The 71603-nt window shown below is 39.4% G+C and overlaps 3 protein-coding genes across 5 annotated transcripts in view; 2 read left to right on the top strand and 1 right to left on the bottom strand.

Moving 5' to 3' along the window:
- Window positions 1-12406: 12406 nt before the first annotated feature.
- On the top strand, window positions 12407-55680 carry LMTK2 (lemur tyrosine kinase 2). Of its 3 annotated transcripts, XR_013956779.1 has the most exons (15): window positions 12407-12734; window positions 26934-27058; window positions 27919-28063; window positions 29859-29932; window positions 30419-30537; window positions 31901-31988; window positions 39602-39735; window positions 42919-43003; window positions 43545-43666; window positions 44780-44929; window positions 45192-48108; window positions 49522-49657; window positions 50049-50297; window positions 51390-51503; window positions 55571-55680. XR_013956779.1 is itself a non-coding variant. In XM_080617268.1 (14 exons), the coding sequence occupies exons 1-14, from the start codon at window positions 12584-12586 to the stop codon at window positions 51416-51418; spliced, it is 4524 nt and encodes a 1507-aa protein (XP_080473394.1). In that variant the 5' UTR covers window positions 12407-12583; the 3' UTR covers window positions 51419-55515. The 3 variants fall into 3 exon arrangements, 2 of the variants coding, with proteins under 2 accessions (XP_080473394.1, XP_080473395.1); XM_080617268.1 differs by lacking the exon at window positions 55571-55680 and having other exon boundaries at window positions 51390-55515; XM_080617269.1 differs by lacking the exons at window positions 12407-12734; window positions 26934-27058; window positions 30419-30537; window positions 55571-55680 and having other exon boundaries at window positions 27994-28063; window positions 51390-55515.
- A 3768-nt stretch (window positions 55681-59448) lies between these two features.
- BHLHA15 (basic helix-loop-helix family member a15) lies at window positions 59449-60623 on the top strand (the record flags this gene model as incomplete). Its single annotated transcript, XM_080619570.1, has 1 exon — window positions 59449-60623. The coding sequence occupies one exon, from the start codon at window positions 59449-59451 to the stop codon at window positions 59947-59949; it is 501 nt and encodes a 166-aa protein (XP_080475696.1). The 3' UTR covers window positions 59950-60623.
- A 4408-nt stretch (window positions 60624-65031) lies between these two features.
- Window positions 65032-71603, bottom strand: part of TECPR1 (tectonin beta-propeller repeat containing 1) — a gene marked incomplete at its 5' end in the record, with an annotated part of 20681 nt that continues 14109 nt past the window's right edge. The window contains 9 exons of the mRNA XM_080617903.1: window positions 65032-65314; window positions 66001-66120; window positions 66575-66681; window positions 67417-67509; window positions 67853-67988; window positions 69140-69314; window positions 70509-70565; window positions 70892-70971; window positions 71380-71476. Of these exons, the coding sequence (XP_080474029.1) occupies window positions 65117-65314; window positions 66001-66120; window positions 66575-66681; window positions 67417-67509; window positions 67853-67988; window positions 69140-69314; window positions 70509-70565; window positions 70892-70971; window positions 71380-71476 (1063 nt within the window). The 3' untranslated portion in view covers window positions 65032-65116. The remainder of the gene's footprint in view (window positions 65315-66000; window positions 66121-66574; window positions 66682-67416; window positions 67510-67852; window positions 67989-69139; window positions 69315-70508; window positions 70566-70891; window positions 70972-71379; window positions 71477-71603) is intronic.

Here is a 71603-nt window from a genome sequence, read left to right as displayed (position 1 = left end):
TTAAATTAGAAAGGGGGAGAGCAGCAAAAGGTTCAGTGAATTGGAGAAAGAGTAATAATTTTGTATCTGACTCATCTTCAAACCATTCCATCAGATCAAAAATAGCTTAACTCCTCTTCAGAGGTAAGTGCCAGCAAAAGCATCCCAGCAGTTTCACAATGGTTACAGTTTAGCAGCTCTGATCAGGACTTCTGCCTTTCTCTATGTGCAAGAACAGCCTTCTTTAACTGCCATGTTATTAATTCAGATAAAGGAGCTCTCCTGCTGTTATCTGATAACACTTTTGACTGCATTTCACTACTGCTGTTCTCATACCTTTCCATTCTGGTACACTGCAGAAAGGGTTGGTACCTACCTGGCATATTCTATCTGCAACAGGTTTTAGTAGGTCTTAATTAGTAGTTCTCAGAGTATGTTAAGAGGTCATTTCTCAATAGAAAAGATAGAAATAGCAAGTTTAGTATTGAAATGTCCCACTGTTATTTCTGTGGCCTTTGTTTGATGCTCAGAATATTTTTTGAACAGATGTTTTGTCGGAGTCCTGTCTTTTGAGGCGTTTGGGGACTGACTGATGCAAAAGGACAACATGGTTTAAAGATGTACCACCAGTGCAATACTGTTTCTAAAATGATAGAAAGGCTTGCAAGAACTTTTGGCCTTCTGCTTTACTGCTGGTAATAAATGTTTCTTAGAGATACCAGTGCAAGTACATGATAGTAGTAATGGTACTATCACTATTATTTGTATTTTAATAGTACATAACTCCAAATACATGTCCCTGGTCCAATCAGGAATGACTGAATGGTTTGGAAAAACAAGTAGTTTTGGTGCCTTCACAGTCAAGGCAGCTACCAGTTCAGCTATTTATAGCCTACAGCATCAATCCAGGTCTTTCCAAAGCATTGCGCTCACATTATATTTTTGCCAAAAAACCTTTCAGTGAGAACTGTCATTCTGATTTTAACTCTTTCAGGCAGTATTACCACATCAGGATTGATATCCTGGAAGATGTGCATAAGTAAACACTGGGACACATATATTTGAAGTTCTTCTGACTGCAAAGTGCAAAAACTCAATTGACTTGTGGGATAGAGAAGCCTTATTCAGTATCTCTTATCTTGTTCTATAGTCTGAAGATACATAATGTGAGTTTTCAGGAGATGTTTGCTTGAGGGTTGACCAGACGGGAAGATCCTAACATCCTAGCTATTACTTTGTTTCACTTTAGATTCATTAGCAGTCAGGAAAAATGTTTTGTAAGAGATCATGTATTTGTTTGTTCAAAACAAATTTGTATTGTAATGTGAATTAGATGCCAGTGAGAATACAGATTAATCTTTCCTGTTTACAGAACCAAAGCTGCACAGTCAAGACCTTGATTTCCCCGAAGTCTGCGGTATTTATTTAGAACTTCAGTTTGATCTAAATCCAATTCTCATTTCTGAAAACTACATAAAGTTCTGACTTACAGCAATTCTCTTCTTAAGGTCATTAGTCTATATGTATGTAAAATTAAGAATTCTTATCACGTAAACTGTATATTTTTAAGAAGACTCATGGTTTCTACATAAAAGATATGCAGAACATATTGCAGGCATAAAAAAAAGTGTGGTGTATATATATTTGTTATTAACTGCTTTAACTTGACTTATCTGGTTTTATAAGCAGCACTGTCGGGGGAATTAATTGCATCAGAGTCAGTGGAGAGGAAAATCAAGGAAGAATTCTACTCACAACAGATTAAGCTTTAATACTGCAAAGTTGTCATTACGTGTATCAAAGGCTGTTGGAAGTCATGCTGCTGGGAATAACTAGGGGGCTTGTTAATGCAGCCAGGATCATCTCTGTGACAGAAGCTCCCTTGCAGGAAATGTGATATGAAGTTTTCCTTAGGTTTTCATCTCATTCCCAATTCCAATGTTTATTTCTCTCTTTAATTTCTCAGTTAGGAACTCGTATTTCAGCATCTACAAAACTGTATAATGCAAGTCTGAAACAAGCCTTAAGTGAATGCAAGTGAATCTTCTTTTCCTAGTTTTGGGACTGGGGGTTTCCTCAGCTAATTTAGGTTGAGGCCATTGCATACATAGGGTCATATTGTGATTCTAAACGTAGCCACAGCACAAGGCAGATCCTTAATTTCTGCTTCTCACACTTCCATTTTGAAAGACACTCTTTTCTTCCTAGCATGGCCTTTTCTAAGAGAGTAAGTCCTAAGTGGCTGCCTTTCTTCCTTTTAGCAATCCCTACAGTATCTCACCAGTCTCTTAGGGGCTGATGCTTCAGTCTGTGAACTGCTATCGAAGTCTGTAACAGTTAAAAAAAGTGCAGGATCAAAGAGGTATTCTGCTTGCAGCTTAAAGGCTTACAGAATTTGTAGCACTAATGTAGACATTGTTTCTTTGGGATTTTATACGCATTCTCATGTATGTCTATCATGTGCAAATCTATTTGTGGAATTCCTTTTCCTTCCTTCCTCAGTAATTCTTTGTTGTTTTTTTTTCTTAAGATTGGGCAGGAGCTGAGTTCTTTTGCCAAATGTAGTAACATGTGGCTGCCCCAGTCCTGGCAGTGTTCAAGGCCAGGCTGGACAGGGCTTGGAGCAACCTGGTCTAGTGGAAGGTGTCCCTGCCCATGGTGGGGGGTTGGAACTAGATGAGCTTTAAGTCCCTTCCATCCCAAACCAGCCTATGGTTCTATGATTCCATGAAGCAAAAAGCAAAAGCATATCAATAATAATGCAGCAGGCAGAGAATGCATGAATGCTTTTTTTACTTCGGATTTATTCAACTATGTCTCATTTATGCTATGATTGCTACACACTGATCATGCAGAAAACAATCAGACCCTTCTTTTCCAGAGTGGTGTAAATAAACATGACTATACATTATAGCTGTTCCCAGTATTTCCTGTGCCAGATGACAAATTGGACTCCAAATTACATACACAAAATGCATGACCAATTGTATATTTTGGTTTGCAATTATCCCAAGTGCATATGCTAATTGCTGGTTATGCTGCAGCAGTAAAATAAAACAAACTTTCAGGTTTTGTTGTCGTTACATTTTCAGTGTACAACAACTAATTTGCTGGTTCTCTGAACATAATGAATATTCTTTCTCTGTGTGAATGATCTTTATATATCTATAAATCATTAATTGCAAGAGTCTTTCAACACAGGGTCAGCAGATCCATGTTGTTATGTACCTGCTGTGTTCCAAGTGGTGACCTTCATAGCTATGTCTTTAGTTTTTTGCCTCTTTAACAATGGGCTGAGCGTTGTCTTTTCACTGCATAGCACTAAGCACACTTTCTCTGATATTTTGTAATGTCTTGCAATTATATACAGCAGTACAGCTTAAAGGAAGCAAATATCCAGAGCAATCTGGAGATGTACTTAATTTCTCAGTGGTGGACAAAACTATGTCAGACACTTACAAAAACGACAGCAGAAAAGCAGTTAGAGCACATAGAGGAAGCAATATCCTCTGATGAGCTTTTTGGACACTAAACCAATCCATGGCAAAGCTCATGTGTGTTTCTCACTCAGAGGTTACTCTAAGAACTATATACATTAATTGAGCCACCTGTGTAAGTGCCACAGCACCAGAGCCTATAGAGAAGGTCAGCCTGGGTTCAGGCTTTAGCTGATGCCATTCAGATCTCTGTGGGAGTCATTGGCAGGTGATGGTGCAGCACAGACAGGATCTCCTGCCTTTCAATGATCATCTTGATGTTCTAGAGACTTTTCTTCTTGTCGCAGTTTAACCCCAGCCCAGCCGTCAGCTCAGCCCCACACAGCCGCTCACTCGCTCCCCCCGGTGGGATGGAGGAGAGAATTGGAAAGGTAAAAATGAGAAGACTCAGGAGCTAAGATAAGGACAGTTTAATAGGTAAAGCAGAAGCAGTGCACACAAGCAGAGCAAAACAAGGAATCCATTCAACACTTCCCATTGGCAAGGAGGTGTTCAGACATCTTCAGGAAAGCAGGGCTCCATTACACATAACAGTGACTTGGGAAGCCAAACTCCATCATTCCAAACATCCTTCCCTTACTTCGTCTTCCCCCCAGCTCTATATGCTGAGCATGACACATCATAGGGCATGGGATATCCCTGGGGTCAGCAGGGATCAGCTGTCTGGCTGTGTCCCCTCCCAACTCCTTGTGCACCCCCAGCCTTCCCACTGGCAGGGCAAGACACAGAAAAGGCTTTGGCTGTGTGTAAGCACTGCTCAGGGATAAGGAAAACAGCCCTGGGGAATCAACACTGTTTTCAAAAGCACAAATCCAAAACATAGCCCCATACCAGCTATTGTGAAGAAAATTAACAATCCCAGCCCAAACCAGCACACTTCTCCACTTTTCTCTCCTATTAGCACCTCCTTTATAGGATGAGGTTCCCAGTGGATTAGAGCAGGAATCCTCATTGTGGATATTTCCTCTCCAGAGGGTCTGCCCAGGCAGGGAATCTAGACCAGCATGGAGAACTCTAATAGATTGTTGCCAGGCTTCTGTTTGCCAGCTGAAGCAAAGCACATGGCAGCAAGGACATGGGTACAAGCCTGTTGCAAGTGATGGGACCAGCTGATCGTTCAACACTGCCAGTGAAGAAGAAAGCTCTTGTAACTGTCCTGGTCTCCAATAACTGTAATCAAATACTAGGCAGAGGAAAAATCACATATGATACTCTGATGTTTCTACTTGTGCACAAAGAGTGGTGGAACATTGTTGGGGTATTTAACATGTGTAGGAATGTAACACAGTTGTATTAATTTGCTTGATAACAATAACATTTCCTGTTACCTACATTCAGTGATTCAGCATTTTTGAGACACATCTTTGATGAAAATACATGTGTCTAGAGGTTTGTGTAGGAGGAGGATTATATTTGGGTCAAATTAAAAAGTGGTCCTTAATGTGTTGGATGGTTAAGCTGTAAAATTTAACCAGTGAAAGAGTAAAAGTAATAATCTTGCTTTTACCAGTTCAGGAGTAAACAAAGCAGGTGCAAGCCATGTTTAATCCATCTGGGAAATGGTAATGTTAATTTCTCTTGTCTTCCTGTGCCAGATGCCAGGATCTCTGAATTTCTAATTGAGAGCACTAGCTAGAAAGACTGATAAAGCACAACTGAGCACTTGGGTTGCATCAAAATGCGAGTAACTCTGTTAGCTGCTGTTTACTGTAATATCCCACTGTAGACAACACCTGTGGTATGACTTTAGAAATGGATAACCTGAGCTGCTTTCACACAAGGTGAACTCAGCAGTTGTCAGATTTTTAGGCAGATTTCCACCATGTGCTGAGGGCACATGCTCGTAACACAAGAGGAAATCATGCTTTATGGTTATATGGTACATTATGACTTTTTTTTTTTTCCCTTATCTTTAAGATTCCTTGTCTGCTTCCGCATTAAAAGGAAGTTTCAAGTAGCTGTGATTTCAACATTTTCTCATATCTGGGAGTAGGTATGTCACCAGCCCTGTTCTGAAAACATTTGGATGGTCAAAATTGCTTAGCTTCCCTAAGGTAGCATGAACTTGCTGAGGAATTGAAGTTTTGTCAAAGATGCTTTCCCATCTAGTTTATTCTCTTAGACTTTTTTTTCTCAATCAACAATAATAGTGCTGTACCCCATGGAGTTTACAGCACTGAAACAACATATCCTTTTGGAACTGGGTACAGATCTAGTAGAGATCCTCTTGCTGAACACTGGATTTTGATTAGCTTGGGATCTTTACACTGAATTTCCTTCATGTTCAAATAATTTACACTTGGAAAATACGAACTAAAAAATGCATCTTGTCAGGACCACTTCCTAATTACTCAGCCTATATAGAAGTTGATTCACGAAATTCATAGTCAGCAATTTATCATCCAACCCCTTTCTACTGTTCAGAAGACAGTCAGTGTTGTCTGATATACCATACACATCCGACTAAGGTGTATGTATTGTTTTTTACATTACTTTAATAGCAAAAGAAAACACAACTTCTCCATAAAGATTATTTATTTCGATGGATTTTTCTTTCCTGGATTGTAGAGAAAAAATGTAACTACTGACATTTATTGAATGAAGTTAGACCTTTTCAGTTTAGTGAAAGCTTTGAAATGCAGCAAAGAGGTGAGCATAATGAAGAATGTCTTTTGTGCTCAGGTAGCTACTGCTCCTACAAGATAGGATCATTCCCTGCGTTTTCCTAGAGTTCATCAGTAAAAATATGAGACATATTTCTGCATATACTTGCACACATGAATAGTATCAATCACATAGCAGCCCTATTCCCTTGTGGGTATGGCCAAAACAATATAGGGGAATTAAAGATGAGTGACTGTGGAAAACAGGAGGTCTTTGATTCTTGTATGGTCTTTAGACTCTCAAGAGTGCAAGGATAAGGAAAATAAGCTCCGTATTTCAGGTCTGTTTGATTTTTTAAGTAACCAGTTGAAATTAATAAGTAATCTTTTAAAATAAGATTCCTTAAGAGTGCCAAGGAGTTTTCTTAAAGGCGTCTGCAGCTTGTTTCTGGTGAGTTGTTCCCTGTCTGTGGCATAAGCTGTGCTCAGTGGTTTTCATTGCTTTCTCTGCAACACTGAGGGATTTTATGCCTGTTTCTGTTCTGATTGCCAAATACTACAGAAATGTATGTCTAGTACTACCTTTGATAAATGATTCTTGTTCTGAATTTGGTCTTTTGAACCAAATGAAACTATAAAAAAATATTTTTTCCAGTGTACATGTGCTGGATATATTGGTCTGCTCAATTGGCAGGATTCTTCCTGATCCTGCTTAATTTGTCTTGATTCACCTCAATTCTTCTCTGCCTAATTGGTCATGTTGAAATTCCAGAGCTCTGGAAGGCAACATTCGCTAATATAATAGGAGTAAGTAGGATTGGAAAGCATCCACATTTCTGTACAAGGTAGATCCTTCCTTCCCTCACAGTGCTTCAGTGAACTGTGCCTCCCTCTAAATCTTGAATCGTTGTGTTTGAATTCCAAGCGTGCACCTTAGCTGAAAGCATCAAGAATGCCAGTTGTCTATGTTAGCAGCTTACTCACTCTGGTTTATTTATCCCTTTCTGGATCTGGCCTCTAGATCCAAGTGCTTCTTTTAAAAATTCCTTTTGTAAGTGTTTCAAATTATTTCCAAATTGGGATGAACTTCCACCGCCCTACACAGAGTGGTCCTTAGCCTGAAGGTTTTGCTTATGCTTTCACAGAAACTAAGTGTGGAAGCCAATGAGAGACTGTTGAAGGGGAATGCAAGTGGTCTAAGGTAATTTCTAGTTTAATTTTGGAACAGTTAGGATTGGGTTATTAAACATATTTAAAATGAGGAGTGCCTACATACGTAAAAAACCTATTCTTTTATCTCTGAGCTTCAGCTTGTTCAATGTTAATGAGAACTAGTACTTGTAGGAGGGTTTTTCTTAATTACTTAATGGAAAGTATTACATTAACAGGTTGATCAAGAATACAGTTTTATAGGACTCAAAATAATTTTTCTCTTTCAACAGGTTACACATTCAAGTGGTGACATAAAAAAATTATCAAAATTCTATTAGATTTACTTCTTAGAGAGACATGCAAATCGTATTTGATCTTCTACTCTGATGTTTGCCTTCCTTTATTGAAAGGATGAAGAGATTCCTGCTGAGCTAGAGGTCAGGAAACAGTTCTTCTGCAAGCTTGTGTGAACAGAGTTTACACCATCAAGATACTTATTTAAACATGGCTAATTACAAGACCAGTCACTGCAAAGAAGCTCTGGTTCTATAACTTGTAGGTAGCTTTACTAAACCCTTGCACTTAGGCTGAAATGTTGCTGAACTATTCCTTTGCAGGAGTGCTGTTCTTGTCATATTACACCTATGGTGTAAGAACACATGACACCTTAAGCAGTAACACTTGCTTATTTGAGTAGTCACAGATAGGGTAGGTTTGTGAGAGGTGCTGAGCAGCTTCCACAACTATTGTCTTAATGAAAGTACTGCGTGAGGAAAGGCTGAACTACAACCTCCTTGTTTGATCTGTTGCATCTTACTCATTCTGTTTGAGAGTATTCTTTCTGATTTGCTTTTGTTTTATCCTTGACATACATAGAATGTGTATTTAGACCAGTACTGCATTAGACATTAATTTGGTTAAATGGTTTCTCACTATATTCAGTACTGCTTTTCTGCATCTGGAGCAAAATTTAATAGAGCACACAGTTTAGTGTTTGCTAAAAAGAAATAGAAGAGGCTGGCAAGGAATTTCTAATGTAGCTGTGAAAGTTTTACAACAGCTTATTTATGCAGAAGTCATTATTTTGCATTTCCTTTTGTGTTAATGAGAATTAGTTTAATCTCTGATACCTTTGGAGAGCATAAACGCACATAATTTCTCTCTTAAAATTTTGCTGAAAGGTTCTATAGGAAGCTTCAAGATACAGATCTATCACCACAGATGTATCTTCTAGTCCACCATTAGACAGCTTCCAGTGGCACAAAAATCAGTTTCAAAATGGGCATGAACTGCACTGGCTGGCAACATCATCAGAGAATAATATGTAAGGAAGGAAGTTTGCCCACTCATCACTGTATTTCTTGTAAGCCAGGATGCAATCCTGTTGAGAGGGAATTTATCCTCATGTTGGCATTTCTTACACCTTTTTGAGGAAGTGCTGAAGTGCTCTTTCACAAAAATTTATTCTTTTGATTAACTCCATTGATTCCATAGGATGGTTCAGGGGACTAAAGTCAAATAAATCTGATTTAATAAAGTAAATAAAGTAAATTTAAATTAATTGAATAAGATATATTTACAATTATGATCCATCTTCATATCTTAATGTTAAAACCTCTTCAGAGTACACCTGTTTGAAGCCAAAGCAGATAGTCACCTTCCAGATCAGGCCCATCACAATACAGTAGATATTCCTCAGTCAACAGAAATTGAATTTAAACTAAATTTTCCAGAACATTAGTGGGAGATGCAAATCCAAATATGAAATATTTCCTGAAAAGAATGCAATTCCTTCATGCATTTACAAGGAATGGATTAACAAGAGCTGCTGGATCTTTATTTAGCACATTTTAAAATTAATACAAATAGAATTTTCTAGCAGTGATTCAAATTATGCCCTGCCATATCTTCCAGAGATTCACTTCTCCATTTCCAAGCTTAAGCATTTGGAAGAAATCAGAGAGTTCGGTTCTAAGCCCCTTTTAGGCTGACAGATAAATACTAAAGGGAAAACATTTGACTCAAATAAGTGAATTTCCTTTACATATTGTTTTAAACCCAGTTTTCTTCAACCAATTTTCCTTGGGAGCTACATTAAATCATTTTGGATGCTGTAGTATTGGAACTGAGAAAGATGCCTGCAGTTATATAAAACCACTATTAGGTCACTTATGACTGAAAGTGGCAGTTAAAATCAGTGATATTTATTTTGTCTCTATCAGGTGGAGAAGTAAATCAGTTTGTTAAATCTAAAAAGATAACACTGATAGGGAAAGAAAAGGTTATATATGAAAGCATGAGACGTTTTTCTTTCGGGGAGAGGGAGTGTTTCTCAATGTTCTTGTTATACGGAAACTAATCTTTATGCTTAAAAGAGTGACCTGGAACAAAGACCTTGGTTATGCCATCAGCTCTGTTCCTGATGCTCAGTGATAACGCTGTTTTGTAGTAAGCAAATTGAATCTTCTGGGGCTTTAGTCACAGTTACATTGAAGACCTTTAACACCCCTCTGGCAACTTGCTCAGTCTGCTAGACAATATTCCTTCCACACCGATAATGTTATCAAAAATATTGAAGAAAACCAACTGAAAATAAAGCCATCAACATCCTTTAGTTGATCCAATTATCTGTCTCTAAAAAAAGGTTTAACACTTCCCACACAGAACAGCAGCTTGAGTAATTTGGCAATGATAACAGCGCATAATCAAGAAACACAAGGCTGTGATATGTGGTAATATATCCCATTTTGTGTACAGGGAGGATTTTGTTTAAGTAAATATATTTTCCTTTAAGTACCTTTTGGATTACTTGTTATTAGGTTGCTCATCCCATTAGTCTGATAGAGTTACTACAAATGTTTAACTGCAGAAATCATAAATGAGTGAATTGTAACATTGCTGATGATGGCAGATGGCAGATTAGGCTTTGTGTCTTTGTCATTTTTTTTGTCATGTTCAAGGTGTGTTTGAAGATAGGGAGCAACTATGACTAACATGTAGAACAAAGGATTGGATGGTTTGGTTATTTAGCTTCTACCGGTGACTAATTCACAGCTAAACCTGAAGTGTGCCATCATTATAGAATAGTGCTCAGACAAGTCCTTTTAATGATATGCTGTCATAACTTCCCAGATGACATTACAACATGGTGTTTTATCAGCAAATTACATCAAAGGCCTCACATTCAATTATGCCAGGTTGGGCTGGGAAATAAAGCAGTCTACTGCATTTAAAATGCAATGAGTTGTTTTCACTGTTAAAATGAGGAGACCCTTGTATTGTAAACCTGCTGACAGGCTACGGTTTTAAACTTTATGTCTGCAGCTGCTGTGAACCTCCAAATTATTTACATATGGAATTTGCATGAAGCCTGTGACAGATCTCAGGAGTACCTTAGCCCCAGACACTGTGGTGACAGGTACCCTAGGTACAGTGTAGTTTGAATAACCATCCTTAAAAATTGTGGCTACAATGTCAACCGGGAGGAGACATATCCACATCCAGAGGCCCCAGACCTGACGTCTGTACTCAGTGAAGGGAGATTTGACAGAGTGAAAAGAATGAAGGACTAACCAGGAAGTTTCCACGGGATATTTATAGTATACATGAAGACCTGGCTACATGCTTGTCGCCAGCATCAGTTTTCCATCAGTACAGAGCTATTTGAATTGAGATGGTGGCTGTTTGTACATGAAAAAAACAATCTTGTGTTACATATATCATAGCACTGATTTTAAAGGGAAGGGACAACATTTTGTCCTTCCCAGTCCATAAAATCTACAGGCAGTCTGACAAGGAATACTTTGGGACATTGTTTTATATTGCCTATAAAACATAATTCATAATAAGCAGCATAATGCATTAATAATAGTTTACTAAAACAACAAAAGACTTCCATGTCATTATTCAAGTGAAGTATTTCTCTTGGATCAAAACCTAATTAGAGCACTTCAAAAAATACGGGTCGTTTGGTGATACAATTAATGTCTTCAAGCCAGATAGATAGAGGATATCTGGGGGTAGACACAGACTTGGTAAGAGGAAGTGGTTTGGTTTGAAGTACATCCCTATGGTATGAGAAAAACTACCCTAGAAAACACTCTTTAACGACAAAGAGGGATTTAGGTGTATGTTGTGTCTTCCAGGACATCATGTTGCAAGTAGTACTTTGAAAACAGAACTTTCCTTTCATTAAGTCCCAGGGGTGTACTCATTGTACGGTTCTTTGGACAATCTGTGCTTCCAAAATCCTTATATAATTGTGACATAATTAGCCTTTTTGCTAAATTATTTGGAAAATAGAAATCTACTTCATTAAATGTAAGGTATTTTCCTGTTTCCTCATTATATAACCCCCCTGCTTCCTTAGGATTAATATTTCCATTTATGCTACTTTAAACTGTCACCTCATTTTCATGTACTCTAAATTCAGCAGAATTACAAACCTCAACCAGAATACTTTTTATTTCAGAATCCTGCTTGTATCATTAATTTAATAAGGTCATTTCCAGCCTTGGAAACGCACAGGCTGCAGAGCGTGGTTTATAACCATCTCTATGTCTAACTTGAGGTTCATCACCCTCTTCTTGCAGAGGAGCAGGGATAACGCAGGCACACCGGCTGAATTGGTGTGAGAGACAGCACGGCGGAGCCGTGTCCATGTGCCTGCCCCGCTCCGGGGTTTCTGAGGGAACCAGGCTCTGCCTTCTACTGCTTCTCTCGAGGTTCCTCTCCCGGCCTCTGGCTTCAGAAGGGCATGTGTCTACCGCAGGGCCCCCATGACCTGGCCGTGCCGGGGCTCCTCCAGGCGGCGCTGTTTCCGCTACCCCCGTTTATCTTGCGCATGGAGGGGCCAAGCCCTGCCTCCTCCCGCCCTCGGCACCGCGCCGCCAGCTGGTTGGCGGAGCGCGCCTTCGCTCCGAGGGGAGCCTCGCCCTCCTGCCGTCGCCCGGAGAGCGGCTTGGTTAGCAAACGCGCCCCGCCGTTCTCGCGCCGCAGCCCTCGCCTGCCCTGTGCGCAGCGACTGGCTGACCTGTCTGTCAGTCACGGATTAGCCCCGTCCCAGTCAGTGATGCCGCCTCCTGAGCGTCAGGCGGGCGTCAATTGGCGCATTGGGCTATCAATCAGCAGCGCGTCCCGCCCCCTCCCGATCAGGTAGCCCGGAAGATGGCGGCGGCGGTGGCGTCCGCAGAGGCTGGTGGTGTTCTGTGAGGGGAGCGGGCGGAGGGTCCGATGCCGTGGGAGGCCGCACCGCGGAGGCGGGGGGCAGCGGCTGCCGCGGGGGCTCGCCAGAGACGCTGAGACGCTCGAGCCCCTCATCTGGTGCCGCGCCTCCGGGCGGGAGCGGAGGGCATGCAGCAGCGCGGTGGTCTCGGCGAGGGTGCCGGGCGGCGGGGGTGCTGCCCGCTGCCCCTCGGACCCCGGCGCTCGCTCGGGCTCGTCTTTCTGCTGTCGCTTCTCTTAGGGAGCGGCGGGGCGGCTCCGCTTCCGCGAGCAGGTGCAGGTGAGGCGCGGGAGGCGGTGGGGGAAGCGGGGTTGGGCGGGGGCTCCGCGGTGGGGCCTGCGAGGGGAGGGCAGGGACCTCGGCGCGGGGTGCCTCTGTCTGGGGCAGGCTCTGGGGGCTCGGCGGCGGAGCGGGGACTCTGCGGGGGCACTGTGGGCTTCCAGAGCCCCGTCCTTTCCCTGGGCTGCGGGCAGGGCCCCGCGCCGCTCTCACCCCGCGCCGAGGCTTCGGGAAGGGCACGGCGGGTGGATGGGATCCCGGCGCAGCGGGCTGCGGCTGCCGGCCTGCAGGTCACGGCCGGTGCTTGTGGCATTGGGCGGTATCCCGCTGTAGATATCTCGGTCTCTTTAGGTTGAACTAGGTTCTTGTCCTCTGTGTGTTTACCCACATACGTTCCTTCTGTAGTGCCTACCGTTCTAGCCTGTACAGACCTTCGGCGTGATTTTTTTTTTTCCTATTTTTCCCTGTGAATCACCGGGATTCCCGTTCCTGGGTGGAGGCTCTTAAGGGCAGACGGCGCTTCCCTCCTTTCCTAATTTTAGATTAGTCGGATTTCCCCCCGGCCCAGTCTCTCTAAATAGTAATGTGGTTTACATTTATTTGTCCCTTATGTAGGTAACCCTAACTTCCTTCGATTTTCTTGCTTATTTTCCTGTTTGTCTTAAAAGCACAAAATAAAAAGACATCCTGTCAGTCATATGCATTACTGGTCGGAGGTTTAGTAGTACTGGTAGGGAACAACCATCTCTGAGGTGTTTTTATTTTTTGGTATTTCACATAATGTGGTATTGAGACTCAGTTTTGTTGGGTGTGTTTTAAATGTGTTCTTAGATCCATTTCTAGCCATGAAGAGTTGAACAGCTGAAATAGACAATATGGTCACAAAGGAGGAGGAGGAGCAGAGGGTAGGGAGAGATCTGAAGCACAGAGATTAGGTAATTTGGCTGCTGCTCCACAGAAAGTATCAAAACTGGGAGTGGAACCCATACTTCCTTTGTTTTTGGACCTGTGCCTCTTTCTCAGTTCTTTTTTCTTTTTACTCCCAAGAACATTTCTGATTTGTTCATAAGTTACTCCCTCCATCAGCCTTCTTTGAGGTCTTTCTTACTTTTGTAGGAAGTACTTTCTGAAGAAAGAGAAACCTGTCAATCAAGTCTGTTTCCTTTGAGACTAGAAGATAGTTTGTTCATTTATGAAATACTAGAAGTTTATCCAAATAATATTAACTTGTTCTCAAGCCATAAGATAAGGCAGCAGAGTCAGTTCTTTGTGGAGGTCTTTTCTGCCTTTTTGATGTTTGTATTTCTCTGAAATGCAGTTAGTTTTTCTGTGTAAAGGTTTAAGGGTGGTTGTCGTCAAGTGTTTGCTCTCAGGACTATGCTGTGTGCCTTACAAAGCTGGGAGATTAAAACAACTTCCATGACTTCTGGTAAAAAGCTTCATTCTCAGATGGAAAAACTGATTGGACAAAATGCAGGAGATAATGTTAAAGTGTTAGGGGAGGTTAAATGATTGTTTTAAAGGCTGAATCCAGGATGCTCAGTGTACTGCTGCTAAGAGAAGTATTTATCATGTTCTGATATTGGGCTCATATGACATTAATGAGACAGCATAATTTTATATGTTGGTTTTGATTGTAATTTAGGCCAAAGCATGTATACATGGGATCTTACCTGAAATAACCCAAAGAAACCCAATTAACTCCAGGAAATGAAACTGCTGCTTTCCACTGTATCTTTGCCAATATGGTAAGAAGCAATGTCCTTGGAGTATTTTATTGACAGATATTTAGTATTTAAACCTTCAAGACCTCAAGAGGAATCTTTCCCAGTTTCACTGGCATTACTTTTGCTGGGAAGACTTCCTACTGAATGAAATAATGTGTGCAGATGGGGTTGTGTGCAAGATTCTTGGTCCTGCAACATGTCCTGTATTGTCACAACAGCAGGAACCAGTTAGAAAGCTACAAGGACTTTGTTTTTCTTTCCCTTTTGAATAGCTTACCAGTGGATGGCAGTGAGACTGTTTTGTCTTGAACCTTCTTGCTCACACTACATAGGTTTTATAATCTAAGAAGACAAACCTGTGACTTTGTTTTGTTGGGTTAGGAATCCAGAGTTGTGTTTAAAAACAACTTCAGCCATATTGTGAATTTCTCTCTCATATATCCCAAGACAGGTTGCTTTATTTCCTGTCCTGGGACTAGCTATCACTGATGATCTTCATTCTGGGCTGTGGCAGTCGTTATAGTTCACCATAATACTCATTCTGATACATACAAGTTGTGAACTTGTGAAGAATTTAATGAACTTTTCATGAAATAATTAGTAACTGGTTTCAGAATTATTTCAAATTGCACAGTTCTTTAACTAGCAAAAAAGGTTGCTGCTTTAACAATCCTTTTTTTTGTCAAAAAGTTTGTTTGACAACCACATTTTGATGTATGTTGCCCTGAGCTTGTCACAGGAAAAGTGGGAATCGACAGAAAAAGAGGAAGGTGTCCGTAGTTGTAGCGAACTTTGCAGAATAGTTCGTGGAATATACCCATAATAAATTATCCTTTCTTTTGGGGAGGAAGCTGGAAAGCAGGGAGTGGTAATGGACAGGTTCTAGCAAGACTAGATTGGATTAATTGTTCAAAAATGCCCCGTTTTGTCAACTTGCTGTGGAGGTGTGCCCCACTATGGCTGGGGAACTGTCGAGTTCCCAGGGCCTTGATCAAGAAGAATGATGCTGCTCTTTTAAATATGGCTTTGCAGTGTTTGCATATGAAGCTGTGCATTGATGATGTGGTCTATAGTAATCTTCTGGTTTTGAGGTTATATTTCTAAACTCATTTAATTTTTTTTTCTTTTCAACACTAAGGAAAGGAGGTAAGGGAAATTGGGCTGTAACTGTTCCCCTGGTAGGGTTCATGGCAATTATTATAGGAAATGGGATAATCAAGATGCTGAAGATGCTACTAGCTAAAAGTACTTTGGCCAGCTTGGATTTAATTTATTCTGTAAGTGGAAAAGGAAGATACTGATATGGACTGTGATAGTGCTAAATTTAAAGGTTTCACTTTATACTGGAGGTGAGGGCTGGGGACAGGTGTGCTGTAAAAGAGTTCATATAATGAAGGTCTGTGGTTGTTTTGAGCCTGTAGAGCGTTGGTGATTTCACCTGAATGTATCAGACCAAGATTACTTCCATTTCTAGTACAGTGTGGTCGAAGTAAGGGCATTTGGCAGCTACTCTTTAATAGCAGTATTTAGTAGCCAAACTTAGTGCATTATAATCTGACAGGTCTACTTTACTGTGCTAAAGCTTTACATTTACATTCAGTCTGTCTTTCTGTTCTTCTGATTTGGATTTCCATACTTGACCTTAATTCATCTGCTTCTTCAAGAAAGCTAAGAATCTGAATCAAGGGTATGTATATAATGTCAGACAAAGTATTTATATCATCTCTGTGCTCTATGAAGTCTGTGCAAATACAAAGTAACAGGGAATCAAAAATGATCTTATTTTCTTGTAAAACTTGAATAGGTGGCAGCATTTTTGGTAGGTGTGTTTAATTTCACGTTTGTGATGAATTATGTAGGCTGTTCAGTTGAATTGAGGCACCTGGGCTGGTGCTTCCCTGGTTTGTGCAGAGAACCTCAGTCTTGGGGCTGAATGTCATGGCAGTGAGTCCTTGCTGATGAGCTTAGTCATGTGCAACCCTGGAAAAGATGCTTAGAGATTGGTGTGTAGCATCCAGAGACATCCATCTGGAGTATATACATGTTCATGCACTTGTATCTAGTGAAATCAGCTGGCCATAGGTGACAAGTTAAAACTTTGAAATTAAGTCACTTACATGTTAAGATGAGTTCTGCAGCATATATATATATATATATATATATACACACTCGGGAAAATTGTTGCTTTTGGGTTGCTTTGGCTTGATGTTTCCCTTGGAATTATGTCAGATTGGGGCCTAATTATGGTTGTGGCCTGTGGTTTGGTAAAGTGCAAAATGTCTGTGACACTTGCACAAACTAAGGAAAGCGATTTTCTAAGGATATGCAAGTTAGTGACTCGGATCACTTGAAATTAAGAAAAATCTTGCTTGTAAAACGGGGACTTTAATTTATGGTATGTACTTTTCTTGGGAGTGGTCCGTCTTTCCTCCCACTTTCAAGCACTAAACTTGTTTACTTCTCACTGTATTTCTTTTTCTAGCTTCTGTCCCAGATGCCTAATAATTGTAGGGCTTGAGCTGCTAAGTTGTCTTTTATCTTTTGTTTCTATCTGAGAGTTTGTGACTGAGGTAAGAAGCCAACCCTGACTCCTTGGCCTGCAGGGATGTTCCAGGCAAGGCTTTGTTCACAGATTTGATCTACTTTCTCTGCCATTGGCAGTAAAGTGTTTGGACTTTGCTACAACTAAAGCAGTCCTTATAGGAGGAGGTCACTTCCTGAGGTTATTTCTCACATCTTGAATGCTTGGGTGTATTTAATAATTCCTCAGATATCATTGCAACATGGTAGGATAGCGCTGATCAAAGACAGCCAAAGGTATGCTGTCAGGCATAGGTCACTGGCTTCAAATGGCTCGTTAGTGCTGGTTTTGCCCCAGACACTGTATGAAAAAAAAGGGGTTGTTACATAGTGAGATCCAGCATTCTGTTTGAAAATCACAGAAGACCAAGTTAAATTTTTGAGGGCTACTGAACAACTGTCAGGCAAATTTGAACAGAAGTGATTTTCTGACATGTGCTGTAGTCTGGTTTCAGTCACCATCCACATGTCATTTACCTGCATAGGAAAAAGGGACCCTTGGTCACGGTAATGTGGAGGCTGCAGATATCATAGTTCTCTGTTTTGGTCCTAACACTGGTTCTGCAGCAGCAGGACAGCACATGGAGCACTGGAGTCTTGCTTAGATTTCATTTTGGGTCTGCCTTTCTATTTGGTGTGTGCATCTATCTGGAACCTGATATAGGTCTGGATACAATTTGCAATAGCTTCAGTGCATTTATTGCCCTGAATAAACTGTATATTCAGAGCAATAAAAAAGTGCTTGCTGTATAAGCTCCTTGTTTTTGTTATACTGCTGTGATAAAAGGTCTTGAGCAACATCAGTGATAGAAATATTTTGTAGACGCTTTTATAATCAGAAATGTACAAAGTGTATCAGGATAGCTGTTTCAGCCTAGATATGTAGTTGAAGCACAGCCTGTGGCAAGGTGTTGTGCCACATGTAGCTTAGGCAAGGTGATGGTGTGAAACAAGTTATGTCAGTGAATTGTCTTCTGAGGGATTTTCAGTATGAAAAGCTGGTACAAAGTAACACCATGTCCAACACTACTACAGTTACAGAAGCTTCCTTAGTGGTAAGGAAGCATCACTGCAGTGACCTGAGTAACAACATTTTTAGAGACTACCATTGCACCCTGGCACTTTGTTGGGAAAGAGGTGTGCAAGAGTTTAATAGTAGACTTCTGAGTGCTGGCTTTTAAGCTCTTGGTCTGTAGACCAGATCCAGTTTTCCAGAATCAGTCATTCATTCTATGGAAGGACAGCTTCCTAGGGATCCTTCAGCTGTGAGTAGGGATGAGAAATAGAGCTGCATAAGCTCTTTTGGAAAAGTGCTGCTGCTTTCTTTCTTTCTTTCCCACATTTTTTAGCTTAGTTGTGCATCATAGTTGGAAATGCATCTACTGTAAAATCAAGATTCTAGAAAATCTCGTCATGTGAAGGTTGTGTGTAATCTCTTTGTGCTGCTTCAAATGACTGTGGTCTGTCTACCCTGTTTTAAAAACATCTACGACTCCAGTGCCCCACTGTTGGAGAAATGGTATAGCAGATGAAAAATATTGTACTTGAGCAGGGATTAATTGTCAAAACCAACATCTAGCAGTATAGTATAAAGTATGCTCGGTAGGAGTTTTTATATGTATCTATGTATGTGTGCACACACGAAGTCTTAACAATCAGATGGTACCTTTGCAAGATGATAATGCTACCCAGATTTTCCAGAAACACTGCCATGAAGGCCTAGGGTACATAATTATTTAACATGTATATTTTTTACCTTGTCTTAAGATGTCTTTGTGCAAACATCAGATTCTAACACTGAAACTTCAAACAGATCTCACTCTATAAACACTTGAAGTACTAGCCTATATTTAGTCCTTATTAAAATTGAGAAGTATGCTGTTGTGTGAGTAATTCTTTGACATTACTGGGAAGACTTGTAGTGTAATAGAATAAGGACAGAAATGTGAAGCTAACCCCAGCTCACACTTTTACTAGTTACTTGCTATTCAGCCAACGCTCAGGCCAGGACAAGCTTTCATTAAAAGTGAGGATTTGAGCTGTGGTGTTCTGAGGGTGCTGTACTACGTGAGAATCCAGCATTGCCCCAGATATTCTTGCCTCAGGATATGTAACCTGTGCCACCTTTATGTACAAAGTGGACTTAAGTGGCTGTCGAAGCTCATTTGAAGCACCCTTTAAAGTAATTAGGAGGAGCATGGGATAAAATAGTTTGGAAAAGTGTTGGCTAGGTTGCAGGACAGGCTTCTTTAACAGACTTTACTCTTTAAGGACAAATGGGTGGATTGAGATAATTTACCAAAAATTGTTGACATAGAGTTACACATCCAGTTGTGGTAGGAATTAGCTAAGGTTACTTCTTGGAAATTGCATAGGACAGGAATGATTTTTGGGATCCCATGTCCACAAAAAACGTGTAACTATGGAACTGGCTATTGTCACTGTAGAGCTATATCCAGAACATGAGGTGGGTTGGAGGAATGTGTCGAGGGATTTTTTTATTGTTTCATGGGGGAAAATCTCTGTAGGAAATTGTCACTTGCTGTCTTAGTTTCCCTTACTGCTGAGGATTAACTCTTGTAGGGAAGAAAAATTGGTGGGTTTTCAGAATTGTCCTGTGCACAAGTACTGGCCTTCCATCCCACCCACCTCCCTATGATGGACTTAAATAATAGAGTTCTGGGGTGTGAAATGTTTCTATCTACAAGTAGCTTGGGTGGCTGTAGTTTTAAGTACTTAAGAGGTTGCTTTTTTTTTTTTTTCTTGAAACCAAAGGTAGGAATTAAGATTTTCCACACTTTTAAGGAAGAAGGGGAAACAAAGTCAGGTGATAAAGTGCTTTTGCATAACAATATATTTGTAATGTCCATACTGAAGGTTGCTTTTGCTATTTGTGTAAATTTTGCATTATCCAATGTAAGGGTAGTAATAATGTCATGAGAGGACAGGCTTTTGGACTAACCCTCTTTAATAAAATTTTCAGTAGTTCCAGATTATTTTTGTTGCTTCAAATTTTTAAACATTTAATTTTTCTTTGGACAGCAATAAATACTACAGAACTGAAACCTGAAAAGTTAAGGTATAAACAGAGAACTTCGTTGAAGCTTGTTAAGGAGTATTATGTATGTCTGTTCTTAGAGATTTGCCCAATGTAAGAACATTGCCAGTCTTTGCTTGAACTACTTTGTATGTATGGAAACAGTTTTAGATTTCATTAAGGTGCTGGCATTGCACTGAGGACACAAAGTCAAAGGAAGTCATCTGAGATCTTGGGAGTGTTTCTTCCTGTTGTGCTGGTAATGGTCATTCAAATCAAAGGGATGATTAGAATTTGGAGTGCCTCTCATCCTAAAAGTCTCTGTTCCGCTCTTTTTTCCTCCCAGAGGAATCTCTGAAGTGCAAATAACACTCCCTCAAAACTTGTGTTGAGTTTTTGATTGCTTGTGTCCTATCTTAGTTGAAAGTTGATGGTGATTTGGATGTGGTTCCAATACAGTATTTTAAAGCCTACTGTAATAAAGCATTGCACAACTAAATGATGGTACTGCACACATTTCTGCTGAAACTTAGTCTCAAAAATGCTGGGGTTTTGGCTCAGTTGTTAAATGTAGGAACAAATGCAGGAAAAAATTGAGATTACAGGAATGCAGTATCTAATGGAATGCGATTTGATTTTTGTTTTGTTTTTTAAATACAGGAGCTGCAATGCATGTAGTGCTTCACCTTCTCATACAAATTGGACATAACACATTTAGATGTATCTAAAATTGTTTTGGATAGGTGTTTGTTTTAGTATTCCACCTGTTACTTGTAGGCATTTAGAATTTATAGGCCTTGTTGTATCTGTACTGTTTTTGTGCGTGTTAATAGCGAACCTCTGAAGATTTCAGGGAGTAAATAAATGCAGGAGAAGCCCTTTGTGAGGAAGAGGTGATGATCTGAACCTGACTTGTGAAGAACTGGGTAGGAGTTGAGAACACTCAGCAGTTGCTAGCATAAGGAGAATGACAGCATTATTTAGGAAAGTCAGGATACCTTTTAGAAGTCTTGTTTATTAAAACCACTGTAAATTAGGGTGATATTACCCTTTTTAACCTGGTTACATTAATATCCTTTAAATGCTAAATTGATCGAGTTTACGAAACATGCCATGAAAGTAGCTATGGAGCAAAGTTAGATTTGGTCATTCACTGGTATTTTAAAGGCTGCGCTGTTCTGACTTAGTGTCAGAAAGTAGCATCTCAGTTCATGATCATGTAATTTCAGGCTGTCCAAGAGACAGTTTAAATGACTGCTGTCATGTTAGATTTGTGCTGGAAATAGTTATAGCTATTAGTGCAGAACTGCCATTTAAATAGCTGCTCTTGAAAGAAAAGAAGCTCTTGCTTATGCAGTGGGACTGTTGTCGCATAGCAACTACTGTGCTGAAAGCTTAAAATCAGATGCTCCCTTGCAGTTCACTGTGCCCTGATAATGCTTAATTTATCTGGGCCTGGCACTGCCTTTATCACAGTAGTGGATGTCTTTCATTAGTGTACTCAGTAATGTCTGTCACGTACACTTTTCTTTTTTTCCCCAAGCTTAGAACTGTGTGGTATCATGAGGTTTTTAGCCCTGTTTCTTGAAGGCTGAGACCTTAAGAATGATTAATCATACTGAACCAAATTTGAGAGAGTCAGAGTTAAAGCATCATGGTCTGGTAGAAGGAAAGGAAGCCTGTCATCCCTCCTACAGACAGCAGGCCTCTATTGTGCTGAGTGGTGGCTGTTGGTTGGCAAGTGAACAGGGATGAACATTTGGCTAGCTGGCATGTCTGTTGCTCCTAACTAATGGTAGCAAAGGATGCTACAGGTGGATGATGTGGGTATTTGAGAGTACTATGGGCAGACTGGGAAATAGATAGAGAAGGAAACCAGTTCTAGTGAGAAACAAACTTTTGTTTGCTTAGTTACTGCATTTGGTAGTTGAACTGTCTTATGAAGAAAGACCTGAAGGAAACTTAGGAAGATATAGAGAGTCCTGACCTATATAAGTTGCTTTGAAATATGCTTTGTATGAAAACAACATTTTTCCACCCCTTAAAACACTCTAATACATACTGAAGTGTGTGTTCTCATGCCTATACTTGATCCTGAGAATGCCAGCATAATTTATCATCATTTTCAGTGAGCATGTTCATGTACTTGCCTGTGTACAGGGTTTGACTTCAGATGTGCTGTGCTGAAATGTAGACTTTAGTGTAAAACTTGCTTATGAAACGGCCGTGTTCAGATGCTGAAGAATCTGCTTCAATAGCTGTTAATTAAATACCTACCTCAGCCAGGGCTTTGAATTTTTTGTGATGCCATGTACTACTTAAAAAGTGGGTAAATAACAGCATAGAATCAATATGTAATACTGTGAGGCTTTGAAAATAGACCTTATTTTCTGTGTTGATAATTAGGACTATCTAGATGCCATTTTGAGATGGAACATTTACTAGCACAGATCTTTGTAAAGCATTCTGTTGTGTTAACCTTGCAGTAACACATATAGTAACACAGACACACTGCATCTCCTGCTTTGGTTTAATATAGTAGCGATATAATCCAGGCCTCTTCCTCCTGCTTCAGTAGTTCTGGATATACCAGACCCAAGTAGTCTAGACTGATTTTAACTATAGGAAACCTTATTTTGTTGGCATTTTATATTTAGTATTTTCTTGGATCTGTTACGCAGTTCTTTTCCTAAAGAACAGATTCCGAGTTCTGGATAGATATTAAGATGTAGTAGGTTGTTACTGTGTAGGGTTACATTAAATATGGTAGGTTTTTAAACTGAGATGATATGTTGGGTAAATTTATTAAGTTCTCCTCTTTTATAATCTATTATGTTAAGATTCTTCTGCGTTCATTATGAAATTGTGAGTGGTATTTATTGGCTTTTATCTAGGTTTAGATTAAAATGAATTAAATTTACAATGTGTTTTAACAGTTCTATTAATTAAAGAAAATGTTTCTGTACTGACTATATAAAATGGTCCTCTGTATTTAACTGAATGGATTTATTTCTGATTGCTTCTTTGGTCAGAATCTTACAATAAATAGCTATTGTTCCTTCATACTTTGACAATTTACAAACAGAAGGGGGTATTAACCATATTCTACTTTTTCAGTTCCAAGTCATTTTACTAAGCTCCAGTGAATTAATCATCGGATAGAAATAGTTGAAAAATGCAAAAGAGGTTGTTGTACTGCGGCAGATTTTTCAGCACTTTGTCAAACACCAGTTCCAATACTTAATCAGGGACTTCCATCACTGAATATTTATTCAAGCTATTGAAATAACTTCACTTATAATAAATCTTAGCCCAGTTAGAGATTGCCATCATTTTATACTTTGCATTTTTCTTTAAATAAAGTGCAAATTAAAATAATATCAGTTATTAATGACTATGTGAGAGACTGGAAAGTTTATCCAAGTGGAGCTGGATTCTGTAATTCTTATTAAGTAGCTCTTGTGTGAGTCATCTGAAATGCTCTTCTGTAAGTGTTGCAGGAACTTGCCCATGATAATTGGTGTTTTTCTTGTATTAAAGCATCTTTTTATAACTTTGTATGTGAAATTTGCCTTGTGCTTCTGGAAGTTCAGAAGACTTCCATCTTCTTAATGAACTGTAAATGGTTAGTTGCCTTTTCAAAGGGGATCTTTATTCCCACCCCCTGTTTTTACTTCATTACTTTCTCCAATTAATTGCTGTTAGTTCACACAGTTTCTTTTCTTGGGAATTATAAAAGGTCCATGAGGTTAGGAAGTAACATAGTGAAGAGCAGCAGTATTTTTTTTGTTTCTGTATTCATTCCAGGACACCTAAAGGAGATGGTTAAATATAGGGATTTTTCAAACACCAGTTTGCCTAAAACACTTAGATTTTAGGCTTGATAAATATGCAGGTTTTCTTTACAGCAGGAATTCCAACCGAAAGATGTTATCTCTTTCATATGAAGTAACTCAATACATGTGCAGTGTATCTAACATGTACAGTGAATACAGCTTATGATTGTTAGTGTTCATTATGTTTAATTTTGAGTTAAATTAACCAAAAAACAGGTATAGGACCACCAGGAGCCTGAATCCTCCTAGCTGGATTTGCTGTGATAACTTGTAACTTCAGGGAGGTCAAAAGTGGTATCCCGAGTTGGAGTAACTATGATAATGTTCATGTGAACACGCATCATGATCATGCTGCTGTAGCTGTGATAGTCTAAGGGTATGGGTGAGAAGTCTGTAGGTAGAGATAGCATATTGTACTGGTCCAGCTAATACAATTACAATAGATGTGCTTTGGCGTGCATAAGCCCTTTGTGAGGTCTGTAAAAGAAGCAGTAAAATTGAAAGTGGTAGAGCAGATTTGAATAATTGCTCCCGAGTTTCAGTAGAGGCTGATCAAAAAGACCATCTGGAAGAAGATATGGTATTTGGAGCAGGGGAGGATGCTAATGAGAAGTGATAATGCTCATCTCCTGTGGTGAACAGAAGACACTGTAAAATGCATGTTAGCCATGTGGGCTTCCAAAAGGAGATGTTATAGTGTACCATAAACCCAAAATAAAAGTTTGATAGCTTTTTTAGTGTTGTATACACATGACAGCTGAGATGCTTTATAATTCCCTCTTAAGGATCTGCTCTGAAGTTAGTCTTTGAATAGCAGTGTCTTAAGACATACTAGTAATGTGTTCTCTGAATAAGAAAATGTGCCCTTGGTGTCAGAGTTCATATAGGGGTTTACTTTTGCCTTTCTACCTGTCCCAGAGGCATGTGGTACACTGGATGAAGCATTCTGGAGGATTCAGAATTCTTGATCTTCTACTAGGAGGAATATATATTGTAACTGTGGTGATGTGTTCCCAGGTGGTGTTAGTGGAGGAAAATCTGTGTCTGTTCAGTAAATAGTCTATGGTGAGTTGACTTCTCATTTCAGTGGGATTGGTGGTGAGGGTGAGGAAGTTATTTAGAAATTAGGTGGAATGGTTTTAGAGAAATGTCTTTAAAATAATACTTCTAATCAGTGATACCTGGTAACATAAATATGTTTACTTTTTTTGTAGTAAAGCTACCTTCTGTGACTTGGTTTAGAATTTCAAAGGGAATCTCTTAAATTTTATCTAAAGCCATGTTACCTGTGTGTTTGTTACAGTAATTTAGCTAATGACTTCACCAAATGCTTCTATTTGTGGTTTGGGTAATCTTCAGTCTACTTTGCTACTGAACATCTGAAGGAAGTAATCATGAATCAGCTGTTACCTTTCCCCTTTTTCTTGTTGATGCTTAGAAATGGGAAAACACATGGGTTTTATGTAGAAGACTTGAGTTAAATGAACATAAATTGTTCTGTTGAGACCCGTCTTCAGGGACCTTTTTTCTTCTTACCATAATTTTGACTAAAAGGAGGCAAGTGGCCTCATATTGCGGGTGATCTGTGTTTGAACAATACATAGATAGTGTCTGCAGACAGTGTTCCTGTTCTCTAATGAGGCTGGAATGCCAGAGCTATTGTGGAAACTAGAAACAGCATCAGTTGTTTGAAAATCTTTCTTTTTTGGCTAACTTTTATAGTTGTATGGATAATATTCCTAGTTGCAGAGAAAATGTGCGATCTTCCAGAAGTATGTTAACACTCTTCAAAGCAGTATTTTGATTATGGCAATTTACTCTTTACATGTAATTAAATGTTCTGTAATTGTTCTGTGGAACACGATGAAAAGTTTTTTCTGGAAATCTCTTAATTTTTATAGTTTTTTGAAGGTTTAAGAGTTAGATGGACAAGTTTGTATGTCCCTTAACTAGTGATCAACTTCTCATTTTCTTTATTTCTAAGGCTTCATTTACACTGTAGTTTGCTGCCAAAGATTCCCATTGATACTCAGATGTTCCCATAAAATCCAGTTGTTCCAAGTCACCTGGCAGTGTTAAACTTTAATACTAATGTCATATCTAAATATATTTTAGTCAGATATGGTCCAACTACTCTTCCAGTCCCTGTGGCAGTATCATTAAAAACAAACCCCCAAGATGTGTGCTGTGGTCTCCCAGGGAACTACATATATTTATTCTCTACTTAAGATCAAAATAGGGATGAAAATAGGTTCAATTCCCTTAGCAAAGACTTAAGTTTTTTATAAAATGCCACTTGATTTTGATCCTCTGTGAATAATAATAACCTGGCTTAATCACAGAAAATGTGTTGTAAATTGTTTATATATTTAGTTATTTGGAAGTGTGTTTGCAGTATGGTTAGGGATCATGTCTAAAATTGCTGAAATGGAGACAGATCACCTAATGAATCACAAGAAGTAGAAATTGGGCTGGAGCTGATTAGATCCATTGCATCTGTGAAAGCAACTTGTATATTTGGCAGACTGTCATGAATGCATTTATTGGAAGAGACAGTATTGCTTTATAGTAACATATTTTCAAGTTGTACACAGTTTAAGTGAGGATTTCTTCTAGCTGCCTTTTCTCTCAGGACAGATGTGTTAGTTCATAGGAAATGTCTTCAAAAAAGCCAGATTTCTAGTATTTTTGTTTAGATATCTATATAAATTTGTTGAGTTAAACGGAATCCTGAGGCTTGGGACTATCCCTGCTCATAACCTACTCTGGTATGTCATATTGGCAGTTGCCTCTTAGCTTGAATCAAGTGAGTTCAGAATGGTGCAGGCAGGTGGTAGAACATAGATGTATTTTGCCAGTCTGTCCTTTCTGTTCTGTTTCCTCTTATTTTGATAATATCCACAGAGTTAAATGTTCAAACTCTGTCTTTTAAATAATTGTGGATGGACAATATGCTTTGAAGGAACTTCTTAAAATGCTAAACATATTTATTTAACACTACATACATGCTTATTTCTAGGAGAAGGAGCTACAGCTGAAGTTTCCTCATCTTTTGTGATTCTGTCTATATGTGCTCTAGTAGTACTGGTAATATTGCTTGCAAACTGTGCTTCCTGCTGTAAAGACCCTGAGATCGATTTCAAGGTAAGCATCTGAAGTTACAAATGTATATACAAGTGGCATTCTGATATCTAGAATACTTCCTTGATGATTTGTGATAATGCACTGCAGTTAGTGACACTTCAGTGTCTCTCTACTTTCTCTCTTCTGAAATAGCCAGCAACTGTATTTCTACATGCTGCAGAGTCTTGCTGCAACCATTTATTTTCAGTACTTGGACCATGCTGCAGTAAGGAACTTTAATGTCTGTTCAAAGTCATTACAAGCCCTCAGGATCAGCAATGAAAGTATACCCTTGTGACAGTTTTGCTGTGAAGAACCTTTTTGTTGTTCTGCGTATTCTTTTGTCTTAGTCTGCTGACAGGGTTTAAGACACTCCTTTTGGATAAGAATAGCTAAGATACATATCCACAGTAGCAAAATCCTTGAGAAATTATTATCATCAGAGAAGCAGTTACTTTTGGAACATCGGTTGTTGGTGTTCCTAAAATTGAGTTTTGCTCTCATTTCTAAATGGAGAAGATTTGGCCTGGGCAGTGGATGTTAATTCCTTCAAAGCCAGTGATAGTATGTGAAGTGAAAAACAAACAAAACCCAAAACAAAACTCAAAAAACAACCCCAAATGCACCAACCAACCAAACCCTCTCCCCCCAACAAACCTGAACAAAACAACAAGCCACCTATTTTTATTGAAAGCAGTATTTGATACTTTAACCTCTTCTAATCAGTAATGAGTTGAAACTAAGGATTATAAAACAACATTTGTTACTGTCCTTGGAAAATAGCTAAGCCTCCTTCACAGTGCTCATTCAAACTGAAAGAAATGTATTAGTACTAATTTTAAGACAAAGATCAGCTTGTTTACTGAGATTTCTTTTTTCAGGAATTTGAAGATAACTTTGATGATGAAATAGATTTTACACCTCCAGCAGAAGATACTCCATCTGTTCAGTCTCCAGCAGAAGTGTTTACTCTTTCAGTTCCCAATATTGCTTTACCAACTCCCTCCCAGTTTCCGTCTCGTTCAGGTAAAACACTGTTTTTAAATGAAAAAAGCAAAAGTTGGCAATTTCAGTGTCAAAAATGGAGAGTGGATGATTGTTTGACTTTACTGTAACAAATTGTTGCATACATATAGATAAAGTTATATTTTGTAGGGTACAGGATAAAATGTGAAGTATTGCTTCAAAAATCTTAACTTACAGCAGGCTGCCATGTAAGTTAGTTTAAGAGAATGAAACTAGCTTAAATAAACCTCTCTGGAGTACTTTCAATATGCCTCTGTATACTTAAAGGGTTTGAAGTAGTCTAGGATGTTGGTGACTTCTGCTCTTCAGTGGTTTTCTTCATGGCTAAGTTGTCATTGGATTTTAGTAATTAGCCTCAAGTGGAAGCAAGAGTGAATCTCCTACTTTACTGCAGCGCTACGGTTTCAGCTGCATTGCTTTCTTAATGCCACTGTAGACTTTGCATGCTGTAAATGTGCTGTTGTTATGACAGAACACTAGATTTCTTTTCCCTATGTGGAAGGTTTCTTGGAATGTATTTTTTTTTTAAATGCTTGTTTTTTCTTACAAAACCTGTATCTTAACTATTACAAATATAATTTAGCATAAAGTAGCCATTCTCATGTTATACTACTTCACATTTTTACATACATTGCTTGTGTTGCTTAATTATAAGATGTTCAGGGAAGCCTCTACTAAAATTTCTGTACCTACAGATTCCAGGAAACTGCCAGTGTGCCTTTAATACAAAAAGAACCTTTACTCCTCAGTGTTTTCATGAGTGAGGGGAAAATTCTCTGTGAAGAAATTAATGTCAGCTCTTCTACATTGCCATAGTTGTTAAAGCTGTACTTTCTATCATCAAAGTTATTTTGCCAGAAATAAGGCAGTGTACTTGAGTGAGGTACTCTGGTAAAAATATAGCTGTACTGATACAGCTCCTAAGCCTACTCCGTGCTTGGGAGCACGTTGACAATGCTCCTTATATATTATACAGCTATAGCTGTTCCAGCGAAATGATACTGGTGTAAATGTAGTTTGTGGACATAAAAATGTGGGCAGTTAGACAAGTAGTAGTGATAAAAAGTTGTTGTGTTCATCTGTTTATTAATGTTCCTAACCAAGTAGGCAGCAGAGGAATAAACAATGCTGAATCTCCCCTATTACATAGAGTCTGCTGGTGTTACTGTCCATCCTCTGTCAAGATCTGGGTCTTGTTTTCTGTCCTTTCCCTCTCTGGGCTCTTTATGTGAAATATTTTTAGTCGGAAAATGTCCTCCTTCCAGATGGTAGCTGTAAGTAGGGCAGTTGGGCTGAAAAATAAAGCAGTCAAACCCCTTTTCTTAAAATGGTAACTCTCTATATAACTATAAATGTTAAGATGTACAAGCAGTGAGTGTTGTCTTGGTTTTTGTGCTTTTATTTGCATAGGAAACTTTAGCTTATTTGCCTTATCTAACTACAGGGTATGACATCCTTTTGTATTGGAATTAGAACTCAGCCTTTTTTGCTTTCTTACTGAATATGTTAAAAAACTAGAAGTTTACTTTTTGCAAGGAGAATCACTGTGTTTTTGTAGGGGGTATACTCTAGTATGGTTTAGAAGCTGCAGTTGATAGAAGTTTCACTCGAATGCTGTAGTCACATTACCTTCATGCTTCATGTATGTCTAACTAGGTTTTGTTGTTTGGTCTGAATGTAGTCCTGTAATTGGGAATAAATATTGTAGGAGCTTGCACTGTTTCCTCAACAGTTGGTAACTTTGGCCATCTGAGTGGTTTGATACATGTTGCATTTGTTTCATTGTGCGTGACAGATGGATCAAAGCCTCAAGTTGCACGTCAGAGTCTAAACTACATCCAGGAAATTGGAAATGGCTGGTTTGGAAAGGTGAGAAGTTCTCTTTTAATATTGTACTGCAGTTTGAGTCTCATTCCTAATGGGTAAGGTGACTGTATTTCCTTTATAATGGTACTCTGAAGAAAAAAAAAAGGTAATAACATAAGAAAAACTGAAACTGGATATTTCCTTGCATGAACTTTTTAGCTTTAATCACAGCACTGATCAGTGCTTTGAGTTAATTTGTTATTAATTCCTGTTAATTGTTATAAATTCCTGTTATTACCAATTCTTTCAAGGAAAAAAAAGTCCTAAGTAAATAAGTGGTCTTCACTAGAAAACATGTTTTCTGGAGGTTTGTGTAGATCAGTTGTTAAGATTTATTAAATATGGTTGTTAATTGGCAAAGCTCTGCAGGTATTGAAAACAAAAGATCTTTCTTGCAGTGAGTTTTTAGCTCTTGTTTTTCTTGCAGGGGAACTCCATTTTTTTTTGCCTTTTGGTTAAAGACACAATGGTTATGTTGGTTTTTTTCAGGTTCTACTTGGAGAAATCTACACAGGCACTAGTGTAGCAAGGGTAATAGTGAAGGAGTTGAAGGCAAGTGCAGGTCCCAAAGAGCAAGAACAGTTTATAAGAAATGGAGAACCATACTAGTAAGTAATGATTCACAACTTGGTTAACTTAAACACTTCATACTACTGCATATGGCTTAGGGATGTTTCTTTTCAGTGATACTGTCTCTGCTGCCCTCCCTGATAACAGAAATGCTTGTCTTTAAAAGGTGGAAAATAGTCTATCCAAAGTGAGCAAAAGTTGAGTTTGCTTAGAAATAAAAATAAGGTCTTTGCTTAAATGTGTTTGGTAGTTATTGCTCATGACTGAAAACCACACTTGGTTTAGTTTATCAGATTTTCTTCTACAGCTGTGTGGAGCAAACTCCCAATGCTGCGAACTAGCCTTATGCCCAGTTACTTGCCTCTGGGAACTGAGATTTAACATCTGTACTTGGCTTTGCTGTTAGAAGCAGGGGAACTGGCAAGGCTTTGTCTGTTGTCAGATACACATTATTTTCTTCACAGTTCCCTTTTTGAAAAAATTAAGTGATAAAAACTACTTTGGCTCAGGCAGTTTGCCAGGAGGCTTGTGCACCAAAACCCCTGCCTGAATTACAATCCAGGAGAAGCCTACAATTGAGAAAGCATTGATATGACTGGAAGTGCAATAAAGAGGATTGTTTGGTGTTCTTTTTGTTGTATTATGTTTGGAGGATACTCATTCCTAGAGGCTGAATTTTTGTATACTAGAAAGGAATTTTGTGTATGAGAGGGATTGTAATTTCTCTTGATAGCGAGAATTCTCTGAAGAGCTAACTGCCACAAGTTAATGGCTTTTGTGGATGACTGGAAAACAGAGGCCTGTTGGAGTTCACTAGAAATATCTCACAGTGTGGTTTACCTTGCCTGAATATGCTACAGGTGAATGGTCACAGAGAGCTTTCTATTCTTAATGCTTTTTAATGTCTTAGTTATATTTGCATTTAGGCTTAAGTTGTTGGCAGTTGTCAGAAGAAAAAGACCTCATTCCTTCTGCTGCATTGACACAAGTGTTTTTTAAGCAATTATGAAGTAGTAACTGATCTGGCTGGGAATTAACCTGGCTAAAAAAAAAAGGTTTAGTTTTTAGCGAGATTGGTTCCTTGCTGTAGTTCACAAGCCAGTTGCATATGCCTATTTTTGGTGTAAGGGTGGATGGGTGTGCCTTTCTTGCGGCAGTGCTGCTGGCTATTGTGGTTTTGAGATCGTCTGAGTATCAGCTGCTCAGTGATACACTACAGTAGTACAAAGAAGATACAAAGGTGCAAAACGGAATCTATGTCTTTGGGTACTTGCTCATTCTGTTTGTGCCGCCCCCACCCAATGTTGTGTGTTGAAAGTTATGTTAGGGATTTCAGTGTATTGTATTGCAAATCACGTATACTTGATCTTTCTGGCTTTAACTGCATTTTTTTCATTCCAGCATTCTTCAGCATCCGAATGTTCTCCAGTGTATTGGGCAATGTGTGGAAGCCATTCCTTACCTCCTAGTTTTTGAGTTCTGTGACTTGGTAAGTGCACTTATACAAAAGGCTTTCCATCGATGCCAGTTGTATGTAGTTTATTTACTGCCCTTTGCTCATGAAATTATTTTCTCTCTGGGAAGTTTTTTTGAATAGCCAGAGTTTCAGAAGACTTTTTCTGGTTTAGAGACAGACCGCAATTGTAGTTCTTTGTTTATATTCTTTGCAGATGATCATGTAAATTCTAGGTGCTGTGGAATGTTCTGAAGAGGGAAATAGCTGTTCTGTCTTTGATAATGGTTTTACTAGTCTCTTTCAGTCTGCCTACGTCATGTAACAGGGAGCTTGGAGGGGAAAAGAGGTCATGGAAGGAAGCTTTTAATTGCAGTCCAGTATCACGTGCATATAACCCATTACATCCTAAGTTCTGTTTGCTGTCTGTGCAACCTTAATGTGCTTTTATTACCATTTCTATGCAAATGCTAATAGAGGAAAATTGACACAAGAATTTCCTCTCTTCTGCCTCCCTCCAGAGATCTCAAATGTTATCCATGCTGTGCAGTTTTGGGCTAAAATGCAATGCTAAGCTCACTTCAGAATCAGTAATGTGTATTCTAAGAGCTAGAATTTTCAGTATCATCCTAGTCTCTTCCTGAGCCTTTCTGCTACTGCATTCTTCTTTTCCCTACTTATTTATCCTTCTTCTTTTTCCTTTCCCTTCCCAAGCACTGCCTTATGCTTCCTGAACACCAAAAAGTATGGTGAAGGGTGTTCTCACTGCTTTCTGCTCTGCTGTTAGCATCACAAAGGCCACTGAAGATGGGCAGGATAGCTGAACAAAAAACCTTGCTCAGTCACTGCATTCCTGGGCATGTGTTGGAATTTACGTGGATGTTGTAAGAAAGGGGGTGGTATGCATTTAGAAAAACTTTGAACTGTGCCCAGTATACACAGTCTTCAGAGACTAAAATTTGGATATAGAATCATAGAATAGTTAGGGTTGGAAAGGACCTTAAGATCATCTAGTTCAAACCCCCCTGCCATGGGCAGGGACGCCTCACACTAAACCATGTCAACCAAGGCTCTGTCCAACCTGGCCTTGAACACCACCAAGGATGAAGCATTCGCAACCTCCCTGGGCAACCCATTCCAGTGCCTCACCACCCTCACAGTAAAAAATTTCTTCCTTATACCCGATCTAAACTTCCCCTGTTTATGGTGATGGATCCATGATCTGGAAAGGTTTAAATTGCTTTATTTTAGCATAACACATTATTAAAACCCAAACAAACCCCAGGTGGCTGTCTAAACATTGGCTCAGTAGCTGCTTTTAAAGTTTGTGATCTAGGTATCATTTAAAGCAGAATTCCTTGGAAAGTGCCAAGATGGAAATGAACTCAGAAGTACATTTATGTTGCTAAGAAATAAGTCCTTGAGAAGTAAGATAGTTTACATTCATAAAATTCAGCAAGAACCTTTTTGTACCAGCCTCTGTACTATAGAATTCTCCTTTAAACTCAGGTGCACAAATATGGCACCAAAGTTCTTATTTCATCAGTTGCCTCAAGCAATATAAGTGAGTCAACATGAACGTTTGAGTTTTCTTGAGAAACATCAGTTAATCTGTGACCTTAAATAACCGTATTTTTCATTGCTGCTCTTTTGCTCAAATTTATTAGCTGTGCTGAATTAATGAGGCAGAAGTATTGATAAAAATAATTCTTTTCTAAATGGAAGAAATGCTTGAACTTTAGTGACTGATCAAAGTAAAATGCTCCAGTTTTGCTAAGAGTTAAAAAGTAGGTGCCTAAGGTTAACCAGATAATGATTTTTAGTTTTTCAATATGCAGAAATAGAGTATTACTTACCATTTTTTTAAGCCTGCTACTGAAATTAGAGATTCTTGAAAATGAATTGCATTTTGCAGTCTAACACATACACATCTAAATTAGATTTAAATGCTGCCATGGTTTTGAATAGTTATGCCGTTTAATCCAACTTTGGATTTGAAGACGGAGTAACTTTTAAAGATTTCTTTTCTGTATACTTTAAGTAGGGCAATAATATCCTTGTTTGATGCCTGATGATTAATGCCAGAAATTGTCATGATCCCGCAGAGTAATCTGGAAAGGATTTTACTTAAGGGGATAAAATAGATTTTCACTTTAACTGCAGGCAGTAAGCTTGACAGCCAAAGTGGTAGTTTTATAAATTTGAATATAGTTAGGTAATTTCTTTGGAATGGAAAATAAATGTCTGTGCTGATTTCTATTCCAAGTGAGCTGAAACTTGTTTTTAGGAAATTATATATTACAGTGAGTTAAACATGACTTTCATTCTGAAAGTCTGTCTCACTTAGAGTTCTTACTTGGTGGAACTATCTCCTAGACACCATAGGATTTTACTCATTGTGCACACAAATATACAGGGGCTAGGCAGACAAAATAGTTCTCATTTGAAGAGTTTTATGCAGAGACTGAGACAGTGCAGTAAGTTAGCTCAGTATTGGTCTATGTCACTAAATCTTGTTCTAGTCCCGGGGCCTAGTATGGGAGGTAGTGCTGTTGGAGTGAAGGGAGAGAAGAGACTTGAAGAAGGGAAAAAATGAGAGGGAAGCCAGACAGCACCATTTGTTTGGGGGTTTTTTTAGTAGACAGGTTTTTAGTGGAGTGTCAGTGCCCTGGTATTCTAGAAGCTGATTTTATCACTGTGGCTGGGATGATGGTTACTTGGGTGTTTTAGTCTGTGAGTAAGTGATCTTGAAAGCGGGATGCTGATTTTGTACTTTCATTTTTTTCTGAAATGGGGCAAATCAGAGGGTATGAAGGTGCTTCCAAAATACACAAGAGTCTAAGAAACATGGTTCTGTTTTGTTAGCAGTAGGATAGTGCTATGCTAAAGCTCTTTACCTTGTGTTACTGGTGTTGTATATGTATATACAACAAAGAATAAATCTGTTTTAATCCCTTGTACTTATGTGGTTAAGAATTTGATGATTAAGAAAAAAGGTGGCAAATATTAACTGTGTTTGATAGGAAATTTAAGTGTCTTCAGACGGCAAGTTCTTTTGAGGCTCTTTTGGCAATGTGGACCTCATTTTGCAAGTTTGGCATATTAAGCAATTAATGAAAAATGTGGCTGTTTTACTGACCAACACAATCTAGAGGGCACAGTGTTCATTTCTTCACACTCCTTCAAATTCATAGCCTATCACTACGTGTACCCCTAATCCTTCTCTTATTAGGATTCGTAGCTCTTTTAGGGCCACTTGACCTTCTCGTGGCTGTTCAGGCAACTCTGTTGGATTATCAGTTCCCAGATTCCTTGGCACTGAAAGATCTTCATCAGAGGCACTGGAAACTGTAGGGCAGAGATACTAGAGCTAATTGTGATGGTAGCAACACTGAATGTCATGCAGGCTAACTTACTTGTCATGGCCCTATAAACTACTTAGGCATTTCTGTTACTTGAGATTGGTTGCATATACAGCAACTGTATTTCCTAACATTTAGCTGATTTTGTAATGTAATCTGAGTTGATCCATGTTCCTTGCTTGGGAGAGCTTGGCAAGAAGCAAGAGAGGTAGGTTGCGGAGAAGTGATTTAAGCTAATTTTCCTTTGCTGGTGTTAAAATTGTTTTAAAAATTGTAAATATAAAAAGAAATGCTCAGTAAGTTCTTACACATCCCCCTTCCCCGTATTAGTTTGCTCAGTATGTTGGTGCAGGCTTCTATGAATAGTTAACTGTTCACTGTTAAACACTGCAGAATGATGTCACGTTAAAAATAGTGGTAGCTGGCTTATTAACTTTAATTTATTACTCAGCCCTATGTGGCCAGCATTTTGTCAGCACAGCAAATCCTCTAGTGGATTGGCATAATTCATGAGGAAAGGAAAGCTATTCAGATGTGGAAGTAGCATGTATATTGTGAGGCTAATTTGCCTTTCAAATTCTTACAGAAACTCTTCAAGTCTTGCAATTCCCTGAGCAGATGAGAAGAGTGGGATGCAGTATTTGTTTGGAGTGCCCTGTAGCTTACTTTAGGGGTGTTAGTGGAAGGTGCCCACTTGAAGTGGCTGCTTATTTCTTTTGTGTGGCCTTTTTCAGATTACCACCAATTGAAAACATAATCTTCAAATCAAGAAAAGAATCTTTGCAATGAAAACATCATAACCAGAGAGTTCAGCAATTCTGTTTAATAATCAGTCAGTATTGCTATGAGCAAGCAGTAGATGTATCAGTGGTGCGTGGTTTGGAAAAAAAGGGGAGGGGGGTGTTTGACAATTCATGACAACTTCAGAAATAATCTCTGTGTTCTCAGACCGATTTAATATTTCTTAAATGTAGATATGCTTAAACAACTGTCTGATGATCCAGATGATCTCTACCATGCACCAGTTTCAGGCAGTTTAATGGTGGTGACTGTGGGTAGTTAGTGAAGCAGTGTTGGAGGAGAGGCACATTGGTGGTTTAGTTGTTCAGCTTCAGAAAGGGTTATGTGGTGTGTTACGTGTGACTTGGCAGGTAGCTCTCCAACTTGGTAGCAAGTATTGAGTAGATATGATGTGGTAGCCTCTTTACACTTCTAAAACCCTATCATCAATACCTACTGGTTTACAAAGTCACGTCAACTATTTGTTTGGGTGTTCATATGAACCAAATGAGGAGTTTGCACAAACAAAACTGCAGAGGAGTGCTGTATGTAAATATGCCTCCGGCTAGCGGCTGTTACTGAGAAAAAGCATATTAAGACTTATAAAAATGGTTGAACTGATCCTGAATAGAACAGAGAAGGATGGGAGGAAAGGCAAATTTTAGTTCTTCATGGAGTCCTGGGAGAGGAGGGAAGAGGCAAGTGACAGAGGAAGTTGGAGAGAAAGAGGAGACTTCCTCAGGCATGGTTGTTGAGGTTTTGATGTGTAGGTGTTGGCACACTACTAAGTTGGCTTACTGTCTACCAAGATCCCCATGTCCCTTCCTGCAGAGCTGCTGCCCAGCTGGTCAGTCCTGTTGCAAGGGGTTTTTCCTTCCCAGGTGCAAGACTTCGCATTTGTCCTTCCGGAGTTTCTTGAGGTTCCTTTTGGATCCTTCTTCCAGCCTGTCCAGGTGCCTCTGGGTGACAGTCTGGCACTTGAGGGTATTCATGGATTTCCCCCCAGTTTGGTATAAGCAATGTCCTTTTAAAGCAGTACCACAAAAAAGCCTGGTTTTGTATCTTTAACCTTGATTGTAGCATTAATTAGAATAGACTGGAAAAATAAAACCAGTATATTTCAAGGTGCTGGATTTAATAAAAGTTGTATTTCCTGCAAAAATGTGTGCCTGCATGAATTATTGAGTAAATAAGGGATGCCACACAGCACTGCTGTTACTAACGTGGTTAAAAATTAAAAAGTAATTCCTTGGTGCATTTCAAGCATCATAGGAACTTAATTCAACTGGGACAAACCCCAAGTAACCAGTTGCTGTATTAATGAATGACTTTGGTGAGTTTGGTTTTCTTCAGGCGCTTACTGCCACCTACAGTCAGTGAAGCTGCATGGTTTGTACTTGCTTGGATTCCTCTGGCTTTGCAGTTGAGAATCTGTTATGGATGCTGTTTTGTAGTTCTTTGGAACTCTGTTCCAGTAAATCTGCTCTGGCAAGGTAGGAAGGGCTGTGTGTGTTTATATATAATGTTTATACAGATATACCTGAGCTGGTAACACATTCAAGCTGTAATTGTAGGTCAGAAGAATCTTTCAGGAAACATTTTTAAAAGTGTAATTCTGTAAGATGCAAATACATAAATGTTACCTAATTAGTAGCTAAAATCAGGATAAAGAGAATGTAATGAAGTCTTCTACAACATTAAAGTATTAGAAGTTATGCATGCTTTCTCAAATGTGGTATAGCTTCTTGCAGCATAAGTGGGTATGTATAAAAGGTAGAATAGCTGCTTGAGTGTACTGTAGAATCTGTTGATGCTTTAAAAAAATGAAATGAAGTTGTTTTACATAGGAGTAGTGTCATCTTTGAAGTAGAATGTCTGTCCCTTGCTTCTTATGTTATTCAATACAACCCAGGTTTGTGACCGTCCAGCCAGTCATCTCAGCTGTCACTGCCCTCTTAGATTTTAATGCACCACACAGATGCCTACTGCTTGAGCTACTAGAATTGTAAATTGTCATTCCCAATTAACCATGTTAAGGAAGCATGAAATGATTTGGTTCTAGCTCCGTAATGTACATGAGCACCAGAGAAGCAGGAAGTTTAGTGTTCTTCAGTCTTTTCTGAACATCAGAGGTTCCATTTCAGTCTCTTTCCTGGCCCAAGATTTAGGCAGACAATGGACATGGACTGGTGCAGCAACTAGTGATGTAATACGTTGTCCAGTCTGAATACGAAAATGTCCTCTGAAATAATTTGTGAAACTTATGGGAAGTCTCTATTTTAAATAACAAAAGATATAGGAGTGCTGGGTTAGAAGTCCAACTGCGAAAGTAGGAACAATAATGGCATTAGAAACTTGTTCTCTTCCCTTACTTGGATTCAGTTACTGTAGTCTTCCTTTTCCTGATTATTAGACAATTCTCAGTTATTTTCTGTTTCATAGCTGTTTGTTTTCTGTGGCCTCATTAATTGTGTCTGTTGCTCGCCTTTGCCTAGGTTCAGTAAAACTGCTGCCATACTGTCCTGGGTTCAGCAGTAGCAGTCACTTTTTCTCCTTCTTAGTAGCTGGTGCAGCGCTGTGTTTTTGACTTTCGGCCTGGGGATAATACTGATAAAACCGATGTTTTCAGTTGCTGGTCAGAATGTTTACCCTGACCAAGGACTTTGTGAGTCTCATGCTCTGCCAGGGAGGAGGGGAAGCCGGGAGGAAGCAGGGACAGGACACCTGACCCAAACTAGCCAAAGAGGTATTCCATACCACAGCACGTCATGCCCGGGGATGTAACTGGGAGTAACCCGGAAGGGCACGCTCTCTGCTCTGTCGGGCTCGTTTTCGGCGGGTGGTATCGTATTCTCTTCCCTTGTTATTTCCCTTATCGTTATTATTATTGGTGGTAGCAGCAGTGATTTGTGTTATACCTTAGTTACTGGACTGTTTTTATCTCAACCCGTGGGAGTTACATTCTTTCGATTCTCCTCCCCATCCCTCCGGGGGGGTGGGGTGCGGGGAGTAGAAACATGCTTGTCTGACTTGCCGACTGGCTTAAACCATGACACGTCCTCTGAATGCTTTGACTGGAATGGGGTGTACTGCCATGCTTTTTATATCTGAAGCTCTGGTGTATTTCTAAAGCTGGCAATGTCTGAAACCCTTTTCTCTGGTCTTTCCCTTCCACCCCTAATCAGCTTTGCTGAAATCTCATCTCATTTAAAAGCAGAAGCTCATTAAACTGTTTTTAATGGAAATGTTATTGTATGACAGGTTTTATGTGGCAGTCTGATCTAGGATGTTAATGACTGAATGATTTGATTAAAAACCCTTAAAAGGACAATACCACATATGCCTTAGATGACTTCTGTAAGAGTCCTTATGGAGACTGGAAACTTGAAGAGATTTTTTTAGTAAGCATAAATGTGGTTAGCAATGTGGTTAGTTGGTTCTTTATTAAATATTTTTCATATTGAACTAGCGTACAAGGCTGATCAGTATTTTCAATTTCTTTTACAGGGTGACCTAAAAACTTACATCTGCAATGAGGAGGAACGCATTAAAGGAGAGTCACAAATAATGCTGCTGCAGAGAATGGCATGTGAGATTGCTGCTGGACTTGCTGTAATGCATAAACATAACTTTGTGCATAGGTATGTTTTCCAGATAAATTGCTTTTAGGTATTCTTTTAGTTTACTCTAAAATTCATGTAGATACTTTCCTTCAACTCCACGTGTATTGAAGACTGTTTTAACAAACTTCCACCTGCCTGACATATCCTAAGTCATGAAGGTGTGATGTTTATGAAGATTCTAATTCTACTGCAGTGACATGTTACTGCTCCCACCTGGCTGAAAGCTGATCATCTCCTTTCTAGTTTTGCAGCCTGTGGAACACAAACCTGCTGCTAAGCTAATCCAGAAGATCTAGTTGTTTAATTCTTGGCCAACTTCTTTGGTTTATTGCAGGGAAAAGGATGTTATAATTTTGTTAGAATGAATTTTTTACCTGCTATGTATTTTTAATAGATTATAGCAATTGAGAACTTCTGTTTGGTAAGCTGTTACTTTTCTTACTAAAAAGAGAAAAAAGAAACACAACCAAATGCTGCCTTTTCTAATGCAGTAAGGAAGAAGCTGAATTTAGATGGAAAATCTGGCTGAAGCAGGTGTTCTCTCATGTGAATTACTGTTCATGTAGCCTTTGAAGTGTTCAGTGATGGTGGGAGTCACATTTAGGAGAAATCATATGAGAACAATTTTGTTTTAATCGGGGAGAAAAATGCTATATTAGAGTTAATGCAGTCAGTACTGGAAGGATGGCAGGAGTTGTAAAGGGCTGGAAAAAAATGCATTCATGGAACTGCTCAGAAATATGTCATTTTTTTTCTATGGGGGTGTGTATGCCATAAATAAAAAGGTGCTAAGGAACTGGAAGACATCAACCTTAGACTTGTAATGACTAAAATATTTAAGAGTACTTGCTCCCCAGACACAGCTTACCTGATGATCCCTTGGGTATCACAAGGTGGTTTACTTTGGTTTTATGTTAGGTCAGTCTGTTCTTTGCTCTAGAAGCAGCACTTTAATCCCCTCCTTCAGCAAATTAGGAACTTGTGCTAGAGCTTATCAATGCACTTCTTGCTGCTTAGAGAAAGCAGAGGCCTTGTGTTCAGAGAGAACTATCAGTCTGAAGTCTTAAAAGGTTCAGATGTAAAAAGCAAAACCCTGAGAAAACCCCAAAGCCTGGACTCTGCTGGGGGCAGAGCTATTCTTTTAACTTGTTTAACAATTTCACATGACTTGAGGGTAGTACCAATTGTACCTGTCAAACTGAGTGGTCCCTGTCTCTTGCATTGCAGCAGCATGGCTCTGTAGGTGTTAAATTTAACAGTGTGCTTTCAGAGAAATGCCATTAAACTTGATAAATAATTATTCAGTGGATCTGCAAGATTCCCACTGTAAATGTTTACTTCTAGCAACACTATCCTGATGCTGTCAGAGTAAGTGGTAAGGCTTCAGCATCAGTGATTTTGTTGTTAGTGGTAAATGCAAGCAGCCAAAATTCTATTCTCTCTTCCAGGATATTTATTTCAATAGTGTAAAACAAGTTGGGAAGCTTTGAGGCATACTTTAGGGTGACAAATGTGTTTCTGACCTATGTAGTTCAGTGACTCTGGAAAGGAAAACATTTTCTTATTTCTCTGAAGAAAGGAAGCTGTGGCTTTTAGACCACTGTACTTCAGAGACTGGTTTTTTTTAAAGCCACACAGAAGCAATGGTAGAGTTCTTCCAGTGTGCTTAATTGCCTGGTACCCTTTGGTAAAGCAGAGGAGCAAAATATTTGAGCAATTAGTGTGCTGAGCTCTCTGCTGTCACAGCTACAGTTCCACAGTAAACACGTGACTTCATTAAACTGGCATAAATTTCCAAGTTTGCATGATGGGTTTTTTGATACAGCTTCTTGGTGTTATTACGGCAGCACTGCTGGCTCTAAGTACTTGTGATCAGGTGTATGGGGGAAACTGAAACAGTTTCTGTGTGTATTCAAGAGCTTTTGATGTGGTTAATAAAGGACTTTTGTGAAATACATATTCTGGTACTCTTTTCCAGAGACTATCTGTAGTTCTAGTTTGTGTAATGTATAGGTTTGTTACTTGGAGGAACTTAACTGTAGGTGTCATATATTACTAGTTGCTTAGTATCATATTGCAAATTATTAAGTATTTATACCTGATCTGAATTGTTAATACATTTTGCTTATGGCAATTAAAATGCAAGGCATGCAGTGATGTGTTAGGGAAAGAGGGACCTACATCACTTCAGCACATAAACAGCTTTAGTAATCTATATCATAGGATTATTAGTAGAATTAAATCATTGCATCTAAATTCTGTGTGTAGTTTGAATGTTTGAAACTATACTTGTCTGCTCTAGAGAAGTGACTACATTTTGAGCTTCTTTATAAAGGACAGCATTAACAGTCTAGGGTTTTCTGTATAAAATCTTCAAATGCAATTGCCTTGTTGCTATATTTGGTTTTCTTTGCATTCCAGAACACAGATTCTGCTCAATTGTGTAGATCTAAATTGATTCTGATTTGAAAATGTGGGAGGGCCTAAGGGCAGTCATATTCTTGTGGCCACAAAACAAATCTTGTCCAGTAAGTTTAGTGTAAGGAGAGACCCTATCAGTGTTTGTTTTTTCTGAAAGTAAGTAGTGTTTATATACAACTGTGGTGTCTGCAGTAATCCAGTGAGATATGGGACCAACTGTTGGCTTGTATAGGTTGTAAAACTTAATGAAAATGTAAGCAGCAAGAGACTTATCTCAGTTTGGATCAAAATTGTAGGTTTGAAATTACTCTTCCCAGTTAGTGTGCCTGGGTTTGTGTTATGAGTTGGTCTTTTGGAGTATGTGGACTGGTTTAATTCCATCCAAAGGGAATCAGAAAGGTGGCTGCGGGAACACACCTTTCTTGTGCCTATCTTGCTTCAGCCTTTAGCAGGATTTAGGTCTGGGATCAGACTACATGTCAGATGAATGAAATGTTGAAGTATATGTAGTGTAGATGTTGAATCCTTAGCACTGTTGTTTCATATTATTGATCTGTTCCTGTCATGGCCTGCTCCTTGCTACTGTAACCTGTAAGTGTAACACATATATATGTGCTACTCCTCAATGATTTTTTAATATAATTTTGTGGCTTTTTCACTTGATCCTTTAAGCTGTGGCCTGACAGTTCTAAGAAGTGTCACTTCTGTTAACCCACTTGTCTTGATTTGCATTGAAGACTGCTTGGTTTGGTTTCATTATTTATTTGTTTGCTTTTTTAGTGACTTGGCCTTACGGAATTGCTTTCTTACATCCGATTTAAATGTCAAAGTAGGAGATTATGGTATAGGATTCAGTAGGTATAAGGTAAGTTAATCTAGTCATGTATCACTTTTTTTAAAGGATTTGGGGCCTAAGGTTGTAACAAGCATGCTTGAAAGTTACAAACTGATACTAGATTGTCCTTTGTTTGAATAATGGACTTTCAAAGTAAAACTGGCAAATAAGTGTAGCAAGCTCATGTAACAGAATAGCTGATCTTTGTAGAGGCAAGTGGAGTTTGTGCTTATAGAAGGAAGCTTTGGGTTAAATATATATATATACACCGTAGTTCTAAAATATGCACAAATTCCTTCTAATGTTTTAAGATATAATAAAATTTTATAATGAAAATATTCAAAGTATTTAAATGTTTCAAGGAAATTGGCATTCAGTTTCTCTAGTGGGCAGTGGGCAGTGAACGCCTTTTCTCTACAGCATTATTCTCTGCTACTTGGGGAAAATGAGATTTATTATTTGGCATAGGGATAACATAAAACCGTATTAAGGAAAGGACTGTTAACTCCTGGAATTTGATCCAATGTTTGTTCAGTCTTTTTTTTTTTTTTTTCTTTTCCCTATAATTTAGGAAGATTATATTGAGACAGATGAGAAGAAACTAATTCCTCTCCGATGGACTGCACCTGAGTTAGTAACAAGTTTTCAAGACAGACTGTTATCAGCAGAGCAAAATAAATACAGTAACATATGGTACGTAGTAGGCTCTAAAATGATTTCAGTGAGAGATTTGAGAACATATCCTCAAATGTTACACAAAAGAGTAAATAATATTTGTAGTTCATTATTGGCTTGATGCATTGCTTTATTTCCTCAGACATACAGTAGGTTAATATCTACAAACCTGAAACTATATCTTGCTTTGGAAAGATGCTTAGAAATATGTTGAAAGAACAGATAGGTTAAGAAAAACTGTTTAGCAGAAGAACAAGCATTTATACTAATAAAAATAATTACTGTACATTTGCCGAATGCCTTTAAATGTTTATAAAGGAAGGAAATGATACATAATTTTTCTAGTAACATAGTAGTTGTGGATGACATAAAAAGTTGAACCCTTCAGGCAGGCTTCCACAGATAATACTGTTCATCGAAACTACAAGCAGCCAGGGTGTTAAGGTTTCCAACTTGAATTTTGGTGCCTCTTACACAGAGCTGCTTTGAACAGGTTTGGACTAGATGACTTTGAAAGAGCCCATCGAATTTAAATTATTCTATAGTAGTACCTGCAGAGTCAGTTGCTTTGCATTTTGAGCAAGGAAAGGTTGCCCAAAGATCAGCATTGACTGTAATCACTGCAAAGTGGTTGGTGTTGCATACAGTATGTATACAGCAAGGAGAAAAGAGGTGGCTTCTAATGACTGCAGTTTAAAAATAAGTAATTTGATGAAAACAGAAACAAAGATTAGTTTTCTAGCAGTTTGACTCATAACTACTGCATTTTCTGATGAAAGCTTTTCTAACTGTTGGACTAACAATAAGTTTTTTCATCTTGCTTCTCTAAATGGACATTTCCTTTTTATTTAACATGTGGGGGTTTCTTCCATAGTTGAATCATTTGAGGCCACTGTTGTCTTCACTGGTGTTGCCTTTGTTGTCATTGCCTTCAAGCAACTTCGTTCTTAAGCTTCTGGCATTCTGTCAAATAAAATGAGTTAGCAGGTTTTGAAGTTGTTACAGAGTCAATGAGAGAGCAATATTTGTTTCTTCTTGCCCGTTATGCTTTGCATAATAATCCTTATTTTCTTAGAAAAGCAACCTTAAAACAGTTCTTGGAATGCACAGTAATTTGCTGCTGTCTTTCAGGTCCCTGGGGGTAACGTTATGGGAGCTGTTTGAGAATGCTGCTCAGCCTTACTCAGACTTTTCTGACAGGGAAGTCCTAACCCATGTCATAAGGGAGAAGCAGGTTAAACTCTTCAAGCCATGCCTGGAGCAGCCATATTCTGATAGATGGTAAACTTCAAGTGTTTTCATTTATTCTTAAAGCTGCTGAAGAAGTTTCTGGCATTACTCAGTTCTCTTAATATGCTGAAATTGCTCCATGGAATCATCTTCCTGGTGAAGAAACTCTGAATAAAGGGAGTAAAAAGAGTTTCTCTAGATGGATTTTCCTGCCAGTGATATTAATTTTTACTTTTTAGCTTGTTACATACCTGAATTTTATATATTCTTTTTCATTGTGAAGCCTGTTGAGACATGTTTTTTATTTGTATAGGTATGAAGTTCTGCAGTTCTGTTGGCTACCTCCAGAAAAGAGACCAACAGCGGAAGAAGTGCACAGACTTTTAACTTATCTTCGCATGCAAAGCCAAAGGGACTCGGAGATTGATTTTGAACAGCAGTGGAATGCTCTTAAACCAAACACCTCAAATAGAGAAACAAATAATTCTGCGTTTCCAATCTTGGATCACTTTGCAGGAGATAGACTTGGCCATGAGATGGAGGAAGTTCTTACTGTAACTGAAACAAGCCAGGGTCTCAGCTTTGAATATATCTGGGAGGCAGCTAAACATGATCATTTTGATGAATGTGGTCATGTGAATCCTGATGAAGCAATGACATATGCAAGTGTTTTCTTTCCAGTGGAGGTTTTTGAGAGGTCACTTTCAGAGCAAGGGTCGGGAGCACAGAATGCGAGTGGTCAGGAAGCATCACTTGCTGTCCCTGGGGTGTTACCTGTGTTTGATGCACACAAGCTTTCTGTTGGAAATGACTACTATATCCAATTGGAGGAGAAAGGAAGTGGCTGCAGCATGAGTTTTGATAACCAATCACTTGTACTAACTACAGAAGTTGATCATCAAGAAGCTGTACAAGAAAAAAGTTCTCATTTCACAGTTCTCAGGGGTCTTGATGTTGAAGAATCTAGTACGGATGGGGACTTCTTCCACTACAATACAGATCCTAAAGAGGAGGTTTTGCCAGTTACTAGTAGTCCAGAAAGTCCTTTCCAGAATATATTTAATGACATTGACAGATCAGAAGAATTGGCAAACAGAAAAATACTTGGTTTTGCTGAAACAAATGATATTTCTAAAGACTTTAGACCACCTGTTTTAAACTCAAACACAGATGCCAGGAAGGCAGTAGGCCTTTCTGAGAAGGAGCATTCTGGTCATGCTTCTGAAAATGAAACTGTTTCCTTATGTGAAAATATCTCTAACCAGTCTGACTTGGCAACTTTAGAAGAACTTTCTGATAACTTCTTATTTCTTCAAGAGAAAAACTTATTATCAGGGTTATTGTCTAAGAAAACCAGCAGTGATTTTGGACAAAAACCAGATAATGTTGTAAAAAGTGTATTAGAAACCTCAAATAGAATCTCTGTAGAGCCTGAACCTGTGCTGGCTGAAAATGCACAGGTCTTTTCTTTAATACATGGAAGTCTTAGAACAGTGAAAGATGAAAATTGTAACCCGGTGACAATGAATAAAGATCTGAATTCTCAGTGTCAGGCTACTGTAGAAGTGCAGGCATCCTCTAGTCCATCTGCAGCATGTAAGTCGTGTGATAAATGTGCAAATCCTCCTTATTTGAAGGATGAGCGAAAATTTTTGAATATGGAAGTCAGTGAAGTCATGTCCTGTAACACTGGTATTCTCTGTCAAGAAGAGCTATCTAGTAATGCCAAAAATAATAATGTTGGAAACAATCCATATTCTGGTGTTGCTGTTGAAACAACTGAATGTGATGCCCAAATAAAACAGGGAATGCTTCCCAACTATGATGAAATAGCTTTTAATAGAGAAAAATGTAGCGATCAGGAAGATGTGAGAAGAAACTTGCAAGATACATCTCCCTTAATAAAAGGAGATGAATGTTTATTGGAGGAAGGACAAGAAGCATCAAATGATTTTGAGAACTGTAGGGATATTGCAGAAGAGGTCACCTCAGTTTCTGTTGCTACTTCAGACTGTACAAGTCAGGATAGTCTTTTGGAAGACAACCCATCTCCTATACAAACTGTAGAACAAGCCTTAGAGACACCTGATTCTTTGGATTCTTTAGATGTAAATGAGGTTTTAGAATCTTTACAGGCTCAAAGCCCTCAGAAACTTTTGCCACCTGATAAACCTGCTGACAGTGGCTATGAAACAGAGAACCTGGAATCTCCGGAATGGACTTCCCATATCACTGTTGAGGATGCTTCTAGTGTAGATACTGCTGTCTGTGGTGTTAGTGAGAGCAATGTCAGTGCTTTACCTTCTAATCCAGTCATAATTGTTTCAGAAGCAGCAGCTGGTTTAGATGCAGTGAACAGCAATCTTGAAACAACCCCAAAGGTTTTTCTGTGCGGAAATCAGAACTCTTACAGAGACTCTGCCTATTTCTCTGATAATGATTCTGAACCAGATAAAAAACCAGAAGAGACTCTCAGTCTGTCAGGAGAGACTACGGGTGGTGTTTCTTCCAGTAGAGGAGAGAATAATGCTGAAGAGGATTACAGTTTTGAGGAGAGACAGCAAAAGTGTGATGTAAGTAATCACCAGGATACCAATGATCAAAATGCAAAACTAGAACTAAATCACGACTTAGAGATCCAAGAGGTGGATGTAAGGATGCAGGGATGTCCTGATGAGTGGGCTGATGCAACTCTGAATTCCGTGGAGATATCGGTGGACAGAAACCTAAGGGATGAAATAAAACTGTCTGAGACTTCCCGTAAAACTGTGTCTTGTGTTGGCACTAATACTTCAGAACTTCTTTCACACAGAGACTTAAAGCCTGTGCATAACATACACAGTCCTTTAGATCTGGGTAACAGTGAAAAGTCCTTCTATCACATTGAAGGACAAAAACTGAAAGAGCCAGATATTGAAGGAAAATACCTTGGAAAACTCGATGTTTCTGGAATGCTTGATTTAGAAGATGGCGATGATGCAGATGAAGAAGATGAGAACAGTGATTCTGAGGATGACATGAGGACTTTTCATATGCATAGTCTGAGTTCTGACAGTGAAGATGAAACTGTTCATCAAGTACCTGAGATAATTACTGAGAAGGATGATGGAAAACATCTGAGAAGCTTGTTGAAACTTCCAGTACCTCTCAAGAGGCAGCATGAGCCTTGGAAAAATGAGAAGAAGGCTGTAACGTTCTTTGATGATGTGACAGTCTATTTGTTTGATCAGGTATGGTTTTTTTTACTAAGTAAAGTTTTGTTGGTTTGAGTTTTTTAAACAACATTTGGTAGAATTGCGTATTTATTTATTATTTTTTGCTAGGTGTAGAATAGCAGGGCCATTTGGAAGTGAAGAAGGGTTTGGTTTTGGCGGGGTTGGTTGGCAAGTCCTGAACCTCCATTGCTTTTGGATCCCTAACTGTATGCACTGAGTGAAATGTGATGTCCTTCTGATGTTTATAAGCTGTGTGTAATTTGAACATGTGAAGCAGCATTGTTATGGACCGTATTTGATTTGATTATTTTACCAGAATGTTGTAACTTTTTGGAATCAATTTATCAGTTTAATGAGCTTGAGGACTTTGAATTTAAGTTTAAATGCCTTTATAAAAGAAAGGAAGAAAGGGATAAAAATAACAGCTAACCAACCAAATAAAGCACCCCAAAACCCCTAAACAGCAACCTAACTTTGGCTCTTGTGTTAGTTAGCATTAAGGTACATTTACCTTGAACCATAATCAAAGATAAGAACAATATTTAGATGGTAATGCTAATTTTTAAGTCCAGTATTATTCAAGTTGAGTGAAATACTGACCTGCTTATAAAATTCAAGGTTACCTTTGTTTCCCTATCTGCTTTATCAATTTTTAACTTCTGTAACTTGATACAGAGGGGATTATGTTTTACCGTTGTGGCAACTAAACTTGTACAGTGAGTTTGAAAGAACAGTCACATTGTCAAGCTTTGGAAATGTTAGTTATGATGACACACATAAATATTGGTTGTGTTTTGGAATGGAAAACATAGGTGATTTGTGTTTAGGCAGTCTATGTAGAATAGTAATCCTTTTGTCAGAAGGGAAGAGAAAATCAGCTGTGCTTAACCTGCTCTTAGTTGTTGAACTCTTTACTTATTTTTACAGTAACTGATAAGATGTTGGCTGCTTCAAATACCCGTTGTACAAAGCTTGTCTCTTTATCCTGGTGCATGATTAAGAGTTTAAAAAAAAAAAAAGTAAAATAAAAACTTAAAATGTTGTGAGTTGGCTTAAGGCTTTGTTAAAGAATTAAACACCTGCCTGGGTCAGGCTGACAAGGGAACTATTTTTAATTGGAAGATGTTTAGCTTTGTTCCTAGGAATACAAAACTTTTAAATATCACAAATAAGATTTAAAGTCACTTCCTGAGTGCATTTTAGTGTAGATTTAATACAATTTTCTTTAGAACTAGAATTACCTGCATATCCTTAATCTGTAACTCAAAGTTTTGTTGTGTGATAGGAACTTCAGAGTTTACAGGCCATTTAATTCTGTGATAGATTTGATGGTGACAGTGGGGAGTGTATTTCTGGAAAGCTTGCATCTGTGGGCATGGACACATTGTGTGTACAAGAGGGTTAAATAACTTACTGTGTTTGCCTTAGGAAATGCCGACTAAGGAGCTGGGAAACCATGCAGTAGACCTGAATGGGGAAGACTCTTGCAGCATTCCTGCTCCGCCTTCGAGTTTTAGTTACTTAAACAGATTTGCAAATTCAGAAAGCTCAACAGATGAAGAAGGTACCAGACTATATTTATACACAGCGGGGGCTGAGGCTGTTTTATGCATAGCTGTTAATGAAATGTAATTTAAATGATATGTGACTTGTAAATTGGCTGTACCATACTGGCTTCAGTTTTGCATCCTGAGCACAGACTACAGCTAGGCTTAGGTAGTGGTGTTACTGATCATCAAAGCTGGTAATGTGATATTGGTTGGTTATACACTGATGTGTCTGGGGTATCCTGGAAGGCAACCAAAGTAGGGGAGACAAATATTGTGACTCCTGAGGGCTAGAACAGAAAAGCTACAAGTTCTGCTTTGGGTTAGCACAGTCTTCCAGGGGTTTGCTTTTAAAACTGGTTATGACTTTACATTATTGTCAATTCTCTTTTTTTCTTTTTCTTCAAGGTGGGGGTTTTGAATGGGATGATGACTTCTCTTCTCCAGAGCCATCCTTTATGTCAAAGGCAGCTAATAGTCTTATTAGTTCTAAATCACCTCTTCAGTCATCAAAGTATTTCTCTCCACCTCCACCTTCCCGGACTCTCGATCAGAACTGGTCACATACGTCCCCTTATTCAAGATTCTCTATCTCTCCTGCAAACATGGCAAGCTTTTCTCTTACGCATCTTACAGATTCAGATATAGAGCAAGGAGGTAAGTGATGTAATTATAATAATTATTTTAGAACCACAAATTCAAAACTCTATTCAACGATAGAAGTCAGAGATATGACAAATCTTATTCTATTTTAGATACTTAATTTAAAAATGCGTTGTTAATACTATAAATGTTATGTGTGGTATTTCGGTTAAGACATAGCTTTCCTTTGAGATTATTTGCATCCAAGTTGCTACAAACTTGTGGTTGAATATTCTGTGGAATATTGCAGGACAAGTTCACAATTTTTCTGTTAAAAAAGAAATAGTGCATTAGCTATGAAATCTGTGCATTCCTTAAGCACTTTTTTATAGCTGCCACACCATGGCAGTTGAATAAATGTCATTATTGTGTGGTCATTAGTCACAATTTTGTTTTCATTGCACAGGGGGAGTCTGCTAGAACATGATGTTTCTGCCATTGCTGTCTAAGCTTATTTTACAATTCAGTTTCTTTTCATACTGCTTTTTAGAAAGTGCATTCTTGACATACAAGAATTGCAGCATGTTTTCTAGAGCTGTGAATAAGACTCTTTAAGAAGAGTCAATCTGTTAGTAGCAATATTGAGTACCAGCAGTATTTATTAATAGTAGCTTTCTTGTCTGTAACCAAAAGCTTTTTTTCAACTTTGGAATATTTTTTGATGGTAAAGAGAGGCAAACCCAAGCAGACTTGAACCGGTTCAGCATATTAATCTTGATAAAATGCTGCATTATTAAATATTACTGGTTGCTGAGCCTTGCTAATGGTAAATATGTAATCGGGGTTATATGGAGTTGTATTGTTCTTGTTTTGTGCTTATTGATAAGATAATGCTTGCTGCCTAGTAACTTGCAGATAAGAGATTTTTATGGAGATCCTACATTGCCTCATGAGTCCTAAGAAGTGACATTGAACGGTGTGATTTAAGCAGATGTCTATGTAAAAATGTACCAAATGTTTACAGTAGTTGAAAGCTGTAGGGAAAGATTAACCAAAACTTGGAAGTGCGAGAGGGCAGAACGCCAAGCTGTAGGAAGAGCCTTGCAAAGAAGGGAGGGTTGTGCAGAAGGATCTCATTGTACCTTATGACCTTTCCTCTACTAATAGGAAGCAGTGAAGATGGAGAAAAAGATTAATTTAAAACTTTGGACTGCATACATAAGGCACACAGACTTTGTGTCTGAAACTTCTTCATCTCTGGATCCTCCTGAAGTAACGCAGGTAATCAAGAAGTACTAAGAAATGAAAGTAAACACTGAAAGCAATGTTAAATCAGGACATTAATTTGAATGTGTATTTAACTTTGTAATGTATTTTTAAATCAGTGCAATTTTGCTTTTCATTGAAAGATGATTCTGCCGCTGTTTTCAAGTACTTGAAGTATTTTTCAGATAACCTACACAAGTAAAGCAATTACACTACGGTCTGGTTTATGTATGAGATTGTATAATATTCTTTTTATATTTTTCCATGTAGTTCATTATCTATTTGAACATACACCTGTTGTAGAACTGTGTATAACTGTCCTGTGCAACAGGTGGCTGTGTTGCTGAAACTGTATGGATGATAGTTGATCAGTAGTGAGCCATATTTATTCAAGAGGATATCACTACATATTACTTTGCTTATTACAATTGCACTATGGATTATTCTTCCTTTATTTCCTGATGTACAGAATCAAAATCTTAAATCTTTCAAGGAGAATAAGACAAGTTGAATTGGCCCACTTATCCAGTTTAATTTGTCCTTTTTGTAGCCTTTGCTATGCACGGTACATGTAAAGCATACATAACTTCTGAGTGTTACGTTAGACTTGCTGGAATCTTAGGTTCAGTACCATTTCTAAACAATAATGATTATAGATTGATTGTTAGTGTTCATGTTCTATAGGAAACTGGAAAAGAATATATGATATACTCTGGAGTTTTTAGATGTAAGAGAAAATGTCTCTTAATTCCTGAACATAATCCTACTGACTGCTTAAACTGTAATAGCATCTGACTATATCATAATTAAAGAGCCTTCCAGTTTTTACTACAATTTCTGCCTTGGAGAGAGAAGAGGAAAAATTGACTGTACAAAACTATGGAATTTATGAATCTTATAAAAAGACTAATTTCAATGGAATGGATTTGGGTGCATGTGGCCCTTCAGCTGTCCATTTTGTGTATTTCAAAGCTCACTCTTCTGTTGACTGTAGATTGGGGCTGCCATTCAGAGGACTGTGGTAAATCTACCTCTCAGTGATGTTATGACAGTTAAGAATTAGATTAATGATTAATACCCGGTTTTGCACCCTTTCTAAGGCCAAGCCTATTTTAAGTTGTCTGCAAGACCCCATGGTACATCTTGAAATACATACTGACCAAAAGATACAGTGTCGTAAAGTTTGCTCTGAAGCTGTCTGTAGGGAAGGAAGTACAGTGTGGGCATGTTTAACCTTCATACTCTACCATGCATTTAGCTAGTTTAATCCTTTAAACTGCTGGATGGGGAGGAGAAATCCTTAATTACTACTCCAAAGTGAGTTCAGTTGAGAAACAAATCCCTGACCTCTTGGGATGCCTTACACATCTGTAAATCAGTAGGAAACACTGATAGGAGGGTTTACGTGGCTTAGGGTCCTAAAATACAAAAGTGCTAACATACCGAACACTTTGTATTTTAGTGGCTGTTTTGGCAGGGCTTCATATAAGGGTGGTCCAAGTGCTCTGTGTCCAGATCCAGTCACCAGAGACTATTCATCACATGAAGTATGGGAGGACTAGATATTTTCAGATGTGTAAAGTTTGGTTTTGTATACCTCTATATACATTTTTTGTTTTGGGTTTTTAAAGTATTTTTTAAAATGACAGGAATGTTAATTGCTTTTTTCCAGCATTATTTAGCCCTTAACAAGAATGGCTTCCATACTGATCAAAAGGGAATGACTTAGTGATAATGTTGTTTAAAGTTGCCAATGTATTGTTCAGATAACTTCTTCTGGTGAGGCACTCAGGTTCAGAGTTAGTCAGAACTGTTACTCAGTATGAAGTAGGGAATGGAATTTTTTCATGGACTTCTTCCCAGAATATGATTTAAGAGTCAAAGGGACATAGTTCTTTCTACAGGCCTACAGTGTATACTGTAGAGGGTTTAAGGAAGCTGTGCACTCCTCTCAATATTTAAAATATAGGTAATAGACTTTGTGCACAAGCTATTGTTTAGCAATTCTGTAATTCCAACATCAAACTCCTTGACACAGTCAGAAGACAGATCAGATATCTGAAATCTACAATCCTCACCACAGTAAGAATGAAACTCTGTAATGGTCTGCAAAGCATGTTAGGGCTTATCTGCCTTACGTGGTGAAAAATCTATCAGAACTGGAGTTCAGCCTTAATTTTGAATCATTTGGTTTAAAATACAGCCCAAGGTTAAATAAAAGCTTCTACGCCAGAATGTTACAAGCTGGTTGTGCATTTTGTTTCTTACCATTCTGGAAAATCAGATATTTATCTTGCACATCTAGAATTTCCTTACTTGATAGAAATCTATAGAAAATCTGATGTAGGAAGTGAAAGTTTACTCTTTTGTCCAAATCTTCTAATGAGTTGATAAAGGAGCATTTTTCCCAAAATGAGCTGGGATATGTATGATGATAAGCAAGGTAATGTCCTTTTTAGCTGTGCAATGGTCTGGATTGGAAGGGACCTTTAAGCTTATCCAGGTCCATTCCCCTGCCACAGACGGGAACACCTTCCTCTAGTATGAGTTGCTCCAAGCCCCGTCCAGCCTGGCCTTGAGCGCTGCCTGCGTAGCTGTGTGTGTATCCACAGCTTCTCTGAGCAACCTGTTCCCAGAAGAGAAAAGAAATGAAGAGAAAGAAATATTTAAGCTGACTCACCTCACTTAAACATGAATTCTAATTTTGTGTATCCAGTAGGCTGGATTACAGTAATATAAAAGATCTTTTTTTGAAAAAATTCTGTAGTTAAAACTCTGATCAACTATTAGCAATATTTAAATATCTGCCTGGCAGTCAGTGGCACAGTGAAGATGAATTGGTAATTCCAAATGTGTTACATTATAATAAGGGGATTTATTACAAATCATTCATTAAACTATATGTAATTTCTTGCACTAGCTACTTAAGCATGGTTTCCAGTTTAGAAGTACATGTATCTATTTTCAATGGTTTACTATGAGGACTGCTTACATTTTAATTCCCTCTCTAGTAGAATACCGTGATTATGTGAATAGTGAAGGCATTGTCTCCATTTGGCTACTAAAGTCATTTTATAAAGCTGATTTTTTCCCACCTAAGGAAGTTTGCTTAAAAATTAGTATCTGTTATGAGAAGCCAACAAAGTGAGAAGAATGCCCGGTTTTCATGGAACACCTGTGCTCTCCTAAATCCTCAAGCCACAGATCTGTTGTGTGTCCAACTGCATTTATGGAAACTGCCATTTTCATGGAAATGAGCAGATTAAACATTTTTTCATCTCCTTGTTGATGCACTAATGAAAGCCATTTAAGCCTCATTCTTTTTATCAGTATTTATAGCAGATTTTTATGTAGTACTCAATCTTTTTCATGAGGAGGCTGGTTGGTAGAAAGACTTCTATGATTAAGCACTATGCTAAAGTGTCAGCATTGTCAGGTGTTAGTGACATGGCTATTTTTGTTGGAGTTGGTGAAAGGTGGAATCCAAGTATATTAGCCTTATAAGAAATAGCCTTAAATAAGAACAGAGTGTACAAAATTACTTCAGCTTTAAGTCATACAGAAATATCCTTGTATGTTAATGGTTTTGGTACAAGACTGGAAAAAAAACTATCTAGAGGAGAGTCAAACATCATATAAACTTATTGAAAATAAGTATTTGTAATACCAGCAGCCTGTTTTTCAGAAACTTGAATATGACTTAGTTTTGTTTATGAAATTGTTTGAACTTGCACAGATTTAGGTGTAACTTAAATGATAAAATGGTACTGATGTGTGTGTATATATAATGTTTAATTCTATTTGTAAATGAGAAGCTATGTAACAAAATCATAGGTATGAGGTTTTCCTATTGTAATTTAATACAGGTATGAGGTTTATGGCAATATATCATAGTTAATGAAATTTCAGGTCAAAATGTCTTTAAATTGTGTACATTTTTAAATTGTAATTTCTACTGTATATTGATTATCATGCATAGTGTGATTCAAGAAACTGCTTGTAATTTAAAAATATTTAATATTAAAAATAAAATACAGTTATATATTTATAATCTCTTTGTCTGTTTGTTCATTCTTAAGCAGATGCCAGCAGTGGATCAGGTCCACAATGTGGTTCTGCAGTGAGATATATTTGTTAGTCCCTGGAAGTTGACAAAGTACCAAAAACTCAAAGCTACAGTCCAGCAGCAGAGTCTACACAAAATAGTGTAGTTGCCTTTAATTTCTTCTAGTAATACCACTTTGTGTGAACTTCAGGTAAGGTGTATACACAAAGCAGTAGTACTTGAAATACAGTGTAATTCTAAAAGGTGAATATTGCTTTTAATCCTAGAATTAAGCATGTGTAGGAAGAATGGAGATATCAAAATTTAAATACCCTTCAGCAAACAGATTAATGGTATGTTTTTTCCATATTAATTCAGTTTATTTCTGGAAGAGTTCCTTTTTTAATTTAAATGCATGTGCTGAATGGACTCAAGATCATCAGGTAGAGCACTGAACAGGCTGCCCAGGGAGGTTGTGGAGTCTCCTTCTCTGGAGACAATCAATATCTGCCTGGATGCATTCCTGTGCAACCTGCTCTAGGTGGCCCTGCCTTGGCACAGGGGGTGGACTAGGTGATCTCCAGAGGTCCCTTCCAACCCTAATGATTCTGTTCTGTGGATATCAGGTAAATGTAGTACTTGCGTATTGGTAGCTTCTCTGACTTGAGACTGAGATGTTCACTCTGAGGGACAGTGAATGTCTCTTTCAACCTGTTTACTGTTAGGTTGTGATGACAGATCACAGCAGTGTCAGTGGTTATGGAGGCTGTTGTGGAAGCCCCTTGCTCAGCATTGCAGCTGTTCTGAATGCTGGCAACTGTTGAGACCTGGGAATGAGAAACTGATATCAAGATGACTTAACTTCATTAGGTAAAATATAACTACTGGGCTGAAATTTGACCGAGACAGTGGTCATGATTGAGAACAGATGTAAAAGATCCCATGGCACTAAATTGGTCATCTTAAATAGAACCTATTATCAAAGAATTTGAGTGCTTGCAATCCTTGTCATCAGTAGCAGCCTGCAAGGGAGGAAAGTGCCGAGGGTCTTTGTCACACAAGGTGCTATGGTAACTTGCACAGCCCTTGGCAGAACAGAGTGCACTCAGACATTTTCCTCCTCCATCTGTTGAAGTACTGACTTGACCCCTCCTACAGTGACACTGATTTGCTTGGCTTAGCATCCACCGCACTGGTGTCAGTGCATGGATGCACACACACACACAGCTGCTCAGCCCTAGCCCAGTACTGTCTACTCCCTGGCGTTTTGTGGTCCCCGAGAGCTCTGTGCCCATCCAAATCCCAGGAGCCTTGTGCTGGATGCTGGCTCTGGGCCCCTTCCCCCTTCGCGGGGTGAAACGGGCACCGCCACCAGCCGGGCTGATGTGCCGCTGCGGGACTCCTTTGCCTCGGCCTGCTGCTTCCCCCCGGGTATCCGAGGGCCGCGCCTGATGCCGCCCCTTCCCCGGCGGGTCAGTTACTTGGCGGCCGTGGAGGTGCCGAGGTCCCGCCCTGGCCGGGCCCGCCTCCGCCGCTAAAGCGACGTGTCGCAGCCACCTGCCGAGTGCCTGCGGGGCCGGGGCAGAGCTCGGGCCCAGCTGCGGCCTCACGGGGCCTCGGCGTGAGGCAGGGCCCGGGGCCCTCGCTGGCCTCTGCTGGTAAACCCTGCCTCAGCCCCTGCTGCTGCTCCTGGCTTCACATGGGTCTCTGCCAGTGTACTCCTCGAGCCCTAGGCACCTTCTCCACAGCTGGTGGCAGTGGTAAGTCATAGAAGAGGGGGATGCCAGATTGATGCAGAGGGTGGAAAGCTTGCTGGTATTTGGTTGCTCTCTTTAGTTTCCCTTGACCACTCCAGTCTGTTGCTCCTGATCCCCTCTCTGTGTCAATTTCTTCCTTGCACACCCATGCTCTCTCCCTGGGGGTCCTGGCAGCCTCGCTGCAGCTCCATGAGGGTGTTTCTCAGGCTTGCACCCTTTTCTACCATGTCATCCCATCTGCTTTGCCCCAGCCTGCAGTTTTAAAGGGTACTTTTCTCCCACAATTTGCTGAAGCCTCCTCTCTCTTGCATTTTCTTCCAGCATTCCCTGCTGGCTGCCTCCACAAACCTCCTCTTCACCAAGCCCTGCAGGCTGTTTTCCTTTCCAACAGCAGCTGCTCATTTCTTTGCTCTCACTAACAGCGCTTTTTGTGCTGGAGGGGAAAGCTGACTGGTCTTCTTTGTGCCTGCCTTCATTTCTCTGTCCTGCAGTTACACCTTTTCTGCCGAGTTAGATTAAGGGTCAGGAAGGGTCACAGTGCTTGGCTTTAGTCTTTCTTTCTTAAGATACCTGTATGTCTCTAGCATTTCTTCTAGGCTCCCACAACACGAGCTATTCAGTGCTGTCTTTCAGCATTCATCACTTGGATGCTACCATAACCAAGCTGCTTTGTGAGTTCCTGTTAATTGCCTCCCTGGTGGTAAGGAACCTGGGACAGCCAGGATGCCATCACAGGCAGAGAACCAAGTCGCTGTGAATGCTGAGCAGCTGAAGATCTCTCTAAAGAAATGAGGAAGTGATTTTTACTGCAGCACACCTTGGAACTGCTCACCACCTGCTCCAGCTAAGGTTGACGTCCTATATAGGGACAGTCGAGCACCTGTGGGTTTCTTTGGGGTTGGTTTGGTTTTAATTGGCTCACCAACTCGAACTGCTCCTACATCACAGCATCAGCATAAAAATCATTTTTTTTGAAGTCTGAACCTTTCAATGTGAGCTGGAAGAAAGTGGAAAGAAGTATTATGGAAATAGTAACCTTGATGGTTGGTGTTAGAGGCAGGGTTCCTGTGGGGCTGCTGCCTTCTGGTGTAGCGTTGACACAGAATCTGGGCTGAGGGAGGGCAAGATCTCAGTGCCGTCATCTGCCTTTGCTAACATGTGAGGAAGGAGCATTGCTGGGTCTTTTTGGATAACCTGAAGAATAAATACTGCTGCTGCTGAACTGGGGCAGAAACTGCAATTGAGCCCCACCATTATTTGATTGCTGTAGGAAGAGGGAGTGATTATTTTTGTTTGTGGTGGGGACTAGCCCAGAGTGCAGAAACACTGCATGTGAAAAAAGTGTTGCCAGCTGTGAGTTTCTGAGCTTCTGTAGGAGTTTGTGTGTCATGTTTCCCTCTAGTGGGCTGCTCATGAACACAGTGGAAACCTATTCCTACAAAAAGCAATTACCAGGAGTTCAAGGAGAAATTACTTTGAGTGAAAACCTGAGGGTTCTAGTATCCCACACGTGAACCTGCACATGTACAATGAGGTGATATATGGTTTTATTGTAACTTGTGGTAACTGGAGCTGGGAGAAGACAGAAGCATATGAGACCAAAATGTAGGCAATGTGTTATCAAACCTAATTGACTGTTGCACTCCTGGGTTTTTTTTTTGAATTGTGATTCACTTTTCCTATGGGAAAACTGGGTCAGCTTGGAGACTATTTTCTGTTATGTGCAGTGAGAGGAGCTTGAAGCCTACTTACAAGAAAGTAAAGGTGTGTAGTTTTCACTTGGCTTTCCATACGTGAGGACACAAATAGGTGATTCACTGCATCTTTGTTCCAATGGTTCTGTTCACTTGGCTTCTGCTCCCTCTGTAACCTTTTCCTTTCAGCTGAAGGAGGATCTGTTGTTCTCTAAAAAAGGATTTTCTCCTCTGTTCATCTGCCTCTGTTCATCTGCACATGTCATCTTGACTGGTAACATTCACAACTTCTAAAATGAACATCACTAAATTGGGAGCCAGTGATGGTTTTCCAGTAGTGAACAAGTAAATAAACATTCAAATCTGCATCAGATCATCTGCTCAGCATAGAGCTGTTGCAGCAGTTAATGATGTTCATGTTTTTACAGCACATTGATGCCTAATACCAGTACATCTACCAAAACATGAAGACTAAAACCAAAGGAAAGCAGCAGAGGCGCGCTGCTGACAAAGAAGCATTTTCTGAGGAGTCAGCAATGATGAAAAAAGAACTGGTGAAATGTTTGCGGCACAAAGAAAGGAGGAATGGGGGAAACAAGGAGAGCAGCAAGATGGCTCCAGCCAGAGTCAAGCATCCTTGGAGCAGTAAGGACAGGCATTTGAGGAGACTGGAAAGCAACGAGCGGGAGAGGCAGAGAATGCACAAGCTCAACAATGCGTTCCAGGCTTTGCGGGAGGTGATCCCTCATGTGAGGGCTGAGAACAAACTGTCCAAAATAGAGACTCTCACACTGGCCAAAAACTACATTAAATCCTTGACCTCCATTATACTGAATATGTCCAATGGACACTTGCCAGCAGCAGAAGGGATAGGGGGAGGCCGGGGGTCGAAATTGTACCAGCATTATCAACAGCAACATGGCAATGATGATAATGAGGAACAGATACAAAAATACTCCACATAGATTCATAGCTTCAGCCAAAACACCTACAGTGAGATAATACCACTGTTCTTTCTCCTTCTGGCATGATACATGTCAGTACATAAAGGTTTTAAGAGTTTATTTTTGATTCCATATATCCCCTACTTTTTGTCTTAAAAAGATGAATGGATAACAACACTCGTGGCTATAGGTTACATGGCACATTAAACAAAATTGCCTTAAATTGTAAGGATTTTTCAGAGCTTAATGAATAGATTTGGTGTGTCAGGGTCTGGAAACCTGTCCTGTAACACTGTAGTTGCCTTGAAGCTAAAGATGTAGCAACTACTGAAAATTCTCCTCCTTGGAAGGGTTGTCAGTTGAGCATTTAAGGCCCCTTGTCACCAAAGACCCCTTGTCACCCAAGACCCCTAGAGCTTGTAGAGAATCTTGGCAGTAGTGCTATTTACCAACCTGCCAGTGACCTGTCAGAATAGGTTTCTTCCTCTTCTGCTATGGAGGGAATTGATGCCAGCATTTGACTGACTTGATGAGTGAAGCAGCACGTATAGGAAATTGGCCACCAAATCTGCATATTTGAGTGTTTCGGATCTGCTCTGATAATTTTGAACCTTGCAAAGCATAAAACTTCTAAAGTACTTGTTAATGCTAATATCTACAAAGCTTTCTTAGATTGTAAGCTCTCTAGAGTCAGGACGTTTTCTCGTTTCCAGAGCATCTAGCCTCATGGAGTCTTTCTTTAGTGCATCTCTGGGTGCCATTGTAATACAAATAATAAGTAAAGGACAAATTACTTATTTTTGCCAAAACTATGATAAAAAAGCTTTAGTGTAGTCAGAAGTTAGACAATGATCTATCCAACTAAAATTACATGCTAATGAAGCCTGTAATGTGATCACAGGATTCTTTCTGGGCTAGTGCTAGATTCTGCTATTATTAAACGCAATAAATGAAGCAGGAACTCTTCAAAAAGGAAAATGATTTTTTTTCCCGCCCTCCATTCTAATTGTAAAAACTTTTATGTCACTGAGGAACTCTCATTTCCTCTTATATTCTCACCTGAAGACCAGTGGGAGGTGCCCTCAGTTGGAACTGTGCTGCCTGTGGAGCACCATGTGTCCAAGTCCTGTGCTGGCTGGCTGGCTGTTGCTCTGTTGTGTTGACAGCAAAGTAGGAATCCGACATCTCATACTCTGGTAGGATTGATAATAGTATGGGGTGTGATCCTTCTCCTTGCAAAGTAGGGCTAAGAGAGGAGGAACAGTGGCTGAGGCAGGATTTATCAGGTCCATCACAGAAGGATTATGATGTACTGCATTGTTTGTGACATGCTATTTGTTTTGCCTCAGCAGGGCTCATAGTGTGATAATTTTCACTTGGCCTAAAAGGTAAGGTTTCCCAGACAGGTTGGTAAGGAATGTGAATTATTTTTCAGCCTGCAGAAGGCTCCAGAGAGACCTTAGAGCAGTTCCCAATGCCTAAAGGGGCTACAAGAAACCTGGAGAGGGGCTTTTTACAAGGGCCTGTAGTGCTAGAACAAGAGGCAATGGCTTCAAGCTGACAGGCAGTAGATTTAGATCTAGGAGAAATTTTTTCATTTTTAGGAGAATATTTTTCTCCTAAATTCATTTAGGAGAATATTAGGAGAAAGTTTTTCATTATGAGGGTGGTGAGGCCCTGGCACAGGTTGCCCTGAGAAGCTGTGGCTGCCCCATCCCTGGCAGTGTTCAAGGCCAGGTTGGACAGGGCTTCCCTGTCTGTGGCAGGGGTTGGAACTGAATGAACTCAAGGTCCCTTCCAACCGAAACCAGTCTATGGTTCTGATTTTTCTCCACCACAGCAACCCATCCCTATGATTCAGAACATCAACAACGTAGTCTTTTATACATGCAGTTGCTGTACTGGAGAAAGAAATTATGTAGCTCTTGCGTCAATTTGGGGTTTTCTTCCTTTCCAAGCTGTTTTGACTCTAAAATAGTTGTGATTATCCACCCCTACTACTTAAGTGTTAATGATAGTATTGCCTGGTCTCCCAGGCTCGATTTGCCGGTAGTGCTGTGTGTTACCTGACTGAACAGCGGGGCAGCTCGCGACCCCAGAGTCCCGCCACTAGGGGCGGGGCGCGAGGCGAGGCTCGCGTGCCGCTGGTGCTCTCCTCCGGCTGTGTAGGCGGTGTTCACCGGCCGAGCGAGCGAGGGAGCCGGCCGCGGCGGCGATGAGGTACCCGGGACGGGGCGCGGCGGTGGCGGGGACCTTCCCCCGGAGAGGTGGGCGCTTTGATGCCACGCCGGTAGGGAGCGGGGAGCGGGCGGTGTGCTGCTTCCCGCAGCCGTGAGGTGTTTTGGCGGGCTCGTCCTCTCGCGGGAGGAGCGGAGGGCGGTGCCGCTCCTGAGGGAAGCCTGAGGGAGCATCGCCTTAGCACGCGGCGTTACCGCTGCGGGGGCCTGTGCCCGTCCTGCCCCAGGGAGGAAGGACGCTGCTGGCCAGGTGTGGGTGCAGAGAGGGTTTGAAGCCTCCGCCTCGGGCTGCAGCGGTGGTGGCCTCAGATAGTGCGCTGGTTGTTGTGGAAACTCGATCCGCGGAGAGGTTGAGATATTGGTTGGACACGCAGCTTGGGGCAACTTGATGGCATTAGTCCTACAAGGGGCTGGGCTAGATGGTTTCCTTAAGTCCCTTTCCAGCCTAAGTTCTGTGGTTCTTTAATGTTCTGTAATCAGTAAATGATGCCTAATCACTTCTAGATCATGGTCATTTTTTTGTTGGATACTTTTAAAGTCATGAATCTGCTAGATCTGTGAGATACAGGAGAGATGAGAGTTTCCAGATACTGTCATCCCTGAAATGTTTCTGTGGGAAAGCCATGTTTGAATTGCTATTTGGTTACGTTGGCAGAGGAAGAGAACCAGTGAGTTAGAAAAAAGAGTATTTTCACAGTGCCAGTGCTGAGGAATTGCACATCACTTAAAAACCCACTTTTACTGATACTACTGTTATAAACATGGAGTTTAAATGCTTGTAGCAGTGACTGTCAGGACTTACTGCAAATAGAGGTGTTTCTAACATTAAGCCCCAAATGGCATGTAATACTGAGCTATAAATACAGTAGCAGAGGAGGCAGGTGAAGGTTGCCCCTTCAGTTGATCACAGCCATCCCGATGAACAGCCAGGCACAGACCATACATGTTCCAATGGAATGACAGCTGATAGTTCCACAGTGGTGCTGTGCTACAAAGTCATGGACACGTCAAAAAGGATTTCATCAGAAGCTTTTTTTTTTTTGTGATAAATTACTTTTTTATTTTTCAAAATTCCCTCATTTTAAAGTTACTTTTCCTTACTAGCCACAACGACATATTTTTAAATTAAATACTTTTCTAAATAATAGTTTCAGAAGGCAAATACTTAGTACTAAAACATAAACAACATAAATTATCTTTTGTTCACTTAAACCTGTCTTTTTTACAGTAAAGTAAGTGAAACTTGGCAATGTAGGGAAAAATGCAAAGGTACATTATAAAGCTTATCGTATGAAATCAGTTTGATTGTTGCATATGTAAACACTATTAAAAGAAAATATCTTTTTTATATGATGCAGAGAAAATACAATCCTAGTTATTCTCTAAAAATACATGTAATAAAGTAATTTATTTGGACAAGATACTGTGCAAGTTATGCAAAACCTATTCTGGTAATTAAAGCAAACATTTTATTGATGGTACTCCCACAATGTATGTATCAACCAGAAATCTCTAACCACATACTGGAAAGATCAACACGTTTTTTTAAAACAGTAAAGCATCTTCAATCTTCATTCACATTTGGACTTGGAAACAGTGCTTTCCTTGGCATTAAAATACCAAATATACGCTTTAAATACGTGCAAACGTAAGTTTTACTTCTACAAATACAGTACTGAGACCACACCACACTGCTCATCATACAAAAATAATGCCATACACAGTCACACACACAGAGGAAAAATGGATGTAAACTGCTGCCAGGGGAAAAACGTGGTGCCTTCCTGAAGCTATGGGAAAGGCTTTTTCAGTACTTCCCAAGGACTGGATTTCAATTAATAATTTCACATCACAGTTCAATTATGACAAGCAAGACAGGAAAAAAAAGCGTTTTTTTTTGAGAATAAGAAGTGGCTTCTTGTTGGAAAAAGGGATGAATCAATCACTAAAAACAAAGAGTGGAGCTTCATTCTGAACCCACATTAGTATATGTTGGCAAACTCCACTGATACTGGGAAAGTTGTTTTGCACTCCTACCACTGTGACTTCACAATATTATTGAAGACCTCCTCTTGTCTTTTACACTATTGAAAACATGATTTGCAATGACATGGAACGCAGGCCAGCTCAAGCATCTGGTGCCTTTCACCCTCACGAAGTAGGCATCTGCATACCTCAGTTACCACAGTTCCAGTTAAGATTTACACAAAACATGATTTATCACTATTTGGACCAACAATTTACAATTGAGACATTGTCACTTAGACTGAATAGGTCCGTGCTCTCCACAGTCTCACCAAAACTAGTGTCTCCATTTCTTGATTGTGATATTGCTCATTGTGAGCAATGACAGCAAAATTTGTTCCTTACTGGTAACTGCACCCTAAGCTCAGTTGTGTAGAATTTAATTTTACTGGTGGGAGCAAGAATAGCACAACACAAGCTACATGCCTGTAAAAGCAGGACTCACATGAGCAGAGTTACATGCATGTCTGTGCAATTAGGACCTGATAGGTTTGCCTGCTATTCATTTACACTGATGTGACATCTTCATCTCTGCTCAAATGTGAATCTGAAGAACAGTGTGCAAGGTGCGTGAATCTGAAAGAAATGTAAGGAAGGGAACTGTAACATTAAAAAAAATGTAGTAAATGTAATGATCGTCTGTAAAAATATTCACAGTTGAATGGTTTGTAGCAGCTATGGTAAAGGGTCAGAAATACATCGTGGCTAAAAAGGTTGCTTGCTTTGACAAAACTATTAGCTCTATCAAGTCACATTTTGCACATGATGTAGTAGAAGTCAGTATTTAAAATACCCCATTGCAAATTTCAGTCCAGTAAAATATTTTAGTAGCACAAAAAGGTCATGTTTTTCTCTCCAGGCAATAGATATTTAGTTTCTTTTTAAATGATACTGACTACTGCTTGGAACATGTAGATGGCAACAACTTAACAATTAACAACATTTCTGTCCAATTCCTGACTTTCACTGACCATTAGTGGAGACTTAGAGTGTTCTGTTTTCCCTTTACTCTCCTCATCTTCTAAATCCTTTGATACTGCAAGGTCTTCCTCAGAAGTGTCATGCACAGTGAGTCTAGATGCTTCAGTTGCATTTCCTCTGACACTAATGTGCTCCCATCCACCCTGTAAAAGATTGATAAAGAAATACAAAAGGAGAAACTTCACCCTGCAAGTACAATATCTGATGTGATGCTTTATGTGCGCCACTAGTTTTATACTATTTATTCAAGAGGGAAGTAATCCTGCTCTGGGCTGAATCAGGAAAAAGGTTTCTCGTAAAACAAACCAAAACAAAATACAACATACCCCTTAAGGATTATTTTCACTACAGGAATTGAGATTAGTAGGGTCAGGTGCTCCTAATAGAGTCATTGCAGGTTTTCCACAAACTGGTAAGAGGCCAAAACCTTGAAATGGCTTTTCTCAAAAGATTGAGTGTAATACATGGAAGCGACAATGAGGAATAATCACATGCAGACTAGGGAGGAATATGCTTTTTTTTTTTTTTTTTTTTTTTTTTTTTTTAAATGGCGCTTACTTTATTGCTTTTCTCATTATAACTTTGAAATTACCTATTTAAAGTGAATACTTATCAAACACAAATTAATGACTTCCTGGCTGTAACTGCATCACCTACTACATTAACTTATAAAATGAACCTAAAGCTGAAAAACAAAGGTCAATTTCCTGCAGGTATATGCCAGCTTTAGAAAGCTGGCCAGCTAAGCAGGATGGCATTTTCCTGTTCCAACACTCCCATGGATATTTGGATACACAACTTTTAGGCAGTGTTATGTCCCCAGACTTACCCCAATACCATAGTCCCAGGAGAGGCCCTTAGGCTCCATTGGCTGAACACCAGTCCTGTGGCAGACTGTCCCACAGCTCAAACTATGACTTCCTTGTACTTTGTCAGCTATCACCCAGACCTCAAGAAAGCAAAGAGAGGCAATAAAATGTGCTCTCCATGCGTTTCTTCTAGATGTTTAAGTGTGTCCTCACTTTCAGAAACCAGTCTTGATCTTGAATAGTGTTAATGATGAAACTGCCCTAATGTAGTCAGAGACACCTCCAAACAAACAACTAGATACCAGTGTCATAATTAAAACATTGCCAGATAGTAAGATTTGACAGGAAAGAGATTAAATATATAAAATAGCCTCATTAGTTAAAGGAAAGAGGAAAAAAAGTGAGGCTTTTCCTAGCAAAGGGCTGATTGTATGACTATTTCATTGGCATGATTTTTGTCTTGCTGTCAGGATTTCAGTAATTAGACAGTCATCTTAATCAAATAAAAACAAGTCTGAAGAATATTAAATTACAAAAGAATGTTATGCATAACTGCTAATAAACTGCTGAGACATGTGGAAGCTTGATACACACCTGGTCCAGGGGCCCTACAGACATTTTACGGATGTTATTTGAAACGTGATCCCAAGTAGATCCTTGAGGGTAGCTTGGTGTGATACCCTGCCGGTACCAAAGGTTGCCTATAAAATACAGAGTCCTGCTTACAGCTCAGGATGTCTGCTTGGTGTAAAGTGCTAGTAAACAACATAACAAAGCAATGCTTAATACCTCCCGTGTTCTGTGGAAATGCATTATGGTTTTGACTAATATCTTACAGTGAAGAATAATGAGGTTCCTACTTTCAAATTTGTATTTCTATAATTATTCTTTATAACTTTTCTGGAAAACAGTAAATACTCTTTTATTTTCTTGGGGAAAAATGTTCACATAAGGAACTATGCACCAGAGACGTAAAGCAAATGACATTTGACGGAGAGTGGTGTTAAAGGCTTCTTTCTTTTGTAAAAGGATGCGTCATCACTTATCTTGCAATGATGGTGCTGTTCATAGGTTTTGCAACAGGCAAGTATTCTTCTTCAGTTATGTAGGTTCTAGGTAAAACCCTAGATAAAATCCTGCCAAGCAGTTCTCCTCTTTGACATTCACCTCTCTCTTTCCCCAAGAATAGCACAGATGCTGGACTGTTGCTAGGCGGGACACTATCAGATACAACAAACCCCAAGTCTTTAAAAGCAGTACTTCAGTGGGCTGCCTACTCCATCTCTTGCAACATAAAATATATTAATCATCTTGAAGCAACAGTAACCATCTGTCCAAGCAGAAGTGCTCTAACTCAGCATCTCCTTTTTAATTCAATCTGATGTATACTGATATATTTTCTGTAACATTGACAGATAACTTTAAAAAGTCCTTACCATTTTTATCCAACACAAACACAGATGTTCGTCCTACTGAGACTTGTTTTAACTTCTGTTTTTGAGGTGAAGGAATATGGTACCAACAGTCACCTAAAGGTTAGAGATACTTGAGTCAAACATTGAGAAAACAGAATTATATATGGGAAGTTTTGGAAATGTCTGCAGCTGAAGTACAGAGCTGTGCAAGAAAGCTCTAAACATTACACTTAATATATTTTTACTAGCTTGTTTTTAGAAACAAACACTTTAAATCACAGAAGTGAAGACCAAATTAACTGCTAAAATTATCATGAGTGTTGTTCATATGCACTGTTTTGCACAGCTATTGGAAAGACCTCTACTAAACAGATTTGTCTTTTTCAGAAATGGCAGTGTAGTAGAGCTTACACAATGTGTAAGATGAAGGCCATACTAAAAAAGTGTAAGCACTTACCTGCAGGTTTTTTTTGAGACACTGAACCCCGATAGAAGGCAGAACCATCCCTAGCAATAGCCCACACTTGGTAAAATGCTCCAACTGAGATGGAAATGAAGGGCTGATCTGTTCCCACATGCAGCCAGGATGTTCCCTAACAAATCACAGAAGGTGAATTGTGAAGCAGTTGTTCAGAACTCCATGACAAAGTATCATGGATTATTACCAAATGAGACAAACCCTACATAGTGAAAACCCTACACAGTGAAAAATGTTGTGAAGAATAATCCTTACCTACCTGTACAGAACCTGAACAGAAACGAGGTCCCTGATCCCCAAAGATATTTCGATATATAACTATATGAGAACAGCTGTATTGGACTCTAACACGGCTTTTTCTGTTGAGATCACTGGAATTTAGGCACCTGCATGTCTCTGAATAGCTGGGCTACTCTTTTTTTAATAACCGCTTGGTTTAGATTATACAGAATGGGTCTTACAAAAATCAGCTGATACAGGGCTTCAGATTTCAGACACAGTGTTCCAGTTCTTGCTGTTGCACTGCTTTACAAATCTGTTCTACTGCAACTGATCGAACAGGGAGAAAAATAAACAAATCCTGTAAATTTTAAGCTTTTTGCCGTTTTCCCCTAAATTGCACTGAAGTATATTGTTACATTTTGTCCTGTTGTAAATACAGCTTAAAATCAGCACATACCAACCCTAACCTGATGTTTCAGTATGTGTCTATTAGTAGGAAGTAAGTATTCCTGTTGAAGTTACTGGGACTATTTATTCCTTTCTGCATAATTTACTGGACATGCACTCATTGTTTCTGCCCCAGTCCAAGCTCATCTGTCTTCAATAAGCAAAGTCAGTTCCGGGCCAGAAAAGTCAAAGGATAAACTCCCTCTGATATCAACAGGCATTAGAAATATGGGTCCATCTGTTCCTTGGCAGTTCATTTAAACAGGATGCACACATTAGCAACAATTAAAAAAGGAACAAAGCTGTCAGTGCAGAAAGTGAAAGTGAAATGCTTCATATGATGTACAGGAGCTGAGAGAGGCTCCTGCAGGTGATGTGGCATAAGCTAAGGTAAGATTATGCAAGAGAAGCGCTATTATAAGAACTGTGGGCAGCAAACTGTTACTGATGACGGACAAGGACTTTCAAATCAGGGAGATAAAAGGGAAAAAAAACCCAAGGTGCTTTGAGAGAAGGCACTGCGTGATTGTGTGTATGTACTTGCGTAATCATATTAAATATATCAATAAGGCAGTAAAAACAAACAGGGAGCCTTACAGCTGGATTTTGCTGTGTCACTCCAAGCCTGCAGAGCACGTCTCCTTTGTCACTGATTGCCCAAAGTGCTACTGCTTCTTCACCATCTGCATCTGTACTGGGAATTATGGAGATGTCCCACAGGGTAACAGGAGGCACTTCCAGCCATGGCCCATTGGTAACTATCTTGCATTTTCTGAAGCAGAAAAAACCCAAACCCATCACAACAACGTACTTTCTAGAACCGAATTTGTTTCCTGGTCCATTGTTGACTTCAGTTCAAACAATCCTGAAGTCTTTTCATTAAGTAGGCATTAGTATTTTTAATTTCAAAGAGGTTTATAACAATCAATCATGTTTTCCATCATGTTTTGAATTTTGACATATTACTGATTTCTCAATGCTTCTGGTTTTAAAAACTTTGTAAACCCAAGGCTGAAGTTTGTGCTACACTGCTTCCTGGCTCTCTAACTCACTGGGCAACAGCTGGATAGCGAATATTCGACCACAACTGAGAATCCCACTGCAGACAGAACTCCACACCTGGTTCATTCCTTCCTGTCTTGGTTAAGGGAATTACCTTACAATTATTTTTTTGGTGGAGCCTGTTAAAAAGTTACATAGCATCTTAAGGCAGGCAGAGAGAAGAGTTAGAAGTAGGTCTTTCTGGGAATTGGTGTATTTTTTCTGTGGAAACTGCAACAAAGTAGTGCTATTTCAGAAATATCATCACAACAGTGATTTCTTTGTATGAAGAATGTCCTAAAAAACACTGGACATTCCTCCATTCTCCAGTTCTGAAAAAGTGGATGCAGCCCTAAGTTGTTCCCTATTAATTTTCAATTTTCTATTGATAATTAAAACAAGAGGAAGCGTTTAGACTTGAGCGTATTCCTCAAGTTGCTTATTTTATTTCAGGTCACCCTTGTGACTGGCTGGATGTCATTTCTTTTATTGCCTATTCTGGAACAACAGCTTGATGCTTCAGGACCTTCCTTCAAAGATCATTGTACAAGGGACAAAAAAGGCTATGTAAAAAAGCTATGTAGCATCAACAGCAAACAGAACAATGCAGAAGTCCACAGCAATTTATTATCATAACTAGTAGATGCTCTAGTACAGAAAGCATAGAAAAGCTGGAAAAACAACGAGTACACACTAACTACAGATCCCACAAAATCAAATAGGATATCTACCTGTAAAGGTTTAAAATTAAAGCCATAGTGCTAAAGATCATCAGCTTCTGTATTGGAGATGGGTTACTTCTTGCAGGTTCCTTTACTATTGCTTTTGTTGACTGGGTGACAAGACTCTCCCTCTCGGAACTAAAGGACACTTCTAGGGAACAGTTAGCATTCAAGTTCCAAACTTTTATTTATAAATTCCTCACCTTGCCCAGCGCCTCCGTCGGACAAAGTCTTTCATTGTCTTGTGACCATGGTAAGACCTACCAAAAGAGATTTAAATAGGTGTTCATGAGAGTTTCAGAGCACCTCCACTGTCAGTGCCAGCCTGAGAGCACTGCCTACGTATCTGTCCAACAGACATGCCTGTTGACTCTAAAACACTTAAGACTGTATTTGCTAGCCTCAGCTTGCTGCCCTGCCTCCCCAGTGAATGTCAGTGTTAGTGTCCCCATGAAAAGGGAGAAATCAAGGCACACTTGTCCCTGTTAAAGCACAGCTAATATGCAAAAGAACAAAAAAGAAGAAACAAGGACTTAAGTATGGTATTTGCCTGCAAGTATTTTAGGTAGAAAAAGTTATCGCTTACGCTGGGAAGTCTGCTGCATACTGCCAGCCCTCCCGATCAGTTCCGCCTGAAGTATTAAAATCGATGTACCAATCGGATACCTATTGTCAAAAGGAGACGGTGAGAATAATAAGCACAATCTACACCTACTATATAATGAAAATAACCTCTTTCACCCTTTCCCTCCACCTTTTGGATTGCAGTGCCTTGCTAGAAACCTAATACTTGCAGTATGAATTCATTTATATTTGAATTCCCAAGTCTCTTTAATTCAGTTGAAGAGAAAAGAATCAGAGCAGCAGTTTAAGGTCTCCTAAACAAGAAAGTCCCACTCAATGCAATACATTCTTTTGATTATGGAAGATTACTGCTATTGTGTAAATGGGGAAACCAAGGTTAGGTATTATGACAAATCCAGAAAGAAAATCTGGGTCATTTAAGCCCCAGTCTTGCATCCTACTTGCTAAGCTTTGCCTTCTTTGAGAAAAGACCTCTAAGACAAAACTTACCCAAGTCCACTGTGGAGAAGGAGGTTTGGTGTTGAGTTTTGTGCATTCCTGCAGGCCAGATGCATCACTCCACATGTATCTGTCTGTGGGCAGACCTCTGTGGTGAAACAGTGTACAAGGAATGCAAGGTCATTTACAACAGGGAATTTGAAAGGCGAGGGATGAAAAGCCTACTTATAGCACTTCCTACTTTCATACATGAAACAGTCTTCCATCATTAATTT

Source organism: Psittacula echo, assembly GCF_963264785.1.
Source record: "Psittacula echo genome assembly, chromosome: 5".
Classification (NCBI taxonomy): domain Eukaryota; kingdom Metazoa; phylum Chordata; class Aves; order Psittaciformes; family Psittacidae; genus Psittacula; species Psittacula echo.
This window is presented reverse-complemented; position numbering and strand designations above follow the sequence as displayed.

What these genes read in the sequence shown, in the direction of transcription:
- LMTK2 (XM_080617268.1), top strand. Translation starts at nt 12,584, where the DNA reads ATGCAGCAGCGCGGTGGTCTCGGCGAGGGTGCCGGGCGGCGGGGGTGC. An exon ending in CAGCCATATTCTGATAGATG is followed by an intron (nt 44,930 to 45,191) that starts GTAAACTTCAAG and finishes TTATTTGTATAG; the next exon opens with GTATGAAGTTCTGCAGTTCT. An exon ending in CAGTCTATTTGTTTGATCAG is followed by an intron (nt 48,109 to 49,521) that starts GTATGGTTTTTT and finishes TGTTTGCCTTAG; the next exon opens with GAAATGCCGACTAAGGAGCT.